Here is a 53,544-nt window from a genome sequence, read left to right as displayed (position 1 = left end):
ATTTAAAGACTTCTGTGTTTTTACAGCTGAATACTCTCAAAAATAAAACAGTATTCCTTAACAGATGTGGATAACGAAAAAAACATGATTTAGTTGTTTATACATCTGTGAAAAACTCAAACAAAAGGAATATATATTTTCCGATATTGGAACGTCTGTCATCATCTTTTATATAGTTTTCTAGTAAAAACAAAAAATATTAATTTGATCTCACGAGCATTAACCTTTCTTATTGAAACGTTTGTAATTACATACATTTGGCAATAAAAGAAACAATGTACAGGGTATAAGTGGTAAATTATTTTAAATTGTTATTGAATAATATCAAATTTTGTTTAGAATGTATTTTACCATGAACATTTTTGTACTGTTTTAAACTCTCTATGTTTTGTAATATTTAGTTACAATAAAGAAATTTCGTTAAAAACTTTTTGAGTTTTTAGTTTTTGTTTTATTCCTCTGCTTAAATTACTCTCGATTACGTTTTTAAAAAAACATAAAACGTATAAAAAAAACTTTTAGAAACCTGAACAGTTTTTTTCTTCAATAAAGATCTTAGAAGCTAAAAATCTAAAAAATGGATTTATTTATATAGTTAAGGGAAAGATAACGTAAAAATTTAACTTTCAGTGTACGAAAACTAAATATTAACACTTTTTAAACTAATAACAGTATTTTAAAGTTAACATCAAGTATAATCAGATTGTAAGAGTTTTAACTTTTGATGTTTAAGGTCTATACATAGATAGCAAAAGATATTTTCGTGATTACTGTATTAGCTACATAAGCTTAAAGAGATTAATTAAAATATTACTTTTTTTGATTCTTTTTAATTTTTTTATAGTAATATCTGCAGAAATTTATTTAAAACGTTATGTTGTTTTTTTTAAATATCACAGAAAACTTTAAGAAATATTTAAAATTATAGATCTTTTAAACTTTGAACTTTATTTTGATTTTTATAAAAAAGCAGAACTAATAAAATAATAACAAAATTTAAAAATGAAAGGACATTTAGATTTAAACTACATGCTATAAATCATAGTTTTTAAGCGTATAAAATTGACATATACATCATTTTTAATAAACAAAAATCAAAGCAAAAAGTCTTAGTATACTAAGAATATCAAAACCTTTTTGTATCATTATCTTCAAACATTTGAAGAAATTGTGGTTTATTTTATCATAACTAATTTCACATAATTTAACAAATACTTCAATACATACCTTCTAGACATGTCAGTTAATATTTTTAGACAAACAAAGTTCAAAAATGAAAGTCTTAATAGGTGAACAAAATGGAATATTTAACGAAGTTCATTTAAAAAATCTTAGACTCCTTAAAAAAAAACTTTAAGATCTAATATTTTTTTGAGAACAAACCTTCTAGACGTGTCAGTTAGGGTAATTCCTTGAGTTGAAACTTTAAATTGGACGATGGAAGATTTTATATTTTGACATGAAATTTCTGTACATTCCCTCATCGCTCTTTCTATTGCCTGTGTGACGTAATAATAAAACATATAATGATGTTTTTTGTTTTAAAGTTTTGTTATTAGTTTTATCTATAATTATGTTGAATTAGTCTAACTTGAATTAAATGAACTAATTTAGTCTTGTAACTAAGCAAAATTTTAAAATACAACAAAAATATTTATATGCTTTACGGTATTATTTTCTATACAAATATATAACTAAGCTCAAAGAATTTATATCCTGTTATGTTTTCTAAATGTACGATATTAAAATCATTGTAAATTAAAAGCAAACATTTGATTTTAAGTTTAAAATTTAACTTTTGCAATTCTACTGACGTAAAAAACGTTGGCATTCTAAATAAAAAATCACCTTGTTTTGAGGAGTATAATTTTTTTTTAACTTAACAGGTATTAAATTATTATCGTCAAACTTATTTTAAATGTTTTTCGTTTAAAATAAATTTGACATTTAAATAATATATACTCACCACATAACTACAATTTCTATAATCGTATTAGTCACATTATCTACAACAAAGTTCTAGTAAAAAGGTTTTTTATGCGGTTAACTAATCTGAAGCATTAATGTCATTATGACAACTTGTGAAAACTAAAAAAACTTCCTTTAACCACAGAAAAATAGCATAAAAAAACGTTTGTTAGTTAGATAAGTATGGCGAAAACTAAAATACATTTTATACAAATTTATCAAAGTATGTGATAATAAACTAAAAAATAAAATATCTGTCACCTCAGGCCCACTAAGAGCTTCAGTGTGAGCAGATCCTAAGAAGAGGACATTACAAGCAGCACCTTGTTGTAGAAGTTCAGCTGCTGAAGTTGCCACCTCAGCTGAATCTGAGTCTATCTCTGATACCACTTCTAAGTCTGTTAATGTTAACGATTACGTATTAGTTTGAGCTTATCAATCTGTAAAGAAGTTGTTTTGTAAAAATAAAATAGAAAAAACTCTTTAAAGAAATGATAAAATTGAGCTACGATTATTAACTTAAAAACTTAAAGAAATGATAAAACTGAACTACAATTTGTAACTTAAAAAATAGTAGCTGTTTACAGAAAAAGTAATTTTTGACTCAAAAAGTAAAGTAGTATTTGATGTTTATAAGGAACACTAAGGTGAACCTTATAACCTGTAAAAAGTAATCTATACAACTAAGTAATTAAAATTAAATTACTTACTAGAGCCTGGTATGATAAGTTTACAAGGCAACGCGATGCTTGTAATTGAATGTTGATAAATGAGAGCTAACAAACTTCCAAATACTGGTTCATTAGCACATCCTTTCAATCGAACTCCTCTCATGGAAGGTTCAATCAGGTAATGTCTTATCAATTCATCAGATAAGTCCACTGCAGACATTTGTGAAGTTAGATAATGTATAGAATATAGAAATATAAGTATTTTGAAATTAGTTAAATTACGAACAACAGTGGTTTTTAAACAACTTGTAAAAATAAGTTTTCTTACCATTTCTTGGTTCTGTTAGATATAAACTTATGATGTAGCTAAATAATAGTTAACAAAACAATAACTTTAAAAAAAAACTACAGGAAGACCTCACAAACATATTTAACAATATTCAAACAAACCTCCGGGATCAGCAGTTGCAAAAACAGCAGCAGGAACTTGATGAACTTTCAGAACAAGACCAAATGATCCGGGGAAAAACCTGCTGTCCCTAACAACGAAGCTACCAGCCGGTCGATCTCTTAGCATTAGTAGAGCCTGGTGAAAAAAAAAATGTAAACGTTAGTTAAGTGTATGAAGATTACATCAACGAATAAAATAAATTTAAATAAGAACCTTTTTACATAAAATGAAAACAAGTCTAGAATATTATTCATCTAAATATTATTCTAGAATATAATTTGTGTTTTAAATACACTAAAGCAATTAAAATAAAACCTCTAACATTTTTAGAATAAATATTTGGCTTTTTAAAAACTTTATATTCTAAATTAAAATCTACAACATAACAAATTTTTATATTTAGCTCTTACTACATATTTATGAAGCTTATAAATATAAAATTTTACAAAATTTAAAATAATTACATTATTAAGTCAAGTGCTTGGAAACCTGTAAAATGAATTTATAGTAGAGCTTTAAAAAGACTACATTAAGTTTTTTAAATTTAAATTTACGTCAAACTGAATATAATTTTCAGATTTTCAAACCGCAAAACTGTAATAAAAAATAAGAACTTAATATTTTACGTATTTTAAAAAAGTATTTGTAGATAGTAGAATGTCAAACTGCATGTTATACATTAAAAAATTTTTTTTAATAAAACAAGGTTTAAAACTCAATAAGTCTGACTTCAAAAAATTTGATGTCTGATTAATGTATAAGTAATCGGTTGTCATTAGAAATTTTGCAAAAGAAATTTGTGTAAAAACAAATACAAGTTTTCTTAAAGTTGTCTCTTATTTTGTCAATTATGATACAAACCACACCTCATTTAATAGCTAATGAGTGAATAGTAGAGTAACTTAGTCAGATACATTTAGTTTAATGGTTGTCCTTGACTAAAAGTTTAAAATTTAACTTGTATTTGAAAAGGACGAATAATTTACAGCCTTAATATTAAAAAAAACAGAATTGAATTGCTACCTATTTTAATTAACAGACGTAATAAAATTTCATATAATAATTAGCTTTATTTAAATGTATTAAAATGTTTTGCGAAATTTAGATTTTTTAGGTAATTATCTTTTACTATTTATTTTAAAGGACGATTAAAACTAAGTTTATTATCGAAAACCTGTTTTCTATTAATATCAGGTTTGTACCAGTAACTTGTGGTATCCTTGATAAATTTAGGAGTTGCTCCTGAGAGATTAGAACTCGAAAGATTCCTTGTTAGTTGATCTACTTCTGTAAAAAGTGATAGTTTATAAAAAAGCAAAAAAAAAATTTAGTTGCATAAGCAGGTTTACCTTTCCAATGTTAAAATCGTGTATTAAATTTTAATAAGTTAAAAGGCAATTCTTAACCTTGACTTTCGCAATTTAAACTCGCTTAGTTTTGACAAAAAGCGATAAGTCAAAGAAGAATGCATCAAGTGCCCATATGAATTATGTATAGCTTTTTAAGTGCATAAAAGTCTAGATTGGTTCAGAATCACTCTTATATTCAAATGTTAGAAGTTTTTAGAATATATTTTGTATCACATTTATTACTTACAATTAATTTTTTTATTAAATAAAATATCTACACTTAATATAATTTTTACCTGCATTTGATGAAGATGAAGTCCTTCCTGATATAGAAGTGCTTCTTGATGATATTCTTCCGCTGTCACAAGAATTCACGTTGCTAGGGTGATTATGACGTAAGTGGGGCACCACGTCACCTGTTGTTATGCAAATTTTTTATTGCTAAACTATGATACACTTCTTAAATTCAGGTACTAAAACTTTAAAGTATTTTTTAGTTTATAGAAGCCTAAAAAAAGGTGCTTAAAAACCAAACTTTACTAAAAATAGTGAAAAATAAATGATATAAAAGTAAATACGAGCAATTTAAATTAGAATGCCCGAGGGAGTAATGACAAATTCTAAATAAAATTCTTTGTTACGTGATATAGCGTGACTAAAAAAGAATTTCCGAATTAGATACAAAATTACTTTGTTAGAAATTTAGATGTTTTTAAGTATCTTAGAAAGTATGAGCGTTATGATTAAAAGTAAAAAAAATATTTAGATTATTTTATCTTATTTTCTAACACTTTATTTTTGTATTCCTTCGTTGTATTTTATCTATTATTTTTTGATACTTTTAGTACAATAGACTTTGTGTGCTTTTATTACTCAGCTACTTATAGATAAACCAATGATAAGCAACTAATTAAACAAACCAAAAGAAGAGCTTCTAAGAATGCTAGATGAATTTTGAACATCGGACCAGCCTGGTGATAAATTAGAGTTGTATGTTTGGGAGTTTTCCTTAAATAAGCTGTTGTCAGTGCTACATGTCACGTGGTTGTCCAATACTATCTGAAAAAAAAACAGTATATAGGGTGTCTGACATACAAAACAAGTTGGAATTGTTATTATTTTATCTCTAAAAATGTTTGATTTAATTTTATAAAAAACAAGTTAAAAGCTTGTACGTAAGTTGTTTTTTAAACAAATATAATTTAACAAATACTTACCTCATTTGTAAATTGGGATAAAAATGAACCTGGTAAAGTGTTTTCGTCATTTTGATTTACTCTGTTATAAATAGATTTATATATTGAAATATGTCAATTTATTTTATTAACTGCTATCTACTATTAAAAATAACACAATACTTCTTTTTTTAATATAATCAAAAACATTTGAAAGCTTAATTTTTAATTTTCTACTTTAAAATGACTGCACTAAGTTTAAACCTTAAACTTTGAATAAAAAACGAAATAAAAAAGCTAGTTGGTTCTAAAGAGGTAAACCAGACACGCTTTAAAATATTTTGTGTTTTCTGATTGAGAATGAATGATAATGTAACAATAAAGTTCTTTGTATTTATTGAGCAATAAAGCAATATGTCTTATTTCATTTGATTTATCTTAACGGAAGTATTTAGTAGCTTGTTATTTTTAAACTTGAAATAAAAAAATCTGAAAAAAAAGTTAAATCCTGACAAAATAACCTAAATAGAAACTTTAATTATAGTATATATACTTGTGAAAACTTTATGAAAAACAAAAATTAAATTTTACTACAAAACATAACATTTAGAAACATTTAAAACTTTAAAAAAATGTTCTTGGTAAACTAATTTAAAAACATAATGTTTTTAAGAACATTTTAAACTAACTCAATAGATGATATTGATGATATTGGATCAAGACTATCAGAAACTGCGTTTGAAGTTGTTATGGAACTTGTAATGACGTCATCATAAGTGACATCATCGCTTCCGGTTTGTTGAAGATGACATAAAAATGAAGTCATTTTTTCTACATTTCCGTTCGAAAATTCATGCAATTCTTTGAAAAATAAATTTTTGTTGTCAATGTTTAATAGCTGAAAGATAAAAATTTACCATGATTTTTGTTTTAGTTTAGGTCTAAAGACTTTTAAAAATAAATCAAAACTTCCAAGTTTTATATTTTATATTTAAAAACCAAAAAAAAGAAGTTTTACTTACGGATTTTATTTTACTAAAACATGAATTAAAATGAATAACGAAACTGCATTAATTTATATTAAAAAACAATAACTTTTAAAATATATATTTTAAAAAAAGCAATAGCTATTTTTTAATTAGTAAATGCTTTATGTATTGAGAAGTAGCTAACATATGTGTTATTAGAATTAACTTTGGCAACTGAATTAAAGCAACATATAATTAAAGTCAATTAAGTAACGGTACTATGCTGCTAATTAAACTGCTTCTTAGTCTAAAAACAATATCAAAGCAAAAATGTTCTATTGTATGGCAAACAAATTATATCTTACGTTAAAAATTGACTTAATTCTAAAAATATTACTTTAAAACAGTGAGTTGTATAACAAAAAAGGTTTGTTTTATACAACTAATTACAACAGAAATATATCAAGTTTTATAAGCCAAGTAAAATATATTATCAAAACAAAATATGAAAACATAAAGTCAAACAACTAACTGCCAATCTATACTTCACAAAACAATCTAAATTTACTTGATATTAGCAACTTGCATTTATCTCAAAATAAACTGACAATGAACTTATTTTAACAATCTCAACAATCTCTGAAAGAGTAAATTTTAAGAAAAAGGTAGTAGTCTCACACGAGAAACATTTTATTTGTTGCTAATCTTTTCTGTCATCTGGTTACAAAACGTCTGCAACATGTTAAATAAAAAGCTAGAAAAAAATCAATTTAAAAAAAGTGTTATTTATTTATTTATTTAAAAAAAATTATTATTACTATTATATGGATTAAAAACTTTTTAGTTGTTACGTAAACATTGAAAAAATAATTATAACTTTTAAACCTTCATCATAGAATTGTAATACGTATTTAAAAATGTTTTCTGATAGTAAAAAACCGGAAAAAACATTAACTAACTGTGAATTCTTACATTGGTTTTCATTCTAATGTTAATTGCTAGTTAAAATGTTATTAGAGTAGTTAAAAATCAGTAACTAAATTAGAAACAAATTTGTTTATCACAAAAAAAAATGTTATCTTTACCTAATTTTACATAGTTTTGTAATAATATTTAAAACAAAAAATTGCTTAACAAAACAAAGATAGCTCAAAAAACATCTAAAATTTCTGTATAAATAAAGCACATACTAAAATTTTAAACTTAACATTAACTAAAATATACAAAAAAACAAAAAAGCTGTAAAAAATTTCAGGAGCTCTGCAAAGATAACGCTGAAGCACGTCAAGGGGAAATACAAAGGGGGAAAATAATCTAAGAAAACAAGAAGAAAAAAGGTGATCTAAAAAAGCAAGAGCCTTTTTTCTTTACAGTCATTCTTATTTTATTTCCACGCTCTGAATTATTCCTTTCCTATCATAACAACAGAGATAATTGGCATAGATAGGAAAGCTTTTGTGATGTCATAAATACAATAACATACAATATTTTGACGTCAGCAATTGTATGTAGTATTGTATTGTGAAGCAATAAAAGCAGCAACAGACTTAGTTCGTTATTGATGCCCTACTTCTGCATTTTGCTAAACTATATCTAGGATATTTCTAAAAGGAAAACTAGTAATAATTAAAATAAAAGTTTAATTTTAAAAATTTTGTATATTTTTTGTTACATAATCAAAACTGAATTCTAGTGCTTCTTTTAGTTAAACATTTTAACAAACTTATACGTATGAAAAATGGCTTTAGCTTTTACAAACAAATTTGTAAACTAGATATGTAAAAATAATATTTGAATGGCGGCGCTTTAATTTCACGCTCGTTGAATTCAAAAAGGTGTTTGTTAAATAGTTAAAAGAAGCGACATAAAAAACTGTTTAAACAACTAACCGAACTGTATAAGAATTTTTAGGTTTTTTTTAAAGTAAAGGTTATTGATGCCTTACTGTATTTTAACAGAACAGTGTTAATGACAATTCATAGTTTCATTTGTGCCCAATAAAAGTTTTCATCTATTTAGTTTTAATAATAATTTCCGTTTGATTTGTTTATAGTTGACATTTTTAATTTACTAAAATAAACTAGTTTTAAGGCTTATGCTAATAGCATTGTATATACACCATCTTGCAAAGAATAACTACACAATAGTACAACATAGGTATGTGTATTGCTTACATAAAGGAATTTTAAACTACTCGTAGAATACTACACATTTTTAAAATAGACTAAAGTAACGTTAAATTTTGCATGTAGATTTAAAAAAAAAGATTTCTTTTAAAAGGTTCCTAGTATTTCGTCATTAACAAAAATATTAACCTACTTAAACTCCTTAGTTTGTTATTTGTAAACATTTTTAACTAACTTACAATAGTCGCCTAAATTATAAAATGTTTAACTTAGCTTAAAAAGAACAGTTTGCATATTGTTTTTATATGAAAGTTTTTTTTTTAAAGATCTTCAACATTTATTATTTTTATTATTATCAAAGATAATATACCTGTACTTTGGCATACAATGTTAATCATACCTAGACTTTTTTTCTCTTTAGTTTTAATGACAATAACATTTTTAATTAAAAAAATATATATTCACTCTACGTCAGTAAAAAAACTAATAAATTAATTATATAACTTTTGTATATATCACTTACTTGTTATCAAATCTGTTTGATTTATTTCATTCTTAACCATTTCTAACCTCTGTTTCAAAAACATAGTAAAACCAAACATTTTAATTTCAATTATAGTTTATATAAATCTTTGTACTTCAACTTGTTAGTTTTTAGTTTAATGGTTATATTTGGTGACTCAGGCAATAACCGATGGCAAAAATAGGTTGTTAGACTTAAAAGACGCTTTTGTTTAAACATTGAAGAACAAAACTCAGTACATAAGAAACTTAGTAACAAAAGTCTAAAACTAAGAGTTTTATACGCATTTTTAATGTACACAAAAGTTCTATCAGTGTTTACTTAAATCTCAATCTTATACAGCTATTTATTTGGTAACAAAAGGAAGATTGATCTTTATTTGTTAAAGTCTTAAGGTGCATCGTTTACGAAAAAAATCAGCTTTATTAATATTTATACAAAAAAAACCTTAATTTTGAGTTCATTCAAGCTAAACTTAGAGTTAAAACTTTTAAGTTAGTTTAAAAACTAAAAATAAGGTTTAAAATGGATTATATTTTCAGTATTATATCATAAATAACATTGAGTTGAGGTTAATTTTATCATTGACATGTTTTAAAATTTTTTACCTAACTGAAATTACTAAATCAAATTTTCCTTTTAATTCTTCACAATTTAAAATGGAATAAAGACTATGATAGTATTATTTTCATATAACTTATTTTACTTAATAGAACTAGTTTAAAAGCTTTTAAAAACTTAACCAATAGTAAATAGTTATTTTAACCATGGAAACAAAATGTAAAATTGTTAATTAAAACAAACCTTATCATTATAGCTTATAGCATCATCATTTTTATTATCAAGTTGCTTCGCTCTACTTGTTACGTCATAATTGTTAGAATAATGATTGTTTTGCAACCTTTGTTGGGAATGAGAAGTTTCCAAAGTCATTGTGGAATGGAAAGCTTGAGAAGAATGTCTAAAAATCAAAATACTATTTATTTAAGTAAAAAAATGTACTAAAATACTTTATTTATTTAATTTAAAAGACACTAATATTTATAAGCTATATGTGATGAACATTTTAAATAAAAAAACATAAACTGAATGATTGCTTGTGATTAAAAACTTCAACGTTTCTATATCTTGAAAAAACAAAATAATAAAAAGATGTTAAATTAGATTAGGACAAAGTTAATATTATTTTGTAGTTATGTCTTTTTATAACTTTCACAGCAATCAGAAAAAAAAAAATAAAACAATACTTGTAGTAAAGGATTGTAAAAAGTTTATGTAAAGAAGTTAATATGTTTTTAAAACACCAAAATTATGACTAAAGTTAATATAATATATCAATGTTGTTATTAAAAGACAAAAAATCCGTTTAAAATGTTTGGTCTAAGGTCTGGTTTACAAAAAGCCCTTCGGTTATCGAGTCATACACCACTTGGATATATTTTAATGTTATTAACTAAGACTGTCAGTTTTTTATTAATTAGTTTATTTCAGTTTAAAAAAGGGATTTTATGTAAGTTTTACATGTTATTTTCAAAGTAAAGAATAGTTAGTCTATAAGTGTATTTTATAATTTTTAAGTTTGTTTTAATTGTATGTATTAGCAAATTTACTGCCCTAATAAAATTTGATTTAAGCTGTCTGTGGTTATTTAATTTTATTTGTGCAACTTTTATTTGTTTGCAAATTTTTTATTTACTTTTAGGCGTTTATTCAAGTAGCTTATTGTCTGTAAATAGTTTTAAAATAAAGTTTAAATTACAAAAATAGTTAAAGATGATTTGATAAAATTTGAAGAATTTAAGATGAAATTTAATAACAGATCTTACAATTCATGTACTTTCTGATATTTTCTACAGATATCTACATTCACAAGATAAAAAATAGAAAAATGGACAACCGAAACAGGAAACTACTGTTGATAACAAACCGTCATAAACAGTACAATAGTTCAGCTTTAAACAAAAACGAATCTACGACCAACAAAGCGAATCACTCAAAAACAGACTTTTGTATAGAATAAGATTAACTTATATGTTTGTACTGAAGCATATTTTTTATAATCCTTATTTTACGTTGGTATTCATTGTAATCAATTATTAAACTTTTCCACGTACGAGAATTGATTCTATCTAACATTAATTTAAAAATTCAATAAAACATTTTCAATACAGCTGTGTATAAAGAGCTAGATGTATTAACGGTCTGTCTATTTTATTTTTAGCATTCAATATGCACTTAAAACACGGTAGAGTCTGCACAAAAATACTTGTTTATATATTTTTCGTTGTTTACTAAGAAACATAATTTAAACTGTTTATTGTGTTATAAACTGAAATTTACGATAATATTGTTTGTTTGTGAAATATAAGAGTTTTTCTTTTTTTTTTTTAAGTTTTTTAAACTTGCTCAAAAAAATTATTATTTAATTTACCTTCTTAGCAAAACAACTTTTTAATTAAGAAGTAAAACTAACTATTTTATTTCATTTGTTTATAAACTTTTGCTTTAGAGATATTTTTTAATAGGTTCTAATCATTTTTTATTATCAATTTAATTGTATGTTTTAATTGTAAGATATTTATTTATTTTTTTATAAAATAAAAAGTTTAAAAAAAGTTTTTATACTTTTAGTTATTGTGACTTGTTTTGGTAACATTTTTTATTAGTATTCAATTTTCGTCTAAAATTAAAAGAAAAAAAAAACAGCTTAGCTCAGAAAGAAAGAGAAACTTTTTTATGCGTAAAAGTGTATAAAACTGTGTCAAATTTATCAGTAGAAATATCTAAACTGACAAAATGTCGCCATGACAAAACTTGTGTCGTTTTTTAAAACGAAGAGATAAGATATCTAAATTGACGTGTTATTTTTGCCACCTAGATGTATAGGACGCTCTGTCTGACAAACTTGAACTATGACATCACAATTAAAAGCAATTAGCTCGTTTAACGGTGATTTATAAAAACAAAAGTGGCGTTAAAAATAAGTTTATTTATTTCAGGGGTTATTTTATACTCATGGAAACTAAAAAGCAACAAGCTTTTTGATCTTTTTGATTTTAGCATATGCATTATGTAGTTTAGTGTGTGTATTAAGAATTAGAATAATCTTTTTGTTGAAAAACTAAGGTGATAACTATTTTATTTGTGAAATGATAGTTTAATATAAAAGTTTACGCTTTAAAATATTTTTTTCTAGATAATAAAGTGCATCGGATATAATGAGTAAAATGTTTTAATTTGAGATATGAAAGTAAATTTAAGTCTTTTACAGTTTTTAAATAACAACTTTTGTTTTTAAAAGTTTTAAGAGAATATTAAAACCAAGTTCACCAAAAACAGTTTATTTAAGTATATCTTATAATTTTGAAAGTGAAAAATTAACACATAATTTTAGTTTTGCTAAAAAAAACTTATGATAATCTGTTGAAAACATTCTGTAGTGCTCTACTTTTATTATTATTTTTAATATATATACAAATTATTAACCAAACATTCAAATTATGTTTAAATATTACACAAAATTGTTTTTCTTATATTTTAAGCTGTTCTTTTAAACGACAAAGATAAATGTGTATAAAATCATGTCTATCAGACTATAGACACAAGTTTGGAAACTTAAGTAACGCTAAAAAGTAAATCAACAACAAAATAATCTCAACACAAGCCAAGTAGATCCAAAATAATCTGAAAAAGTTGAATGTTTGCCAGAAACAACAACTAAAGAATTGCTCATGGATGTTCGAATAAAGAAACTTTGTATTCATGAAATTTTAAAGTTTTTGAATAACTATATAAGTATTTATTCTAAGACATGGTAGCTTTTACCAACTTTTTTTTCCTATTTTTCAATTAATCGTTATTGCTTTAAATAAATTGAATATTTTTGCTTTTACAAAATACCCTTTATAGTTTTGCTTTCAAACAAACTTACAACTAATTACAAGTGCGTGATATCATTCATTGTAAAATCAGATTAAATTTTGCAGAACATTTATGATATTACTGCCAATAAGTAAAAACTACAAAAATTTCCAAAAAGAATTAAGCGACTTTCTTCCAAGTAAAGAAGGTAATAACAAAATTTATAAAATATACTCCAACGAAAACTTTTTGTGATTTTAAAGTGTAATGCTAAACGTTGTAATCAAACTAACATTTAAAAAAGTAAGTCATGTAGAATAGTTTTCATGGTTTTAAAAATAAACTTATAAGCTGATGATTGTTGTCACAAAGAATGTTAATAACTGTTACTAATAAAAATTTGAGTACTTGCTTTTTAAGTAAGCATTAAGATCGAAAATGTTAGTATTTTAGTTTTGTAGTACAGTTTTTTTTTTACTTTGTTCGCAAAGTATTTGATTAGTATAAGTGATTAAACATGTTTTTTTGTATTCAAAATTTTATTGAGTTTATTTACCAAAAATAAATTATAGTAAAAGAAATAGTTGTAAATTATTGTATATTTATATTATAAATATTTTTCAACCAAAAGAGATTAAGTTTCGACAACCAACTGTATAACTTCAAGTTGCAAGAACTAAATTAAAAGAACCAGCTGTATGAATTAGTTAAAACTTAAGTTTTTAACTTAATAAACAACAAAACTAACTTGTTGTTATTTCCAGTATCGCTGTTTTTTTCGGCTTTCATTGAGTAAATTGCTGAATGTGTAAAAATTATTTTTAATCCATATTTCCATATTTTAAAATAACATTTAGTCGTAAATAAGATACAAGTATGAGCTATTTTTGTTTGTTTACTTAAAGTTATTTTATTTAAATGTTAACTGAAAAGGGAAGTATTTATAGTTTGTTTTTTATTTATTTAATTTTTGTTTGTTGTTTTTACTTAAAACCGAAATATGACGAACAACATCTTAAATTTCAACATGTTTTACTTTTAATTAGTTTATTGATTACTACTTAACAATTGTATAACTTAGCAATTGTATAACTTAATATTATTGAGATCATTTATTTCGTTTTAATAACTTATACTCTCTCATACAACTTATTTAAATATGAGAGCTTTAATAACTAACTTAATAGACTTATTAAACTTGGATTTTTATGTGAACTTGAAGATCAAAACATATAAATTGCTGTCATATTTGCTTATTGGTTTTATATTGGGAATAACGTTTCAAGTTTTAGATTTTTTTTCTTTGATTAATTTTATTTTTTTATTAACAAATTATGTGATGTTAAGTTAAAAAATAACAATATTTCAGTGTCTTTTTAAAACTTTTAAAGAAAAATCCTATCTAGATTATTTTGCTTAGCTTGTAATAAACTGTTAAAGTATAAGTTTATTTTTAATTTTAATCAATGAAAATTTAAACAATCTAAACAGAAAATTACCTTTAGTAAGAGCTTGAAATATTAATTACAGTAGTTATTTATTTCTAAAGGTTCAACTAAACTTAATACATGCTTACTTATGAAGTTGTATAAATATTTTTGATTTAGATTGTTTATTTTTCAATTAAACGTTTTTAAAAGTTTTTAAGGTTAGCATTGTAGTTTTATTTTCTACTTTATATTAAATTTTTGACGTTTAAGAACATAGATTGTAAATTACTAAAACTAGTTTAATAAATTAGTAGTAAGTAAGCTACACACAAAACTTAAAAGTATATTTGTAACCATTTCGATTAGATCAAGATGAAAATATTTACAACTTTAATATTGTCTTATATAGTTTACCTCTTCTTTCGGAGTGCCTCCCGCAAGATTCGTAACTGCTATTAGTTCTCATTAGAGGCGTTGGGTTTTGAGGGGGAGAAGGTTTTTTTCCCACAAACGAAACTGCTTTCTCTGCTTGAATTACTGCAAAGTATTAAAACTACACATAAAACATAAATTTTTGTCTGGTAAAAATAAATTAAACATAAAATTATATTATTAAAAAATAATTCGCTTGTCAAACTATAAAACTAGTGCGCAAGCTGTTTTAAGTAATGACCTTGAAGTTCTAAATAATGTAAAAATATAAAGTATTCTGTTTTTAGATGTTGAATGAAAACACTGTTATGATTGTATTCCTTTTTTTTTTAACGTCATGACTTTGACATAATTGATACCTTTTAAACTTTACTAACTCAACTCAGGTATTTTACTCATGACAAAGACATTAGTTTTTCTTGAAATAATTGACAAACTGTGAGATAAGTAAACATAATTTACATTACACGTCAATTAGAAGGTTTGTGTGAGAGCTAAAAGTTTTTAAACATTGACAAGTTTCAATACGCAATTAAAATAGTTCTCACAGTAAAGGTTTAAACAAAATAAAGTAAGTATGTTTCGTTTAGTTAAGTAAAAATTTTTGTAGATACTATCTTGTCAATTTATGAAGAATTGGACTCTGTAAAACAAAAAATAAATTCAACTTTTATACAAATGTCTGTAAAGTTAAACTAAAAGAATTTATAATGTATGTAGTTTGAAGAACAGTTTACGTAAAAATAAACGTAGTTTTAAAGTTTATTTTATCTATAGTCAATTTAAACCGAAGTGTTAGAAATTTGGATAACTTTGTATGTAAATTGCTTATTTAACTTTTAGGGTCTATTTATCTATTAAATTTGCTTTTTTTTCATTTTAAACATTTATTTTTTATAACACAAGACTTTAACAAAAAATTCAGAATTCTGATATGAGTTTCAATTTTTGAATAAATTTATAATATACAGTAAAACTAGTGTTTTTGCTACTTAACTTTATGTTTTAGTTTAAGGTCGAGTCGATATAATATATATTTTTTGTTTAATTTTAAATACTTATGTAACCCATGATAATATAATAAATTTACACATGCACTATTTAAGGTAATATAATAACTATATAACAAGTTTTTTTCCTTCTAATTTATAATAAAATAAATACAGTAGACTACCGCTCAAGTACGCAAATTGAATCCGACTAAAAAGTGCGTACTTAGAACGGGTAGTGCGTACTTTTTGACGACATAGTATAATATTAAATTTAGTTGTTTGTTTTTTTTCTTATAACTAGCCACTAAATAATAAAGCCAAATAAACAATTCTTTTTATTTTAAGTATCATTTAATACATACATTTAATATAGAAAGTCAATGTCAGTCAATGATATAAAAAATAGTATTAAGCCATATTTTTCATATTTTGTTATGTTAGAAGGAAAGTACCAAACTAGATTGTGTTTACCAAACATTTTCAAAAGATCAATGTGTGTACATTTAAATTAAATTATGACTTAATTATGTTGTATTTGTAGGTATTTTAACTTTGTCATCTAGATTTATTTATTTTATAGCATTAAAGATCAAATATCATTATTCTTTTCACTTTTCTGTAACCACTACATAAGTATTTAGTTAAATAACATTTAATAACATTTAAGTTAAATAATTACATTAAACAAAAACTTATTTTAAATCTGTGATAAAAAGAGCTTTACCTACAAACTTTTACAATGTTACAAGTTGATAAAATTTAATAATTGGTATAAAAATTCTAATACCACTAAATGTTATACAAAACTTAAAAGAACAAATCTAACTCAAAAATAACCAAAGTTCATAAAATTTTAAGGGAAAAAAAATATATAAATACTTAATTCTAGGCTATTTAAAATAGACTGTATGAGGCTAGTTTAAACAGGTCTTTTAATGTATAAAAAAATCTGAGTCTAAAAATAAACAAACAAAACACAAATAAAATCAAACAAATGCCTTTGTCTAATAACTTGTTGTTAAAAGATGTTAAGATAACTAGATGCAAATAAAAGCTTTTACTAAGTTTTCTAAATCGATAATACTTTAACAAACTTTTGTAAGCTGCCTATTTACTTTAACAATACTTTATAGCGCTTTTGATATGCTAACATGTGTTTAAATATATAGTACAACTTTCGAAAGAGCGTGGAAAATTATAGCAGTTTTTTAAGTTGTTTCCTGACCAAATTACAACTTGCTTTTGTACAATTGTAAAATACGGTGTTTAGCAGTCGGAAGTAGTTGTAAAATTTATAGCTGGCTGTTAAACATTTTTTTTTTGACCATTATAATTGCTTAACCGTAAGCCAATAAAACTAAAACTAAATTTGTGTATATCTAAATAAACATACCCTTTAACAAACTTCACTGTTTTTGACATTTTTAACACTTATAATAATTTTATATCAAACAGTCAAATTTCGGAAGTATTTTATTTATTCAGTTACCAAATACTTCAAACAAATAACTAGAGCTAAAAACTGAATAAGGAAATGATTAAGAAATTATATCGAATCTTATAAACTTTTGTACTAAACGGTAAGTTTTATTTTAATTCATTAAAAATATTTAACTCTTAACTTAGTTTTTAAAAATCTTTATCATTACAACTACTTTAAAACCTGTGAAAAAAGAGAGCTTACCTATAAACTTTTTTAAATTACAAGTTGATAGTATTCACTCTTAAAATTTAATAAATTAATATAAATATTTATGTTACCATTACATTTAATAAAAAATTTAAAAAAAAACTTTTCACTAGCTAAATGAATAATAATAAAAAATTAACCATACAATTAAAACTACTTTAAGCTTAGTCCTAAACTGTTTAAAAAAACTGTCTTAGGAGCTTTATAGAAAAAAGCTTTCTAAATCTAAAAATATACAAAGAAACTTGAGTAAAACTGAACAAAAAGCTTCTTAAAGCTGGTTATTTATTCCAAAAATGTTTTATAACACTTCTAATGTGCTAACATGTATTAAAATTTACAGGCAGTTTCCGAAATAGCGTGAAAATTACCAGTGTTTCAAGATGTTTTCTGTCCAAGTTACAACTGTTGGACAAGCAATCCATGGCAAAATATAACGTTTAACTGTCGTAATAGCGTTTTAATTTATATCTGGCTGTAAAACAGAGTTGAACACTATAACCAAACAAAAACAACAAAAACTAAGTAAAATTATGGTTAACAAAAAAACATATAAGTTTGATAATTTTTACTCTGTGTATTTTATAGTAAAGTATTTACCAAACAGCAGTATTTCGGAAGTATCAATTACCAATTACTTTAAACAAATAACATGTGTTAAACATTGATTAAGGAACTTTTTAAGGTAAATCTTTTAATCTTAATAAATACTTTACGTTTAGCGATGATTTGTCTTTTAAAATGAATACTTTAGTATACAGTATTACTGAGATTTATCATGAAGTATCAAATTTAAAAAACAATTCATTTAAACTTAAGACGTAAAAAAGTTTATTATTTAGTTGTTTTGTAAACTTAGTCTTAAACTGAATTATATTACCCAAAACTTAAACTACAACCATGAAAAAATTAATACTAACAATTAACCTTTGAGTTTTGGCTTAGTTAGTTTAATCATGTAGTAAAACCAAATGATATTAATTTTATAGATCACACGAACTAACTAAATTTCAATTAACAAACTGGTTGTTTTGAAATTGTTTACATACAAAGTATTAACAAAACTACATTTTTTCTGTAATAAGTAATATAAGTCAATTTCGTTGTTAAACTATATTACTCGTATGTTTAATGACTTCATATCAGATATTTATAAGTTATTATAACAAAGTTTACATAGTTTAGAGATTTACTAGAACTCACTTTTTACAGCGATTATTATGTAATTTGTTATATAAACTATTAAAAGCAAGTTTCAGCTAAATGGCTTCTTAATTACATTTACAAAACTTCGTATCTGTACAAATTACTACGACATTTTTTTTATTAAAAAGAAATTGAAATTTTTGAGAGTTAACAAACATAGTGTTTATTATTAAAATAAAAAAAAAATATATATTTCATATATATTTTCAATTAAATTAAGTTAATTTTTATGAAAATCTTTTTGAAAAAAAGGTAATAAAAAATGTTTTTAGATATGAGAATGTTTAAAATTTACTTAAACTGTTTTTAAATAAAAGTTGTTTATTGCTTACACTTAGCACACTGTTTGATAAATAAGCAACAAATAATAACTTAAAAAAATAATAATTCTTGAAATCTTGTTCTAAAACATTTAAAAGAAAAAGCTTACTGTACAAAAATAAACAAAGAAAAAAATCCTGTTTTATATAATTAATTCGTCAATTATATTGTTTCATCCTGTAAACAAGTTCAATATAAACAATTTCCTGTAAACTGACTGACGAGTAACGGCAAGATGTAAAAAACTAGAATTGAAAGTTTAAAAAGATTGGAAGTTCTTTTTTTTTTTCTTACTGTTTTTAGTATTTAGTTGGTAAAGTAAAAATTATACCAAACTTTTACAACTTCTTAAACTTAGTTTTGGTTTTTACTAAAAAAGATAAAATACAAAACATGGTAGTTATATTTCAAGATTCCACTAATACTACATTTTCGAATCTTTACTTGATTATTAGTTATGTTAAATATTGTTTTATCAATAAAGCTTTTAAAGTTTTTGACATACTTTTTATAAATTTTAAAGTTAATAGTTTTTTTTTTGCTTTTTTAATGTTAATAATAATGCTTACGAAAACACAGTGTTTTTTGACTAAACATAATATTTAAATATTTAAAAAAAAAAATTGAGTTTATTACAGGTAGTGTCAATTTTTACAGGTTAATTCAATTGACGTCAATTATGTCAAACTTTTGTCAGCTTTCAGACACAGGAAATTACTCATCATTGAAAACTCTTATTTTTACTTGATGACAAGCAAAGTTTATGCTAACTAAAACTAAAAGTTATCTGTGTGCTTTACTTCTTATTTTGCTCTTTTTAATCAAAGTTTTACTACTATTCTTATCAAAAAATATTGTAAATATAAATAATCCTGTATTTAGCACAGCTTACTGCTAAATATTCCCAAGTACTAAAGCTCATTTATAAAATTTTTGTATGAAGGTTTAATAGACGTAACTTTTATCAAAATACTTTACGCAAATCTGATAGATTTTTTATAATATATTGGTCAAATTCAGTGTAATATTGCTGTAGCAAAACAAATACAATAACTCTTTACCGCCCTCATTAGAAACTGTGTTCAATCACGTGACGTTTATACAACGTGAAAAACACGTTTGAGAATTGTTAATTAAAGACTAAATTTGAAATACTAAAAAAATTAAAGTATTTATTGTTTTTTTTATCGTAATTAAAAAAATACTTATTAAAATGATTTTGTATGAATCTTTTTATGATGTTATGAACTAACCTTTCGAATTTATAAAGTTTTTTGTTGGGATAGATAAATAACAACTGAAATAAAAATTAAATAATAAAAGATAAAGACTACAAAGCATAAAAACTAGTTGACTCCTAAAGTTAAGAATCGAGAAAAAATTATTGATAATGGTTTTACACTCCAACATGTTTGCTAAGACCAATAAAATCATTAGAAAACAAAAAATAACGATACATATAACAATTTACTATTATCAAACGCAACTGTTTATCTAATTATAAAACTAATTCAACTTGATACTACTTAATTCTTACTAATCAAGCTAACATACATATTTCCTTAGCTGACCCCTAGTTAAATACGTTTCATAGAAATTTATACTGACTGTATGACCACTGACTTGCCAATAATTTAATCTTTTAAATAAATAAGATCTTTGTGAAAAAGATTTGTGATTGTTCTTTTTATAAATATATCCTGTACATGACTTACAAATATAAACTAAATCCTGTTGTACTAACTCGGACTCTAAAAGTGCTTTATTTTATCAAGTATAATAAGTTTGCAGTTGCTTCATATTAAGTTTAATTTAAGTATCTCGTAGTGAAAAAAATATATACTTAGACTAAAAAGAAAATAATATTAACACTGACCACTGCGTTGCCAACAGTTATTTTATATTATCAGGTTATTATAAAATAAATTTGTCTATATTCTCTATTTATACTTTGTACATGAGTTATAAAACATTAACTAAATCCTGTTGTAATAGTTTGGACATTAAGAATGTTTTATACTATAAAATTTATAGATTTCATGAAAGTTTAAAAAAAAAACCAAATGATACAAAATAAAACTATATTTATATTATAAAAGAACCCCAATCAGCTTAGAAATTAAAAAATATATAACTTTTTAATGTTAAAAGATCATATACATAGCTATCAAAATTTTAATTTTGCATTTAAACTAAATGTCATATAACTTCGTTTTCGTTTACTTAATAATCTATAAACTCACACTTACAAAACAAAGCATTACCTTTCAGGTACTTTTGTATGTTCAAAATCTGACAAACTGTAACAAACTTAATCGTTTGTTCTCAACAAAATTATGCTTTTGAAAGCTGTGCAAATTTTTATAAAGTTTATAGCGAGTTCACGAACTTTAAGTTTACAATGTCAGGTACTCGACATATTATTGTTTAAATACTTTACTGTCTTTTAATTTGAAGCACATTGACACTATTATTGTAGTGTAGTCTTATTAATGTAAGATTTATATGAAAAGCTTTAATGTTGACTAAAATATTTTACTTTTAAACGCAAGTGAAAGTGAAAAGATACTTGTTTGAATACTAACTTTACATCAAAAGATGTAAAAAACAAGTTAATTTTCGTTCTTTAAGAAATTTTGGAAAAGCTTGTGGTTATTTTAAAATTATTTGACACTTAAGTTGGCAATCAATAAACAGCAAATACAAAAAGTTAGTTTACTTTGTAAACAAGTTTAGTTTGTTGTTAAAAAACTAGGATTTCTTGATAGGTTAAAATAAATAATTAATATTAATCATTTGTAAGTTTTGTTTTATTTTTTTGTTATAAATTTTGAATTACTCATAAATTCAGTGTTTAAAACTGATTACTATTTATTAGCGAGAAAAATTAAAAAACTATATTGTAGTTTTCAATTAAAAAAAACTTACTCCTTTAGAAAATAAATTTCCATACTTCACATACATAATTGAATGATTTGTGTTATTACTTTATTTTACTACAATAGTTGTTTACTTATATGCTTTTGTAACCTTTAAACTTAAATTAAATTGTAAGCATTTAAAATAAATTGTAAGATTTTAAAGACAATAGACAAAAAAGAACTCACGATGCTTTATAAATATGTAATTTTATTACGATTCAAAAATTAATTATAAAGTGATCACTTTTAGCAATTTTGTTTATATCAATTAAAGTTGTACCTTCAACATATTAGACATATCAAAATAAATTTTTGAAATTTTTTATAGTTAAACAACTTACATAATAAATATAGTTATAGCAATATATTTTCAATAATTTTTTATCTTTTTCGTGTATGTTAGTAAGTATGCTTATAGCTTTTAAACATAATTTAAAGTTTTAATTGAACTTATGTCATTCTTATAAACTTTGTTTCAGGTAATAACGTTTTGCAGATGGTAGTAATTTAAACAGATGGATAGTATAAAAAATTGTTCAAATAATAGCGTTTATGTTCCAACTATAGACTTAGAAGCTATGTACCAAGTATTTATAGTTTCAAAAACTTTTAAAACAAAACAGTTTTCAAGCTTTAATAAATAATTTAAATTAAAAAAAAATCAAAACAATGTATTTTTATTCTAAAGTAACCGTATAAAAAAAGTTAATCAAAAAGATTGTTTAAATTCAAATTTTATCAGTACCTGAATAAGTTTCTAAAACTAATTCAAATACACTTTAACAAAATAAGTATAAACGTAAGTATCAAATGATAATAACGTAACGCTATAAAAATTTATAACTTTTTCTAGAATGAACAAATCATATAGTATAAAACTTGTAATATAAAACATTAAAACTAAATAAGTTGCTGCTTTGATATCGTATTAAACAAAAAATTACTTTTGGGTAAACATATTTTTAAAACTTAAATAATATAAACAGTTTTTATTGATGTTTGAGATTAAGCTTATCTGTTATTTAGTTTCATTTTTAATTCAACATTTAAATCTAAATTTATCTTAGCTCTTCACGATTTATTTTTTTACATTTTGATTAATTTTTACACAAAATAAAATATACTACACATCAAACAATTATTTTGACTTGAGAAAAAGTACTACAAAGGTTAAACTTTAAGCCCAAAGGATATACAAAATAAACATTAGAAAATCCCTTTTATTCGTTTGTTTTAGATGTTTAAACCATAAAACCAACAACGTAATTGAAAATTCTTTGAAATAAACATAAGTTTTAACAGTTAATAAATCTAACTTATATTCACAATTTTATTGCATTATGTTTAAGTGTTTCAACTCTGTTTAAAATAAAATTAAAAAAACTTAAGTTTTCAATTTGACGATGAAAATATATTGTACAAAACAAATTATGATTAAAATTTTTGTGAAAATATTTGTGATTTTTAATTTCCTTTTAAAAATTTCCATACCTATCTTAATTTTACACTCCCCTTTCTACGCTTTGTCTTTTTATTTGCAATAACGAAGTTTGCTTGGCTGGAAATAAAACAAACTTGTGATGTTACTAAATTCATAGAAAGCTTATTCATAACAAACCAGTTTGTTTGCATTATTTTAATATTTTTTATACTTTATCAAAAATGTCCACAATTAATATTTCTTAGATATTTTACAGGTAGTTATAAACATAAAAAAACGATTAATATGTTTAGTGAGTAATAAAAACATCAAACTAGAAAATATTCGAAAATGTATATATACTTGTTTGATCTTTGTTAAGAACTTAGAAGGGATTAAAGACTTCTATTTTTTGTATTTCTTTAAATTCATTTTTGTTTTTAGGAAAGCACTTGTGTTAAACTTAAATATAGTTTTATCCTATCGTAAATTTTATTAAACTGAAACTAAGACAAACAAAAACAAAAACTTTGTTGTATTGTAGAGAACAAAAACTCAAATTACAAAAAAAAAGTACCAGTAAATTATAAGATAAATCCTCACAAAGTTCAATCTTGCAAAAATCATGACGTGTCCTAACAGGAGTCATATTGACAACAATTTTTTAAATCTCAGATAAGAAGAATGTTTTAAAATACTTAGTGTATTTGGATATTAAACCTATGATAAATAACAGATGTAAAGAAGTTATAACCAAGTACTTTTATTATTAAACCTATTCAAACAAATAAAAAAATCTTTAAGTGTTGCTTTTCTATTTTAAACTAAGTTTAAAAGTTTCAAAAAAAATCTTAAAAATGCTTTTTAAATGACAAATAGTTTCGATTATCTAAAAGCTTACAAATTATGGCTGTTTCACACAATTTTAAAACAATTTTCAAGAAACACTAAGTAAAACTAACCTTCCTTTAATACAATAATGATGAAATAATCGTCTAGAGATAACTCAAAAACTGCGTTTAACCTAATTTTCCAAATTAAATTTAGCATTTAACTTACCACCATACCAGCTGCAAAATATAATTTTCTTCTCAGCCTTAGAAATTGATGGTGAACGTAGCGTTAATTTTTGACATGAAAAATGTTTAAAATTTATATAAAACGTGGGAAAAACACAAAGGATCGAGGATTGGAGTAAATGCTAAATATAGGAAATAAGAGACCACCCAAGGTAAAAGGTTGTAACAACAAATAGGAAAATATTTGGTGATTGTTGTAAGGAAGGTAATAATCCGAACTACGCATTGTTAGTAAACCGATTATCTATGAAATGTAAACAAAAATTTGAATTTAAACGAATATTTTGTCATTAGTATAAGCTTAAGTAAGTTCACCAGAATGCTTTACTTCAAGTATGAGTTTTGAAATCTATAAAATTATCAATATTTTAAGGTTACCATAAAAAATGCTATTTCATTAAAAATATTTATAAGTATTTTTGTTCAATGTCTATAGCAACTATAAAATAAAAACTTCGACTAACAATCCTATCTATACATTTATCATAAATTAAATGCTTACTTTGATAAAACTACAATACTAAATAATTTGTTGGCAACGCAACAAAGATATGTCACATGTCTTTTTGTGCTGACGTAAACAAAAGATTACTTGTTTATATGCAAAGTATGTTAACTAGCAATTTTTTTGAGTACAAATGACATAATTTTATGAAATATGGGTACCAGTTTATTCTTGGCAATACATTAAAAATGTTACATATAATATGTCAGTCTTTGTGATGTATTAAAGAAAAGTCATCAGTCGTCTACAAAAACTGACATGGCATACTAATGTGACGTTTTTATTTAGGTACATTTACAAAGTAATATTTGTAGTATAATGTTTTGTACATTTTTTAATCATTGAAACATGAGATTAAAATTGCAGACCGACTTTAGACTAGGCGCCAACTAATTTAGTTAACATTTAATTAAATATAGGTCGAGCAACGTAATTAGATTTATACGTCAACGTTAACATTCCTACTAAGTTTTTTCTTCTTGGTTAACTAAAAAATTTCCTTCAATAAGTGTTTTTGTTTGTATATAACTGAAGAGATAAATAACTATCTTTAGAAATTTTTTGTTTAGTTAAGTTTATTTAAACATTACTGGAACTCGTTTTTTAATTCAAAAATGCAAAAAAAAAAAACTAATCTAAACATCAGCGTCAGCAGTTTTTAATGTGAATAAATACTAGTTTAAAACTAAAACTATTTATAAAAAACAGTTTTTCCATTTTCAAAACTTTATGTATGTAAAACTGTTATAACTTTTCGTACAGAGATGTTTCCTCAGCCGGTTAAATACTTTTGAAACATTTCAAAGCGGCCTTTTAAAATGTTAATCAAAATATTTTTACTTTTAAGTTATTATTTTGTAACGCATTGATTAACTAATTAAACATTTTACCAAGATTTTTGATAACATTTCTTTAGTAACAGCTCCCTTTTACAAAAAAATTGCCAGCATCTTTTTATAAATATAAAAATTCTTCACAGACGTGCAAAATTATGCACATCAATAAATAACATAACAAAACGATGATAAAACGTTAGGATTTTTTCAGCAAACAAAAACTAAAACTATACTTAGTGTAATTTGATTTAACTAACTGTTCAAAAGTTTGTAACTGAATTGTAGATATTTTAAAACTATAAGTTCTGCTTAAAATTTTTGTACCTTGAAATTTGCGGTTTTCAAGAACTTAAGTTTCAGTTGAAGTGCCAAGAAAAGTTACAGAGGATTGGTGAAAGTAAACAAAAGTTAAAATATTAGGAAAAACTTGAAGTACTTTTGAAACTTTTGCGGTTACTTTAAAATTACTTGATGTTGAAAAGATGTGTATTGCAAAAAACAAACAATTTGACCTTTGTGACATTGTTGAAAGCTTTTGTTGTTTGTCTTAAACTTATTTGACTTTCCATAGTTACAACAGACAAGTTTGCAAGTTTCGTTTATTTTGAGAAAACGCAAAATCTTTATCAATTTCTAAAATTTTTAACAAAAATAGAAAGAACTAAATTAATTTTAGAAAATTTAGAATTTTGTTTATATAAATCTCAACTTTAAAATAGTTAAATTAAAGTTTAAATTGACTTTTTAATTAGGTTTATAGTTCATACATTCTGGTTAAACAAAAGAAGTTTTGAAAAATACAAAGATTGTTCGAAATTTCAACAACTCAGTTATTGAGAGACAAAAATGGATTTTTATCTCTTTTAAGATTTTTACATTCTTTTTTAGAAACTTTTAAGATACTTAGCAATCGAATTTAAACTCGAATTGCTAGCCACACGAAACTTTAAAGTTTGAACGTTGAAGACTTAAACAAAAACTATAAAATTTATAAACATTTTATTTTTTAAATTGCAAATGAATGAGTTTTGTTTCTTTTGTTTTATTCAACTACAACTATGTTTGTAGAAGCCCATTAAAAATATATTTACGAACAAAAAACAAAAACTGAAATTGTTATGCTTTGATTTTTTTGATAGAAAAGACTCTTTTGATTTTTCCACTATAAGTAAAAGATAATGAAAAAATGAAAATATTACTTATTATTACTTTATTAATTTTAACACTTAATAGGTTAAAACTAGATCTGAACAAAAATTTTCACTTACTGAGCTGTCATATTATAGCGATATAAAGTTTGTTTAACTTATTGTTTATTTATGTCTACAAATATTAAATTAAACTTGTGGTTTTTTATTTTATAAGTTTATCAGTTAGATTTTAAAAACTAAATACGATAAAATCAAACTTATATAAACCTGATATTAGTATCTATAATACTAATATGTAAATCAGCTATAATTATCTAATATCGGTAACAAAATATTAAATTACATAAAACTGAAACATATTAAGGCGCCAATTTTATTTAAACCAATATAAATATAAGTAAGGTAATAAAATTCAAACTTATCGTTTCCTTTTTACGTGCTGGTACAAATTAAATTCGTTCTCGAAATATTATTGATAAGTTTTTGTTAATCTATATTGAAGAGATTGCGTTGCATCTTTTTATCGAATTAATTTAAATTAAACTACTAAGTTTTATTAAAATTTTAAAATTTAAACTTAATAACTCGAGTTTAATACTATATAACTACTAGATGGTTAAATATTTGAAATTCGTTTATTTTATAAAATACATTTTTTTTTGCTTCAATAGTTTTGTAAAGAAATACTGGTTGTCTTAATGAAAGCGTTTTTAATTATTTTGTCCAAATATTTGGATTAAAAAATTTTATTGTCGTCAGAATTGTTTATAAACTTAAAATTGTTATCAGTTTGTTAATTTTATAGTATAAGATTTAAAATCGTATTCGTTTTTAAACTTTAATTCTACAATTATAACCAAAAAATCTTTTAAAAAAACAGTATTTTACTTTAGTAGATAAAATTTAAATATTAAATAGATGAAGACAAGTATACTTTTTCAAAATTAATCAATAACTAATAAGTCTTAAAAAAGTAAAAAATATACTAATAACAGTCATACATTAATGTAATAAAAAAATGAAAATAAAAACAAGGAGATAACGTAAATACTTAAAAATAATTATCAAAAATTAAAATGTGACACTTTTAATCCAGATTTATAAAAATTACTAAAGCGATATAAAAGTTAAGTAAACAAAAAAAATAATAATCTCTTTTAAATAATCATACACGAAGATTAGCCGAAAATATATAACTAAGTTGTAAATATTTTGTCAACAATACTTATTATTCTAAAGAATGACAATGACAAACTATAAAACATATTTAAATATAAAATTGGACTTGTGAGACTAAACTTTCTAAAACTTATGTAAAACTAAACAAATATTGTCATAAGTTTATGCTATAAAGTTTATACTACTAAGATATATAAACTATTTAGTGTAAACATATAAATATAGTTAATATTATCAAAAAAACATAAAAAGTTATTCGGAGTAGGTTGTTTTTAAAACTTAAATATTGTGTTAAACTTAAATTTTTTTTTAAGACATAAACGTTGGCTAAAAATAAAAAGAAACCATAATCCAATGGTTCAAAAAAAAGAAGTGATAACTGCGTTTTCAGCTTTATTATCGTAATAAGTTGCTGTGATCTAAACTAAAAACAAGCTTCAAAAATTACGATAAAACTTTATTACATCACTAGAATTAACAGAAATTGATAAATTTCGCATATTTGAAAAACTTTAAAATACATTTATTAACTATTGCAGTTTTCTAAGCTTTTACTATGACATTTTTTATTTAATATAAAAAACCATAACCTAATGATTAAAAAAAAATACGTTGTAAATAATATACTTGTATGAGTAAATACTAGCTTTCTCTAATCTAACTAAATGGTAAATATTTATTATTTGTTTGTATTGTATGAAAAGCATTATATAGCTTTTAACTAAAGTTAAGCCTTTTATCTTAAGAAATACTTGGCTAAATGAGTTACTTTAAACATTTGTGTTGATATTGAAGTAAAAATCTAAGCAAACTGTGATTAAAACTATTTTTTAATCAAAAACTTAAATGATTAGTTTAAACATCTAGTAAGTATTTATCATTTCATTTTATATTTATTACTGAAAAATATTCTTAATACTTAATTTTTTTAAACCTTCTTCCTACTATGCCAACCGTTTTTTGTGTATTATATATCTATATTATTTATATAACAAAATAAAAATATGCATATTCAAAAAATCAACAAAGCTTTTGTTTAAACTCGTTATTTTTATTGAAAACTAATTCAAAATTTATCATTTTAATTGCTTGCTAAGGATGTTCAGTATTTCAAGTTAAAATAATGAGTTGAAATAAAACCTATATTGATTTATTTATGTATAAATGTTTTATATACTTAACATGTTAAATATCAAAGAGTAACAAACCTCAAAAGAAAATAAACTCTTAACGTTTTGATATATTAGCACATATATTTTGTTGATACAGTTAATCTCTAATCTAACTATATAAAAATAAAAAATACTTTACAGATAGAAAATTTAACCTATTTGATGTTTAATATTTTTATGTAGAAAAAACGAGTAACAATATCTAATTTAGCGGCGCCATTACAAGTAAAATTTTTATTTTAGAAATGTTCAATAATTCCGCTCTCATAAAAATTAAATTAAGTATTATTAAAATAATTTATACTAGCAAGTAATCCTGAAATATCTAAATAAAATTTGTCCAATTACGCTTCAACTTTTTATTAATCTTTTTGACCTTTAAACTACAGCGCTTCTTAATAACATTAATTTAAGTGTTTAGTTTAGTTGAGATATTTTTGCTTCATGTTTTATTAAACTATCTAACACTTATAAATGTAAAGTTTTTTTTGAAGTTTTAATAAAAAATATTACTTTGTTATCGTTACATCTCCGATGCAAGTTTGTAAAATTAAACCGCTGCGTTTTATTAAAATTTGACCTTTTCGATGCGTTATTTTAACAAATTAATTTCGTTACTGTAGTAAAAAACAAATTATTTACTTTGCTAAATTGACGCCGAAATAAATAGGCATAAATTAGATACAGTTGAAGATTTTTAGTATTCACGCAATATATATTTTTTTTTACTCTTTTATTCATATGATCAGAACAACTGCAATAGATGAATTAATGGTAAGTAAAAAGTAATTAAAATTGTTACATATTTAAATTAAAAAATATTGCTGTTATCTATTTTGAATACTAAATTTTTCTATTTAGGTGTTAGTTTTGTAAGTTGTGTATGATCTTTATTTTTAGTTTAACATTTACTTTTAAGCATAAATTTTAAAAGCTATTTTTTATTTTAATTAGAAAGCAATAGGATCTTTAAAGATCTAAGTGGAAAGCTTATTAAATCAAAACTTGAGTCAGTTCTTAAAATTAAAAATATATTGGCTACTTATCTTTTATTGAAAAAGTATGCATACCATCTAAAATTTATTCTACATAAACTTTGTAATATAAAATCTACTTTCTTAAATTGAAAATAACTAAGTGAAATATCTATTTAATCAGCTGGGAATATTAATTGCATATAGACCATTAGTTACAGATTATTAAAAAACAAAGATTTATTAGATTAGTTAGTTTTGTTTAAACTTTTAAACCAATATATCTATTCCACATATCACATATCTTAAAATAAGTATTTTTTATACAATTTTTATTCATAAAAGAATATTGATTTTATAATGATCCTTTCGATTAACTTTTAACGTGTGTAACGCTTTTTATTATCGTATTTAAACTTTATCAATAAATCAGTTAAATAAAATAATTTTTGTCAGCTTTGAAACGGTATGTACTATACATTGTCAAAAGTATCCAAAAAAAATTTTTTTAAACACTAAAATTTTTATGACTGTGAAAAAGTGACTATTAGGCACAAATAGACTAAAACATTTATTACTAGCTAAATAACTTTATGACAAACGTTACTTAGCTAGTAAGTTTAAATTCTTTTAAAAGCCTAAGTGTATAAAAGTAATCGATATATCTTTTCTACCTTATAAACTTAGATTTGAATATTTCTTGTTAAATTGATTTATAGTATTTATAAACACACTTTCAGTTTTACTTTTTAATCTAGAAGTTATGAAATTACTTTTACGAATTTTTAAAAATCAGAGGTTAAATTACTTGTTTTTATTTTTTAAAACATAAACAGACTGTTACTGACTTAATAGTTTTTTTCCTATATAACTATTAAACATCATTTACACTAAATTAGGTATTAGTACTATCTGGTTAAGCTAAATTTGATTTAATTGTTACAGTTTAAATTGGCTTTTTAGTGCATAAAAAACTCTTTCAAACTAAATAATTTATTTTATATTATTAGCTTACAAATACCATTAATAGTAAACTGACCAAAAATAAGTTATTAACTTTTGATACTTTATTCAAATTGCAAGAAAAATAAAGAACTGTTATTTTATTCAAATAAATTTGTTGTAGTTTATATTTTAATAGTCTACAATATTACTAAACCATTCAAAAGCAAAATAATTAAAAAACGCTAGTTTAATAAAATTAAAAAGAGTCTAAAAAATCGAAATAAAAAAGCAGTATTGAAAGTAAGCAGCAGATAGAAAGTAAAAATATTATTGAAAATATATTAAATACTGTAATAAAATTTAGTATTGTGACACCATCATAACTTTACAAAAACCTCATAAGTGTTACTTAGCATTTAGAAAAGGTACGAGTTGTTTTTTTTTGTTGCACAAATTTAAAAATTTTCAATACTATTATTTCTAAATAAACAAAAATTATTCAAAAAAGATATGTTATTAAAAAAAAAGTAATTATTTGGTTTAAAAAAGTCATTTTTATACAAAAAATAAATAGGTAACAAAAGCATTAATTAGCAGTTTAGATAACTATATAAAATTTACTTTAAAAGTTATTTAAGCCGAAATATAAGCTTCATATAAGTAAACAAGCTTGATCTACTTTTGTTATAACTTTTAAAACCTTGTACAAATATGTGGCAAAATATTTTAAACGTTAATTACACTTTACTAAGTTTAAAAGAAAAAAATTTCACTAAAACCTATTAATTGGTTATTTAAATTATATTGATAAAAACATAAGTATATTTTACATAAGTTTTTTTAGAGCAACACCTAACTGAAATTCGTGAAAAACATATTTTATGTTTTTTTTAGTAAAAGACTTCAAAATAGTATTTAAAAAATCACAGTGCTCAAAATATCAAAACTTTCAGATCAAAAATGTTTCTCACAAATATTGTCTGTTTTCTAATGCAACTTTGTAAATATGACATCACTTTCCGAGTAGAACTTTGACGACAAAACTAACGATTGCTGAGGAGGGCTGTTGGGTGTCTAGTTCAGCAAAAAGGTGACAAAAATTTTCAAGGGATCCGCCTTGTTTTCTAGCAACGAACCCAAAAATTCTGTAGAAAATAAGTTTTAAAGCTTTAATTACAATTTTGTCATTGTAAAAAAATATTTTTTATAACTTTTTCTTACTCGTGTAACTAAATCAAAAACTTCTTAAGCAAATTACTTATTGATAAAGAAATGCAATTAACAAATTTATTAAAACAACAAAGTTAAGAACTTTTATTTTCTTTAAAAAGGAATTTTTGTAGAAGAGCTAGTTTGTAAACTATTGTTAAATTTACAAACCTTGAGTTTTTAGGACCATTATATTTTGTGGTGTCCCATGTTCTGTTGTGGGGCGGGGCACAAAAAGGGTCCATACCACAGTACTTAACTGAATAAGTTGGGTAGTGTCGTCGGAAGAATAATCTGAAACAAAGTACAACTAATTTAAAACTATCTAAAACATAAGTTTATGTTTTTAGTCAGTAGAATAATTCAAAAAAAAGTTAATAAATATTTTTGTGTGAGCTAAAATGTGATGTCAACAAAAAGTAATTAATTCAAAAGACAGGATAATATAAATAAAATAAAAACAAACACGCTATTTAAACAAGTTTTGACAACTAATTACAATTTTTCGTGTACAAGAAAATCTTTATCGAAAACTACAAAGAAATGTTTGTTTGAAGAGTAATTCAGTAGGTTCAAACTTTTACTAAAATCAACAAACACGGGTCAAAATTGTAATTGGGAAATCGAGTGTTTTTACAGCTGTATGAAAACTACGTAAAGCAAAAAAGTTTCTCTAACAGCTGTAAGAAAATATAACAAAACTAAAGTTAAACAAATAAGTTTGAATTTTTTACATTAGTATATCTATCAACACTGTGTTTTGTTATAAAAAAAAAAAACTTATAGTCACAAGTGTTGTTATGCAGGTTTGAAACTATATACTTTTGGTTCAAAGGCTAACTATTAGAATATTAAAAATAAAACTGCTATAAAACATTCTCAATTAAGGTTTGTTTGAGTTAGAATATTAGGTTTCGTAAGTTTTAAAATGTAACTAAGTCGTTCTCTAATTAACGTTTTGAAAGTAGTTTTGATTCATGTTTTTATTAAGTTCTGCATATAAAGCAAAAAGCCTAGATGATAATTTTTTACGAACTTTATATTTATAACTTTAAAATTGGATAATTTTAAACATTTTTTTTTTCAAATCAAAATTATTTTATGTTTATTTTAGTTTCAATTAATTAAGTTTTGTGCTCAAAACTGTAATTTTTTGTTTATCTCTTTAATTTTGTAAATTGGCGTAAATGAACAAAAAACGGTATTTTCAAACAATTATTCACCAAACGATAAAAAGTATTTTGTTTACCAACATTTTTATTTTTCCAGATCAAAAGAAAAAAAAACTTTATAACACTTTTAAAGTATGTGTAACAACATAAAAAAGGAGAAAAGTTTTTCAACAACCATAAAAGTTCAAGGTCGTATCAAACACATGTTTTTAAAAAGTTCACGAACTTGCAAACTTTTATTGTCAACTAAAGTAGCTTTTTTATTAAAAATTGTTTCATTCATAAACATACGAATAATTCTCAACAGAACTTTAATGTCTTTTAATTTTATATGTTTAATCAGCAAAGACTAAAGTTTTTTTTTTGTATATTTCAATTAGTTCGCCGATATATGACAGAGTTTATAAATAAATTTAGTCTAAAAAAACTTTTTTAAGGCTTGTATAAAGATAATACAAACCTTCTAGACATGTCAGTTAGGGTAATTCCTTGAGTTGAAACTTTGAATTGAACGACGGAAGTTTTTATATTTTGACCTGAAATTTCTGTACATTCCTTCATCGCTCTTTCTATTGCCTGTATGACGAAATAATAAATCATGTTTAAGATTATGTTTCTGATTTTTTTTACACAGCACATTTTATTAATAGGTTTTATATATGACTTTATGTGAAAAGTTCTGTTCTAATATCTCGTTATAGAGTTTTATTTGAAACATCTTAAACGATTTATTAAAAATATCATAATATAATCTAAACTATTTATTTAGTATGCACTTACAAAAAATAACAGCTATTATAGTTAACGAATAAATCCGTAAAATGCTCCTTACTTACAGCTTAACTTAGTATTAAATTATTGCTTAACTAGAAATGCTTATTTATACATCTGTAGTGTCTTAACATTTAATATATTTCTTACCCAATTCGAAACATTACAGTTTTTACTTATAAATTATTACCTATTTAAAAGAATATACATTTAAATATACACTAGTTTCTAAAGTTTTGAACTTTAACTAAATGTAGTGTTTAATTTAAATTAGGATAAATTTTACAAAATTTTTTTTACGCTATTGATCTATTTAAAATAAAAATTAAACATGCACAGTTTAGATTCTACAGGTTTCTTAGAAGCTTTAATCTAGTCCTTTTAAAGTTTCTGACATATTTAACAGTTCAATAGGAGCTACTATGATTTTTTTTCTCTATATAATCCAATTATGAAATATTATGTTAGTATTGACGTAGGCTTTCATAAGAATTTGCGGCTAAAGTATAACAGGCAAACTATAAAATAATATAAAATACGCTTTGTTAACCTCTACAAGTTTTTTACAAGATTATTGTAATTATTTTATTGTTTTTGACATGTTTGACAATTAATTAGGACTAATATGACTTTTTTCTTTATATAGTCCAATTATAAAACATTAAGTTTGTTTAGCTTTTTATAAGTTTTGAGGGTTATTATGAGATTTATTAAGACAACCTTAAAGCCGATAAATATTTTATTTTACCACCAAATGTGAATGGCTAAAGATACTGATTTTGTCAATGAATACAATTTTATAGTATACAAAAATTTTCAAATTGTTGTCAGCGTAAGTTTTTACAATACGAAAAATGCTTTAAAAAAACTACTGAGTCTATAAATAAGAAATATTACCTATACTTATTGTACAACCTTGTCGATTATGTAACTTAATTTTAACAAAATAACGAATATATAACCTCAGGGCCACTAAGAGCTTCAGTGTTAGCAGATCCTAAGAAGAGGACATTACAAGCAGCACCTTGTTGTAGAAGTTCAGCTGCTGAAGTTGCCACCTCCACTGAATCTGAGTTTACCTCTGATACCACTTCTAAATCTGTCAGGATTAAAATTTACGTAACAGTTTATCAACCCGTAAAGAAGTTATTTTATGAAATTAAAATATTAAGAACTTCTTCAAAAAAATGATAAAAATTAGCTACAAATAGTAACTTAAAAATTAGTAGCTGTTTACATAAAAGTTTAGTTTTCGACTCAAAAAGTAAAATAGTGTTTGATATACTTAAGCAGGGGTTCCCAACCAGGGGTGCTCGCACCCCTTGGGGTGCGAGGCAGAATTCCAGGGGGTGCGAGATGGCTTTTCATTTTTGTTTTATAGATAAGGAGATTTTCACTCTCTGATAAAGTTTATAAAGTTAAAAAGTACATTATTTATAAAAAGAAGTTGGCCCAAATTCTCTGAATCTATCTCTGATACCACTTCTAAATCTGTTAGGATAAAAATATATCAAATATGAGCTCAGTTCAAGTCTGTGGAAGTTAAACTTAAAATAAGGGCTGATCTGAAAAGATTATAATAGAAAGAGATTTAACGTGCCTTTTTCTTTATCTTAAAATTTCTTACTTTAAAAAATGGCTATTTAGCCTTCTGGTGATAATTTTTCAAAAACGATTATTAAAACTCAAAAATTAAGATGCATAAGCGTTGTTTTACAGTAATACTTGTTTTATCAATCTTAGTTTATCACAATTAGTTACACAAATTCAAACCAAACTAACTACTTGAAGGTATGATAAGTCTACAAGGCAATGCAATGCTTGTAATTGAATGTTGATAAATGAGAGCTGACAAACTTCCAAATACTGGTTCATTAGCACATCCTTTCAATCGAACTCCTCTCATAGAAGGTTCTATCAGGTAATGTCTGATCAGTTCGTCAGATAAGTCCACTGTGAATTCAAAATTTCATGTCGTTAGAATAAAACAAAAATAGATAAACTTTAGATACAATAACTTCTTACTTAATAGTTAAACTCTTTTTTTGATCAAATATCGGGTCAGTAAAGTTGCTTTCAAAGTTTTAATGTTTTGTACAAAATTTAGCACATTAATTAATAGAGGTACTTTAGACCTCAGCGACCTAAAGTAAACGAACCTCCGGGATCAGCAGTTGCAAGAACAGCAGCAGGAACTTGATGAACTTTCAGGGCAAGACCGAAAGATCCGGGGAAAAACCTGCTGTCCCTAACAACGAAGCTACCAGCCGGTCGATCTCTTAGCATCAGTAGAGCCTATAAAGAGTGTTACAATGTTTTTCCTAAAAAGATACATTTTTTAAACTATAAACACCTTCAAAAAGCTAAAAAATGGTAAAAGGTGGCTAAAAATAATTATATTTATACTAAAGTGGTTTTCCTTAAACAATAAAATCTATACATACTTTTTAAGTAAGCCGTGCAAACTAAAACCTTTGTTGAGCTATCATTATTGACCACAAATAGATTACAATAACATTTCTTCAATACAAGACTATTTTATTACCATTTGATTGAAGTAATTAAACAATGTACTTTTATAAAATATTAATGCTTAAAATACAGTTTAAAGTTTTTGTTAAGTTGAATACATTCTGTTGAACAAGTTAATAAGAAATTTTAATAATTTCATTTCACTTAAAAAACCGAAAAAATCATTTTTATAAGTTCATAAAATCAGAAAAGAATAATTTAAACCAATTTTTAATGATTAAGCAAAACTCATTAATTTATTTGTTTTGAGTGAAATAAAAAGTGTCAGCAAAATATTTAGAAAGTGTCAAAAGTGTTTATAAAATATCAGACTTGAACCACTTTAGTTAGTAAGTTTTCAAAAATCTAAAAAAGCGGTTGTCACAATGAAATTACACAAAACAAGTTTGTGGGTAAAACAAAAAACACCTTTTATCATTAATATCTTATTATCAAACCATAAATCATTCATTCGAGTTTATATAAGTTTTAGTTGTCTACTAAACGAAAAATTATTAATAAAAACTAACTTTAAATTTTTTAAAATGTCAAACGTTACAACTTAAACATTAGATAATTAATAAGATATTTTAGGTAAATGAACTTTAGAAAACAAGTTGATTAATTTTGTTTTTGACAAGTTAGTGGTACATGTTAGATTTATAACAATGAGTAATTTACAAACTTGATCTTTGAAGTATAATGACTGAATAAAATGTTGTAAGTTAGAAAAACAGTAATGAAAATTAATTATAAAAAGTAATTAATAAATATGTTGTTGCATAAAAACATAATTTTAAGTTTTAAAGTTAAACATTCCACAAATAAACAAAAAATCTCAAATTGTATACAATATCATAAATAACCTGTTTTCTAGTAATATCAGGTTTGTACCAGTAACTTGTGGTATCCTTAATAAATTTAGGAGTTGCTCCTGAGAGATTTAAACTCGAAAGATCCCTTGTAAGTTGATCTGTAAAATAATAAAGTTAAATACGCAAACTGAGCAAACAATAAAAACTTTCATACTTGTTTTTGCTTTTAAATATTAATTTATTTTATACTTTAATTAAATACCCATTATAATATCTTTATTTACTTTTTCAAAAGCCATAAAACGTTTTAAATCTAAAAAGGTTTTGAAAATGCAGAATACAGATTACATACCAAAAGAACGCAACATACAATAAATAAAGTCTCTACTTTTAATTTTGCCTAATTTAATAACCTGCATTTGACGAAGACGAAGTCCTTCCAGAGATAGAAGTGCTTCTTGATGATGTTCTTCCACTGTCACAAGAATTCACGTTGCTAGGGTGATTATGACGTAAGTGGGGCACCACGTCACCTGTTGTTATGCAAACTTTTGTAATTAATTGATTAGGTTAGATTTTTTTTCATAAAACTTAATAGTTTTTATACATTTTTAAACTTTATACTGTTTCCACAAAACATAAATTGCTAACTAGTAATGTATATGTATGTAAGGCAGTCAAGGTAAAATATTTTGTAAAAAATAAAAGCGTGCAATATAAAACTAACTGCCGCGGGGAAAGCTAAAGTTTCCGAAAAATTTTTACGACATTATTGCGTGACTAAGTTCAAACTTGCACGTAAATTATTTAGTTACGATGATCTTCTTTTCATTTCATATGTCTATATACTATGTTTATTTACTTAAAGTGGTTGCTTTTGATAGTAAGCAACATCAAAACGAAAATATTTGTGCGTCATGTAATAATCATAAATAATTACATTAATGATTAATATTAAGTTATAACGTTTTTTTAGTTTATTTCAAGTTTTAATAAAGCACTTAAGTGTTTTCTTTTTCTTTTGTCAATTGTTCTAAATAATTTTAGATATTATAAACAGTTTCAAATTTAATAATTTTTCAATAAGTAGTATTTTTTAGTACCGTTTTACAAGCATATTTTAAAAATATTTACATAAAGAACAAACCAATAGAAGAGCTTCTATGACTGCTATCTCGAATGTTGGCCCAGCCTGGTGATAAATTAGAGTTGTACGTTTGGGAATTTCCCTCAAATAAGCTGTTATCAGTACTACATATATTGTAGTTGTTCAATACTATCTGTAAATATGTTGATATTTGTTAAGTAAGGTATTAAAATTTAAACAACTACAATAGAAGTTACTTCATTTGTGAATTGTGATAGAAATGTTTCTGATAAAGTTTTTCCATCATGTTGAACTGATCTGTAGTAGTAAAGATAAGTATAAGCTGTACTACTGAATTTTTTAAAGCAATTTATTATACACAATTTATAACAAAATATGTAGGTATATATTGGAATTAAACTAGTTTTAAGTCCTACATTTAAAATGTATAAATAGAGTTACTTTATAAAGTTTTAACTCACTTACTTTGTAGATAAAAGAAAAAGTTTTAAATAAAGTTGAACAGTAATCTTACTATATACTATTGAATTTTTATTTTATAACTTCTTACTTTAATGCTTGTTATTTATCTTAGTACTTAATTTATATAGGAATATTTTGCAAACATTATCTTAATTATAAAAATTTGGAAAAGAGTAGCTATTATGTTTAAAACATACGTAAAATGTAAAAGTATAACCCTTGCGGTTTTTTTTTCAAGTATAGGGGATTACTTAACAACGAATTACATTGTTTGACCTTACTGCGCATTTAAATAACTTACCTTATACTGTAAGTTGAGACCTTAAACGGAAGTTTTTAGAACAAGTTTATACTTAATTTGCATTTAATATAAGTATTTAAGCTTCATATATGTACAGGGTTCAATTTAAAAGCATATCAACTTCTTTATTATTTATTCGCCTTTTTTGAAACTATAGTATACATTTTATAAGATATTTCAACTGTAATTTATAATATAGCTGAGTGTTAGAAGTTATTAACAAATTAAAAATATATTTCTACTAACTAAACTAACTCAACGGAAGATATTGATGAGTTTGGGTCAAGGCTATCAGAAGCGGGTATTTTTTCTGGGTTTGATGTTGTCATGGAATTTGAAGTGACGTAACTATTTTTTCTAGTTGTTGCTTGTTGAAGATGAAGTAATAAAGAGGTCATTGTATCTACATTTCCGTTTAAGTCTTGAATTATTTTAGATAATTTATTTTGTGTTACCTAAGAACTAAACTTATATTTAATTTATAAAAACATATAACAACACACACTTTTTGCAATAACTTGTTTTAAAGATCTTGCAACTAAGACTTATTAAAAAGATAGCTTGGTTAAATAGTAAAAATAAACGAAATGTCTGTAAGACACAGTTTGTTAATAAACTAAACTACCAAAGTACTTTAAAAACTAGTGTACTACTTACTGCAATAAAAACCTAAATTGTATAAAACACAGTTTAGAATTTTTACAGAGTTTTAAAATGTTATAAATCTTGCTATTTAATAAAAGTTATATGAAAATCAGTCAAAATCTATATTTGACTTAAAATTTGTCAATGTTAATTTATTTATTTTTTATATGTTATCAGTTCTAAAAATTTTACTTTTATCTTAAAGTAAACTGAAAATGAACTTATTTTAACTAGCTTTTAAAAAGTGCTGTTAAGAAAAGGCAGTAATATCATACCAAAAAAGCTGATTTGAAAAGAAACATTATTTCTTAATTGCTAATCTTTTCTGTCATCTGGCTAGAAAAGTCTAAAACATGTTATATGCAACACAAAAATAAATAAAAAATTATAAAATTTGATTATTGATTGAAATAATACTCTCTGTACACTGGTTATTTTATTAAGACTAGTTATCAAAACTTATTAAGTTTCTTTAGTTATGAAACAGAATTTAAAATTTTTAATTGAGCTTTACATTTTATATAATGAGCACATAAAAAGATTTAAATATTCTTAGAAATTGTGATAAAAATACTTATAGTTTGTTCTGGTACTAAAACATAAATACTATACTTTAAAAAACTGTTGTTTTTTATTTTTAAGTAAAAAAACTGTTTAACACAGAACTTTTTTAATTAAAAATATTAATTTTAGATAAGTACCCTAAACTTATCTTGTTTATATTATGATATTTTTATATATTTACTTTACCGACCTAAAACTCACAGAACATCAAAAAAATTCACGAAGTATAAAATACTTCAAAAAAAAAGTGTAATATATTTAATTCAAAATACTTTTTTAACTTGTAACTTATTATGATCAAAAACTTGGCTTCTACTTAAATCTACAAAATAAAAAGACAAAAAGTTGCTTAAGTTTTCTTGAGCTCTGCATAGGCGTGAAGCAAGTCAAGGGAAAATTATGAAAAAAAAGATAAAGTTTTTTGTCTTAACTTTTTTTTTCTCAAACTCTTTTCCGCGCTCTAAATAATTCATCTTCTTTCCATAACAGAGATAATTACCGTAGTGAAAATTGGAAATTTTTTGTTATGTCACAAACACGATACAAACTTTTACTATGACATCATATAAACAAATAATTGATTCGGTTTGATAATTAATCTCTAGGAAAAAGGTTCTTTGAATTTTTAAATTAATCTACTTATGGTGTTTCAAAAACCTAATTATAGAAGTTTAACAAATAACTTAATATTTTAAAAGCATTAATATAAATAAACAATTATTTTAAATCAAAATATAGTTTTGATTTATCCTGAAAATATCTTTTTACATACTATTGTTAAAATGAATTAAAGACTAACTACACATTTATGTTTTGCTTTTTTCTTATAAAAAAAATTATTATTTAAAAAAACAACCGATCACATGTTAAGCTTATGGTTTTTATATAAAATAAATCTCCTAAAAAACGTTTAGCAAAACAACTTTGTTTTTAAGTTTAAAATAAGTTCATATTGAATTAAAAAAACAAGAATTACAAAAAAAGTTGTGATGTTTAAAATTTTTTAATTTAAGCTGTGAATGGCGCCGCTTTGAATTTATGCTTGATTGATTTTGTCGTTGAATTCAAATTGAGTGTTTGAAGATAAAAGACTTAAAAGAACATAAAGTGAAATTTAAACAAGATGGTGGGTTTAAAGACTAAGGAAAGAGGACTGTTAAAAGCAAATACATGTAAAAAGTGAGTATAAATTAATAATGGTGAAATTAAAGTAAAGTTTTAACAACAAAATCTTTAAAAGTTATAAAAAAATCTCATTGAAATTTTTGCTTAGCCCTTCAAATGTATACTAAAACAAAACTATTTTATTCTAAGTTTTTAATCGTATTCATTTTCGTTTTAATGTAAAATGGATTTTTTGCAGAAACATTTCAAGTTAGTTGAAATTATATCAGCTAACTACAATTTGATTACTTTAATTATACAGTAGTTATTTACAACGCTTTTGCTTTTTTATTAAAGTATTAGCTTCCTTAATATTAATTACCCTCAAGAATACTTCCAGTATCAATTAAATATATTTTCCTTGTAAAAAATTTTAATATTCATTCAGTTTTAAACAAGTAGTGTTTATAACACTAAAATACTTTGAAAGTTATTAGACATAAAACTTGTTTTTGTCAAATAACACAAATATTACTTAGTTTAGTTTATACTTATTGCTAACCTATGTTTTCTTCAGTGAGATTAAATCCATTCTTTAAAATATCCAAATTCTGTTTAACAATTAATTAAGTAATTAATTTTTAGAAGTATAATGTAATCCTAATTTATTATTAAATATTTTTTTATCTTCAAGTGTGCTAAAAAGTGTAAAAGTGCTAATATTTTAAATAGTTATAATAAAGAGTTTTACTCAAGCAAAAATAGGAGAAACTTAAAAATTACCGATGTAAAGCCTTAAAAGAAACAGCTGTAAAAATTATTTAATCATACCATCAGCTGTTATAAGCTTTAAAAAAAAATTCAATGACATATCGCATATAAACTACTAAACAATCACTAAGTAATGAAGTAATCAAATGTTAACGAACAAAGTGCTTTTATTAGTTTTAAATATTTTCTATCTGAGTATTTTTATTATTGCAGCTGTAGTAGTACAAAATAATATAATTTGTGAACAGGTGCTAATAGTTTGAATATTTTCCTAGCTGTAGTCAGTTGCTAGGCTTATTTATTATCTACTAGCTTGTTGATATGGAGACCTAAACATCAAACATCAAAGTGTGAATTATTTTAAGCCGTATAAAAACACCAAACCTAGTTTTTTCATTACTAAAAATAGGGTCACCAACAAATATACAAATAAAAGTACATTGTTCTATTTGACTTTGAAGTGATGCAAACTAAATAGATTAATTGTCGCACCTCAATATAAATAATATTTTTTGTTTACTTAATCTGCTATGTATGATGTCATGTAAGACGTGTGAGAAACTTTTTATAAAATTAACTGAGTGTTTAGTTTGTACTAAAAACAAAATTGATTGTTTTAGTCAACTTTAAAGCCTACAAATCAAAATAACATTTGCGCACAGAACAACATTAAGAAAGTTTTAGTCACCTCTTTAGGTAGTTATTACGTCAGACAATAGACGTTACAAAACTCTAGTTAATTCTGTACATATTATGTAATTGTAATTTTACTGTAAAATCACAAAATTTGTAACTTTGACCGTAAAAACAAATTAGGCTTTTGTTTTTTTACCGTTTAGTGTCGCAGTAGAGATTATTTTAAACTAAAAGTTTTTAAAATAGCTTTTATGTTTTACAAATTACGTTCAAAATATAATTTGAAACAGAAAAAATCGTTTAAGTTTTTTAACTTTTATCGAGTATTCTGATTAATTTATACTAATTGATCGAAATACATCGTTAGGTTTTAAGTTTTTAATGAATATACCTATGCTGAAAATATTAAATAAAAATAAAAAAATATCAAAACATAAAGTACAATTGTCAATAACTTATCAAGCTTTCTATTTTACACAAAAAACAGAAAACTTATCTTACACAAGTGTTGAGTCTGTAGCAGTAAGATATCAATATTTTTTTATGATATTAAAATCTTTTACTTTAAGCTTAGTTTAAAAAAATGTATTGAATGATATAAATTATTTAAAGCATCGACACATATGTTTAACAAAGTAAAGTCATCGATTAAGAAATAAACATTTGATGTTTTTTCACATAAAAATGTACCGCTGTTTAATCTTTTAGATCTAATGAGCTACAACTATAAGTAAACTTGTAAGATCATCTACTAATTAAACTAAAATAATTTTTAAAGAGCATAATGAGTTGAATAACACAAAAAAAAATTTGAGGAGCTTTATGTTTTTTAAATACTGAAAATAATGTATTAGTAAATAAGTTTAATAACTATATGCTTAAATAATTAGCTGCTACTGTGAACAACATTTAATTAATTTTCCTACTTTGTAAATATTTTAAATCAAAATCATAAGACATTTGCTACTTAACTGCAAAAATTTTTATTATATTTGTTCTCAAACTGCTCTTTAATGAAATACATGAAAATAACGAAAATTAAATTAAGACACATTATTTGAATAAAACATCACAAGTTAGAAAGCTAGCAAAAAGTTTAATTAAATTCTAACGTATTTGAGTTATGCAAATATTTTCTACTTATTTCCTTTTTGACTTTGAGTTTAAACTAAGCAAATAAATTAAAAATCATTTCAAACTAAAAAGCTTCTTAAGTCAACAAAACTAAATTTATATGTACTAATAACCAAACTTTAATAGTATCATTATTTTACTTAAGTTCAACCACATCAAATTCTAAAATTCTAACCTCATCTTTAGTAACTGTTTCGTCTTTATTTTTATTGTGACGTCGCCTTACAGTTTTTGTTACGTCATAGTTGTTGAAAAGAGGATCACTTGACAAAAGTTGCTTAGAAGAATGAACTTCGGAGGTTTTTGGAGATTGAAGGGGCGTTCTGAATAAATATTTTTACAATAAAATTAATACAATCAATAACTATAAAAAGAAAAATTAAAAGTAACTGTCAGTGCAGTTATAATGTTTTATCTAAAAAAATTATGATAAAACTGATTGTTTTTATTAATTACGACAAAACTACATTTTTAATGAGTATAAAAAAACAACAAGTATAATGATCAACTATAAGTTTCAGTAAAGGGCAATTTAAAGCCTTGAGCTTTAGGTTCTTATAAAGCAAAACAAAATGTCCAAGAAGCATTGAAAATTACACAAAATCATAATATTGAATAAAAATTTTCTTAGTCTTGATTTTACTGAGTATAAATAAAAGCCTTTGAATCAAAAAAACTTAATGTTTATCGTAAATATCAATTATAAGGAAGTGATAAAGTACGCTGTAAAAGTGTTTCACAGTTAAAAAAAATATTTAATTCGTATTTACAAGTTTATTGCCCTAACACATTACTTTTAAAGTTGTTTGCGGTTTTTCACGGCCTGGCTTATGCAATCAATGTTGACTTTATTTGCATTGAGCCGAAACTTCAACTAGAACAGTATTTGTTAAAAAATCAATAACAGACCTTTCTAGGTTTAACAATGTAACGAAAATTTACTATCAGCAATAGTTTTCATACCAAGCATTTAAAATAAATTTACAACAAGATTTTACTATACTTTTAAAAACTTCTAAATTAATACTTTTTTTATTACATAACTTAAATCGTCTATTTCCTTTATTCCATTAATACTTTTAACATTCAACAAACTGCAAAAATTTTAATGCCGAAAGTTTGAATCAAATTAAAATTAATTTTCAAAGTCATACATATAATGAAATAAATAGTAGAAACTAAAAGTAGGATATTTTAGTAAATAGATTAAAATATACCATAAAAGCAAAATTTTAGAACCATAATGTTATTTAGTCTTGATTGTTTTGGGTCATATAACTTAAAAAGGATAAAAGTTAAAGCTTTATTTAAGTTACACCAATCTTGTTAAACTTTAAAACTTAACTGATTTTTATCTTATCTATAATTCTTTTACAAAAGCTTATTACTAATTAATTTCTAGTTCATTTAACAAGATTAAGACTTAAATTCACATGAAATTAACAAAATATTTTAGAATCAAATATTTTCTCATACTTTAGTACAATAAAATTTTTATTAAACTATCTACTAATAGACAAATAAGAAATCACTAAAATAAGTTTGAAAAACATGTAAAAGTTCAAATAAGTATTAAAAGTAATCATGATTATTTATATATCAATACTTAGTAAACACACAAAATAAATAGTACATTTATAAATTTAAAAGTTTTATTATCATGTAATGAGGATAAATGAAACAGAAAAGTATTGTTTATAAAAACATATGAAAAATAACACAGAGAAAAGTCTATACGCAACATTTTCGAACTTATTTCCATATAAATTGTGCAAATTAAATATCTTATTTACTACCAGGTTTAGGTGGTAAAAGATTGCGACCTTTTCAAGTATAGTAAAATATTAAACTGTTGTTAAAGAAAGATGGGTGTGTACTGAAGAAATTTTCTAAACTTTATTATCAATGTAGTGTATAAACTAGTATGTCTAATTTACGTTTTTGTTTTTTTATAACAATTAATTATTTTAAGTTAATATTTTTTAGAAATTAGTATAAATTAAAAATAAAATGAACACTATTGTTTTACATTGATCATTTTTTTAACTTTTTTAGAGGTCAAGAAATGCTTTAATGCAAAGTCTATGTCAAGTTTATCAGTTGCAACAATCTAAAATTGTCAGCAAAAGTGAAAAAACAGATAGCGAAATATATGTCAGCATTTTGAAAATAGACGAAAAATTGCAAGCAAAAGCGCATCTCAAAATAGCAATGTATGTCATTTTTTCATAACATGTCACAGTTAGTAGATAAGATAACTAAACTGGCTTGTTTGTTTTATCACTTAAGTTTCTAGAAGTTAAAAAAACAAGTAAACTAATTACTTTGAAAAAGTCGGTATTGAAGTATAATTTTCCGACTGCTTTTATTATATGATAGTAATAATTTTTCATTAAACTGTTTTGTGACAGTGTTTTATAAAACAGTGGTTATAAAACTTTTAAGCTCCTTATAACTAGAATATTTGTATAGCTAACACTGTAAAGTAAATAGTTTAACTTTTGTATAAAACTCCATTATTGAAAACAATTTTTTTAATAGTTAATATATTCATAAGCATTAAGTTAAAAATATTTTTAGTTTCTTCTTTCAAATAAACATGTAAGCCAAAAACCGATTTTCTGAAGATAAGATGAAAAATGAATTAGTTTCAAGGTACAAAGTAAATCAACTAAACAAAAAAAAATCTGGCAAAAACAAACTTAAGAAGAACACTAATTGTGCAGCAAATAGTTTTAAAATTAAAACTTAAATTTTTGTCTTATATATTATTTTAGTTATGATTTTTGTACGTGTACAACGTATATTGTAGTATAATCTTACAAACTATTTAGTTTTATATTCAAAATTTTTTTTTAATTCATATAAAAAACTATTTAGTTTCGTGTTCAAACTAAAACTTTTTTGTCTGTGATAACGCATCAGTATTACAGAAACCACTATTAAGTAAGAGAGTTTATAGTGACAGGTGAATTATTAATGATATATCGACTTATAAGAGAGTAGTTATTCTATTGTGTTCGGTATAACTGAGTAATAATGAAAATTACTTTATATTGAAAAATATGTACTTTTTAATTTATTTGCAAACTTTACTGTACTGCAAATTTTAACAAAAGAGTATAGTTTTTATTATTTTCGTTTTATGAAATCTCCTATCCCAATTTAAGGTTTTTTTTTTCTAATAATGTGTAAGTATTGTTGTCATAATGTGAGATTGTTGCTCAAATGAGCCAGTCATATAGAGACTTTAAATTTATTGATAATAAAAACTTTTTATTACTTGCAATACTTTGCTTTGAGAGACCAATTATTGGTGTTTCCAATACAAAAACAAAAACAACTTTCTGTGAGATTATTACTTTATGGCAAAAACAAATGAGTAATTGAAAAGTAAAATTATTGTGACTCATACTAAAATGCTAGAAAAATTTACATGTAAATGACTTTATAACAAGTCGTAAAGTATATCAAGTTCTGTAATTTTAACCTTTAACCTTAAACTTAACATTTAAACTTGCGCATGAAACTTTCTATAATTTAATTATAATTACTTTTGTGATTCTGTTTGAATACTTATGTACGTGGTCATTTAAAAAATCTAACTGGTATTTTAAGAATTTTTTTAAAACACCTTTGTTAAGAAACTTTTCAAACTCAAAAGTATTTTATATGTTTTAAATTTAAGTACCTCATTATAAAATTTAAAGATTGTACACTTCATTTTTACTTAAACAGAGTTCCTGTCTTTGTAATTTACTATATTAACGAGTTAGTAATAGTTTTATAAATAGTTGATAAATAGCTTACCATTAGTTTATCTTACTAATTTCAATATGCAAAGTTTAAACTAGTTTTTAAACTTATAGCTTTAAAACCCTTAAGTGCATCTAATTAAATAAGTAATTTAACAATTACCAACAATAAAACATACTTGTTTATAATTTCAATTTCGTTGTTTTCTTCGGTTTTCATTGAATAAACTGCTGAGTCTGAAATTTAAGTTAATTAAATAATGAATTCAAAAACTAGTATTCATCAAAACAAAAGTAACTAAATACTTAATGACGCAAAAAAAAAAAATTCCTATATTTAGTCATTTGTGATAGTGTTATTAAAAAACTCTTATGCTAATCAATTGCAAAAAAAAACTAAAAGACTAAAAACAGCTGTCTTTTCTTTTTAAATTAAGGATCATTAAGCTCAATACTATTTAGTTTTATTTAAAAGTTATTCAAGTAATAATTTGAAATCAATTGGTAAATACTATCACGTTTTTAAAATACAAAAAAAGCAAATTGACAAGAACAATTATATAAAAACTGTTTTGTATGGTATAAGTATTTTACATGATATATGCACGTAACTTTAGGTCTGCTTTTAAATTACAAACAAAACTGCTTTCCAAATTGTTTACTTAAAAGTTTATTAACTTAGTCGGTTTTTTTTGTTTAAATTTTATTTTATTAATTTAATATTATAACCAATTAATATTTTAAGTATAAAACTGTAAGAAAGTCTAAGAATAAAAATTTTTTGTATCAAAATAATTATACTTGGTTTTTTTACCGAATCTATTTCTATTATATTTAAATATTTTGATTTATCTAGTCGTTTTTAACAAATTTCAAATTAAAAGAGAGAGAAAAATGTCAAAACATTTATTTACTGTCGTTTTTGCAACAGACATTTAATTGCATGTATTCATGCATTATAAATACAATTCACTTATCTGACAAGATGCAATGATATCAATATAATACGTATTGTTTTGCTATGTAAGCATCAAATAATCTTATGACTGCTGATTATATTTCTAGAACTTTTTATTGGATTGTTAGTGTAGTGGCAATCCAAGAAAAAAATCATGTAACAGTACTATTAAACTTGAGCGTCTGTCTTTTTGTTATTTATTGATCAAAGATAATTTACTTTTGTTCAAAACAAATCGGAAAAAACAAATTTTAACGAGCAAAAATGTTACTACTTTATTAAACATATCTTATTTGTCAAAAGTTACTTATTAGTTTACTTTTAACAGTTTATTTACTCTTTTTGTTAACTACAAGATTAAAAATATTAACGGCAATGTTTATCCGTACTATTTTTATTTTATTCTACTCTGATGTAAATTTATTTAAATGAAATTAAGCAATTAAAACTTCAGCTTTGTTTTCGACTTAAAAGCTTTTAAACCCAATTAAAATGCTAAGCTTGGCTAAAATTCAAACTTATACTATAATACACACCAAGTTAAAATAAATCTTTTTTTTTAACAAGGTTGTTTAATTAAGCTTGGTTAAGGCTTTAAAAACAAAAATAGTGCATCTAAATATATTTGCCTTCATTAAAAAATAATTTAAGGTAAAGTTGGTTATTTTAAAATTAGTTATAAATTTGAAATTTTTATAAGTTTTTAAAATTCATAAACAAGGATTTAAAACAACGTTATTACGTTTGAAATAACTTATGATTTAAATTTGTTTTTGTTATAATATTTATTCAAAGCTTTAATGTTGTCAAAAACTTATCAACCTCTTCTTTCGGAGTGTCTTCTGCAAGATTCGTAACTGCTACTAGTTCTCCTCGGAGGGGTGGGGTTTTGAGGGGGAGAGGGGTTTTTCCCACACACGAAACTACTCCCTCTGCTTGATATACTGTTTAAAAAATACAATTTAAGCACAAATTTTTGAAACGAAAACCAGATTAAAATATTAACAAGTAACTATTTTACTTGTCAAGTCATTACACTAGTATACTAGAAACAAAACTTTCTAACTAATCATATCTATATTTGTTTTTTAAACAAAATTATTTTTTTTTTTTTTTTCTACTTTCCTTTATATTCGATTTACTGAACAGATAGGTATACAAACCTATATCTTATTATAATTTTAGCTCTATGTTTAACAAAACAAAATTTTGAAAAAAAAAAATTTAAATAAATGATTGTAAGTACTAATAATTAATGAGTCTTATTTTACATCGAAATTTTGATTCGCTAGTTTATGAAAAGTTTATTTAACTTATTACCTGTCTAAAACTGAAAATGTAGAATCTAGTGATGCTTGTTAAATGAAATGTATTACGTATAAACTGTTGGTAAATGTTTGTGTTTATTATCCTGACCATTAAGTTAGTAAAATTGACACCTATAAGACAATAAACGTCATTTCAAAAAGCTTTTAAAAGATTTAAAGTGAGAAAACCTTGACATTTTTAGGTTACATTAACATTATCTTTTGCCTGAAATATTACTTACTAAGACAAGGAAAAATGTTTTTTATTTATTTTATACTGTAATTAACATCTTAATTAAGTCTATTCAAGTTTTATTAGACTTGTTTTAAATATCTGTAAGTTTTTAGTTTGCTATGACTTGTTATTAACATTATTTTATTAACCATACAGTTTGAAAAAAAAAAGTCCTCTTTATAGTCCAGCTATTTCAAAGTACAAAAGCGTATAAACTGTAATGAATATATAAGTTGTTTGAGATTGTAACTTTAATAGTTCTCACCTTTGTAATGACGTCACATCAGATGCGTTGTCATGACAATCTTTATATGACGTCATATCAGTGTCTTGTTGAGAAATCTTCTTCGGCGTAACTGTGATGTAAATATTTAAATTTTCATTAAAAATTTATAGGTCAAAACATTTATTCAAAGTTACAATCTGTATAAGAACCTCAAAAAGTCATATTCTAAAAGAATTTTCATGTAAAGTCGTAAACAAATATTTGATAAGACATATACGCACAGCTACAAGTAACTTGTAAATAAATATGTTACATTAAAGCACCTTCAGTGTCATCCAATTAGATAAGCTTAGTGTTTTAGATATAAATTTATACAACACAACAAAAATATAATACATACACTTAATAAAGTTTTGTATTTGAACTAATAATATATAACTAAAAACAAAAGAACTAATCTTTAAAGGAAATTTAGTAGTAAAAAAAATTTAAAGTATAATACTAACGTTTTGAATATTAGATAATAAATATTTATAATATAACTTTTTTTATGACTTAGCATAAAACAATGTTAGAGTGTTGTTAATTATAACTAACGTTCTGCATCTTTTTGAAGTTGGGCAATGCAAAGATCCAATTCATCTAGTTCAATTTGTAAATCATCACTTTGTCTTTTTAATGCTTCTTTTTCGTTATTCATAAGCTCTTTTACCTAAAATAAACTAAACTTGGATGTCTGTAAAACGCTCTAAGAATATGCCTTAAGTTTGTTCTAAACAGGTAAAAATAGTAGATGAAACATTTATACAAATTTAAAAAGTTTACTTAAAAAACAATACAAAACTAACATTTATAAGTTAAATAAGTGTTTATAAGATGATGAAAATCTTATGTTTAAATCTTAATAATAAACACTTAAGCTCATTTACTATTTATTTAATGAATATATTAATTTTCCAATGTTGTTAAATTAAAAACTAAACTAACTTGTATTTTATTTTGGTTCGTGTTAGTAAGAATTCCTTCTTCATGAAATTTACTTCTTGTCACAGTTTTTACATCTTCTTCGCCTTTACTGATCTTGAGATGATCTTTATTATTTGGTTTAAAATCTTGAAGGTTCTTCAAAATTTCTGAAATATCTTCTGGTTCTTTTGAGTTGAACCTGTTTTAGATAACAAATTATTAAGTAAGATTACTTAATCAACTTATTTCTTAATGCACCTTATCATGTGATACAGGGCTTTAACAATTGTCTAAACTCAAGTTTTTATTTATAATTATTCACCAGTTTAAAACTTACATGAGCTTTACTTGATACTTTAAAGAGCCTAAAATAAACTTTAAATATGAAAATTTAAATTCAGATGCTATCTATTTATAAGTACATATACAACTACTTGGTTTTTTTATACATAAAGGTTTCAAAATAGTAGGTTACGTTATATGGACCGTAAAGTGCTAATTTGTTTTATACAAAACCTAAATAAATAACCACTTTAAATATATAAGTGCTTAATTTTTGCTTATTTTACGAAAAATATAGTATTTAAATTAATTTAATTGAAATTTGATAGAAATAGAAGCAAGCTACACATATTAAATATAGCGTTGAAAGAAAACTATTAAAATGAAAAGATATAACGATATTTAAGCTCGTATTCCAAAGTGATTCATATTTTTTGATGGTATCTCGACCTAAATATATAAGTGCTTAACGGTTGGTTTATTTAGCGACAACTTTTCATGCAACAGTTAAAGTCAATTGAGAGTAGGTATAAAAATAGAAGCAGGTCTTTTAAATTTTATAAGGCGTGCAAAAATCAATTATGCAATTGGAAAACAAAAAACATTAAACTAAAATACCACCTATGTAGACAAGTTACTTGAATTATCAATAAATTACATTCAAATTGAGTAATTTTAATACTTTGAGAACTGTATTAAATTCAAAATAAACAAAAACCTTAAAACACTTAAATGCAAAAAAACAAGGTGTTTATAAATGTATACTATTTCTTTCATTTCTCTATAAAATAAAGATTGCAAACTTAAATATAAAACTAATAAACAGCAAAATATAGTTCTTAAAAATAGTTGTTATATAAATAAAAAATAATTAAAAATTTCTAGTAATAACCTGTTATTATGTGATGTATAATTTTCTTCAGTTATTATTTGAGAACTAAAATTTACTCTTTTGCATTTTCTTGAAGTTTTGTCAGGTTTCTGTTTCGGATAATTACCTTGAGCGAGATTCCTCAATAGATCGTCGTGAGAAGTTATAAATGACGTCATATTTATAACTTTTATTTTAGAGGTTAAAATTATGCTAAAAAAATGGTTGGTTTTTCGGTCATATATAACACACTTACCTTAATAAACTCGATATAAAAGAAATAAACCCAATAAATAACTTTAAAAACAACCTAAATAGTCGTAAATTCAAAATTCAATCTAACTGACAAGTTACTAGATACGTTTAATCAAAACAATTTTCAACAAACTTTTGATA

At 23.8% G+C, this 53,544-nt stretch overlaps 2 protein-coding genes across 2 annotated transcripts in view; both read right to left on the bottom strand.

The window, feature by feature from the left end:
- The window catches only part of LOC145845247 (uncharacterized), a 16,774-nt gene extending 1,421 nt beyond the window's left edge, over positions 1–15,353 (bottom strand). The window contains exons 1-13 of the mRNA XM_082952671.1: positions 15,332–15,353; positions 14,937–15,059; positions 13,841–13,892; positions 10,036–10,192; positions 6,304–6,512; positions 5,657–5,717; positions 5,360–5,498; positions 4,736–4,855; positions 4,265–4,377; positions 3,090–3,225; positions 2,679–2,849; positions 2,230–2,366; positions 1,384–1,499 (exon numbers count right to left, since the gene is read on the bottom strand). Coding sequence (XP_082808797.1) covers positions 1,384–1,499; positions 2,230–2,366; positions 2,679–2,849; positions 3,090–3,225; positions 4,265–4,377; positions 4,736–4,855; positions 5,360–5,498; positions 5,657–5,717; positions 6,304–6,512; positions 10,036–10,192; positions 13,841–13,892; positions 14,937–15,059; positions 15,332–15,353 — 1,556 coding nt within the window. The remainder of the gene's footprint in view (positions 1–1,383; positions 1,500–2,229; positions 2,367–2,678; positions 2,850–3,089; positions 3,226–4,264; positions 4,378–4,735; positions 4,856–5,359; positions 5,499–5,656; positions 5,718–6,303; positions 6,513–10,035; positions 10,193–13,840; positions 13,893–14,936; positions 15,060–15,331) is intronic.
- A 16,928-nt stretch (positions 15,354–32,281) lies between these two features.
- On the bottom strand, positions 32,282–53,327 carry LOC145845246 (uncharacterized). The gene is made up of 19 exons (XM_082952670.1): positions 53,170–53,327; positions 52,017–52,194; positions 51,627–51,741; positions 51,069–51,159; positions 50,084–50,205; positions 48,483–48,540; positions 44,724–44,871; positions 42,570–42,618; positions 39,950–40,115; positions 39,168–39,228; positions 38,971–39,103; positions 38,237–38,356; positions 37,875–37,981; positions 36,657–36,792; positions 36,280–36,450; positions 35,460–35,596; positions 34,187–34,302; positions 32,726–32,848; positions 32,282–32,490 (listed from the first exon to the last, which is right to left on the bottom strand). The coding sequence occupies exons 1-19, from the start codon at positions 53,325–53,327 to the stop codon at positions 32,358–32,360; spliced, it is 2,322 nt and encodes a 773-aa protein (XP_082808796.1). The 3' UTR covers positions 32,282–32,357.
- Between the last annotated feature and the right edge of the window lie 217 nt (positions 53,328–53,544).

Source organism: Thalia democratica, chromosome 9 (assembly GCF_965202585.1).
Source record: "Thalia democratica chromosome 9, ktThaDemo2.hap1.1, whole genome shotgun sequence".
Classification (NCBI taxonomy): domain Eukaryota; kingdom Metazoa; phylum Chordata; class Thaliacea; order Salpida; family Salpidae; genus Thalia; species Thalia democratica.
Note: the sequence above shows the minus strand (reverse complement) of the source record. Positions and strands in the feature narration are given on the sequence as shown.

What these genes read in the sequence shown, in the direction of transcription:
- LOC145845246 (XM_082952670.1), bottom strand. Translation starts at nt 53,327, where the DNA reads ATGACGTCATTTATAACTTCTCACGACGATCTATTGAGGAATCTCGCT. An exon ending in ACTTCAAAAAGATGCAGAAC is followed by an intron (nt 51,160 to 51,626) that starts GTTAGTTATAAT and finishes TTTACATCACAG; the next exon opens with TTACGCCGAAGAAGATTTCT. An exon ending in AAGACACTCCGAAAGAAGAG is followed by an intron (nt 48,541 to 50,083) that starts GTTGATAAGTTT and finishes CTTAAATTTCAG; the next exon opens with ACTCAGCAGTTTATTCAATG.